Below are 72,089 nucleotides of genomic sequence, written 5' to 3'. Positions count from 1 at the left end.
ACACACAACATTTTAAGTGTTGGGGCGCCAGGTTTGGTACTGCGCCAGAGGTGACACAGTGTAACGTTTGTATGCAGAACGTATCATAATTAGCAGCGGCCAGTTGGGGGCTATCGTAATAGCACGAGTGCGAGAATTGCATACAGTGCGTATCACAATTAGCAGCGAAAATTTAAACGACTTACGGAAGAAGGGGAGGGGTTGGGTAAATGATGTGTAGAAAAACGCTCTTGAACCGGTGCTACATCTACATCTACATCCATACTCCGCAAGCCACGTGACGGTGTGTGGCGGAGGGTACCTTGAGTACCTCTATCGGTTCTCCCTTCCATTCCAGTCTCGTATTGTTCGTGGAAAGAAGGATTGTCGGTATGCCTCTGTGTGGGCTCTAATCTCTCTGATTTTATCCTCATGGTCTCTTCGCGAGATATATGTAGGAGGGGGCAATATACTGCTTGACTCCTCGGTGAAGGTATGTTCTCGAAACTTCAACAAAAGCCCATACCGAGCTACTGAGCGTCTCTCCTGCAGAGTCTTCCACTGGAGTTTAACTATCATCTCCGTAACGCTTTCGCGATTACTAAATGTTCCTGTAACGAAGCGCGCTGCTCTCCGTTGGATCTTCTCTATCTCTTCTATCAACCCTATCTGGTACGGATCCCACACTGCTCAGCAGTATTCAAGCAGTGGGCGAACAAGCGTACTGTAACCTACTTCCATTGTTTTCGGATTGCATTTCCTTAGGATTCTTCCAATGAATCTCAGTCTGGCATCTGCTTTACCAACGATCAACTTTATATGATCATTCCATTTTAAATCACTCCTAATGCATACTCCCAGATAATTTATGGAATTAGCTGCTTCCAGTTGCTGACTTGCTATATTGTAGCTAAATGATAAATGATCTTTCTTTCTGTGTATTTGCAGCACATTACACTTGTGTACATTGAGATTCAATTGCCATTCCGTGCACCATGTGTCAATTCGTTTCAGATCTTCCTGCATTTCAGTACAATTTTCCTTTGTTACAATCTCTCGATATACCACAGCATCATTCGCAAAAAGCCTCAGTGAACTTCCAATGTCATCCACAAGGTCATTTATGTATATTGCGAATAGCAACAGTCCTACGACACTCCCCTGCGGCACACCTGAAATCACTCTTACTTCGGAAGACTTCTCTCCATTGAGAATGACATGCTGCGTTCTGTTATCTAGAAACTCTTCAATCCAATCACACAGTTGGTCTGTTCTGATTGCCTTTATCGAAGGAAGTCTGTATAGTTGTACATTTCCACAATCGAAAGCACTGAGATACAGCGCAAAGCGTCCATTGGTAATAACAGCTAAATCTTCGAAGACAGTATTATATACTAATGTGACTACTTTGAAATGGGTTGTTGCCCGCTGATGATACGGTTGTCCCACGTCACTTGTTTGTGGAGTGCCTTATCCGGCACAGTGCAGAAGCTTACGTCAGGACGAGGGCCATAGGAGTCAAGGTTTTGAGCAGCTATATCGCCTGCTTTTGGCGCCACCAATCCGCTTAGTGTTTTGCCCATATTGTAGGAAACTTTTCGTTATCATTTATCTTTCGCAACGAACATGCGTCTAACAATGAAACTTCGTACACGTTGCGGAAGCCATTACAAAACTTAAGGTGTGACATGAAGTTGCGGAGGAGGCGTGCGACCATTACGTAATTTTGAATCTTTATCCACTGCTCGAATGAGTCGCTAAAATAACTTTGCTGTTCAGAAGTGATTTATTGACGCGTTTCGGGCTCTGTCAGTCATCAACATCTACCAATTCTGATGAAGAACAGAGCCCGAAACGCGTCAATAAATCATTTCTGAACAGTAAAGTGAATAGTTATTTTTGCAACCTATTCAGGGAACGGTTAAAGATTTAACCTCGGAAACACGTTAAGCTTCGTTTACACCGAAGTGCATGGAAATGATCACAAGTAAACTAGCATTCGTAGATGATTCGCCAGTGTTCATTACTTTTCGCTTGCACAAAAGAGGGAATGGTAGAGAGAATGCGAGAGCACTCTATCACTGGGTGCCAACTCTATAAAAGCGAAGTTGTTTTTCGGAGCTAATAATCGTTATACAGGTTTGGCTCGATAACAAAACTATTTATAGCCATGATGTCAAACTTTGATATTCAGATAGGGTTATTTTACGCGTTGATAGCTCGGTTTTCGATCAAGCAAGCAAAATGGCGTAGGAAAAGAAGAATATCTAAGTCTGAAATTTGTACGTACCAGTAAACGTGAAACGGGTGGACGTAATGCACTTAACACTAAATTGCAGTTCCATCCCTTCTCAGCATTGTTGCAAAACTTCCCAACTACGCTGGCTCACACCTCTCGCTGGCTTCTCATTGCAGTTGGGAGGAAATTTAAAAGCGTACCAAAAATTATGTACCAACGGTCAACCTAACTCGAAGAAAGGTTAGTATCATTTACAGTCTGGAGACATAGACATTAGTAGTTGTTTCGGATTTAAATAGCTGCTGTATCACAGAGTAAGGCTGTATCTCAAATATACCGTTGGGTAAAACCTAGAGGCGAAAGTAATTTTCGCCTGACGTACAGAGTCAAGTCACATAGCTCAATGAAACTTGGACCATACCTAGAAAGAACTGCTGCACTATAGTACACAAGCTAACTGAGGGCCGGTTGTAAAATCTCCGACTAGCAGCCGACTAAGCTGTATACCCGGGATAGTACGAGAAACGTGTTATGCGAACCCCGAATAACACCTAACCGGAGAATTAACTCTGGATAACTTAACCGTCGATTTTTGGCCGGTTCGTGAGATCAACGGAGGAATGAGTTTTCCAGATGGCAGGAATAGTGACAGATGCAGTTACAGGCAGCGACGACGAGATTTTGTCTGAACTGTTTATAAGAATGAACAGTGCCTTAATAGACTTAACCAAATCGAAGTTACGAGTGCTATTTGCATTAATAGCTGTTTCAGTTTTAGACAAAAACATTGATTTTTCATGTGGTAAAACGTTTTGATAAAACAGTTGTGTTCCAATTTCTTTCAGCCACATTACTTCAATAGCATAAAACATTGTTCCACTCTGTTTGCAATTAGGAATGATCCTTTTTGTAAACATCACAGCAGTGTCAGAACAATTATCGCCTTTTAGTGAAAATATTAGGATTATAGCCCATTAATGCTTCAAAGCAACAACATAGTCTCTGACCTACCATTATTCACTGAAGCCTGTGAACTATGTGCTTACTCAAGCTAAGTGTAACGCAGTAAGATTAACAGGAAAGTTAGTACTTAAATTTTTTTTAAAAAAAACGGTGATGCCTCTTCAACTACAGGACACAGCTATTGTGTTTCTCAATTATCAGTATCGCCCGCGTAAGCCCATCCATATATATCATAAAATAATAGATATATATGTATGTTATAGGAGCAAAACAGCAATCTAGTTAAGGAGTCCACATAGCAGCAGCGTGTGGAAGGAGTGGCTGGAATGCTATTTTTTTTTAAATCTTTTCTTGAATATCAAGTTATTTTCAGTGTCCTTTATTTCAGACTGTAGCTAGCTGAAGGTAACTTAAACTGAAATATCTTATATTGCACTTCTGTGCAGTACCATTTTTCTGAAATTAATGTTTCATTGTGACTGTTATTGTAATAAAAAGTTCGATAGTATACTAAAGTCCAGAGTTCACTCAGCCACATCTGTAGCAGAAAATACTGTTCACTAGGATCTCCCATTGGGACAACAACTTCCCACTTTTTAGTGAATGCTTCGGAGCAAAAAAATAGTATATTAAAGTCCAGAGTTCACTCAGCCACATCTGTAGCAGAAAATACTGTTACTAGGATCTCCCATTGGGACAACAACTTCCCACTTTTTAGTGAACGCTTCGGTGCAAAAAAATTGTACACCATCTAGACTAATTCCTATGGATATATAAACTATTTGTGCTTACTCAAGCTAGGTTTAACACAGTAAAATGAACAGGAAAGGCAGTCTATTTAAGAAAGCTGTAGGATATGGCTTCTGCGTTCCTCAGGTACTAGTATTATCCATCTAACCACATCCATATTTACCATAGAGTAATTGTTATCTGTATGTCATAAGAACATAGGTATTTGTCATTCAGCTAACAGTAAATCTTTAGTTATTGATTCTATATAACCATAACAGTGGAGGGAGTGGCTAGCAAGTTACGTTTTTAAATTTCTCTTGAATTGTCGAACAAACTGTCACATGACATTCTTTTTCTTTCTTTCAGAAATGACTCTGTTCCACCAATGAAGCAGCTACTACTGACACCAAAATATTTTGCCTCTGGTGATTTTTTCCTGTCCGTTGGAGACTTCGTTGATATTGCCAAGGGTACAGCGAGCAGCATTATTGAAAGTACGTGTATAACACTGAACAACAAATACAAGAGACAGTTTTGTTTATTATTTCAGTTCTATGATGTAGTTAAGTGAAAATAAAATAAACATATGTATATGGGATAATATACTTTTATTCTTAAATCATTTGTTTACTTGGTATTTTCTGATTCTAATTTTGAACTTCATTTTCTTTTTTTTTAGCCGATTCAATTCTTCCTCCCTTCTCTGGTTCTCGTCATGCTACTTTTAAAGCACCACCATCTGCAGCTCTGCTAAATCTTCCACATTTGAGGACATGTATTTTTATTCTGAAAGCAAGACTGACAGTTTTAAGCTGAGATGACCGAAGAAAAGGAAGAACACGGTGAAGATGTCACGTCTACAGTTACTTTCCCTTCCCTCCCAGATTACATATAGCTGCTAAAGATGATTGCAAAACCAAAATTATGTGAGAAGTAGTTACTGTTCCTCAAACATTTAGGATGAGGTACAATAGCAGACTCCAGTTTGGAAAATTTGGGAATTTGTGGTATGATTCTATGGGACAAAAGTGCTGAGGTCATCGGTCCCTCTGCTTACACACTACTTAACCTAACTTAAACCAACTTACGCTAAGGACTACACACACACGCTTGATCACGGAAGGACTCGAACCTCCGACGGGGGTAGCCACGCGACCCGTGACAAGGTCCCCTAGACCGCACGGCCCTCCAGTTTGGATGTGTGTCGTAAGCACACTTCTGTCCCAGTGTTATAAATAAGATCATGGTTATTTATTGTAAATGTTGGCATTTTATTCTTCATATATATGCTCAATATAATTATTAATAATCACATCATAGAAACATGATTTATATATGCCCAATAATTACAAAAGTGAATGCACAGTGTTCAATAATTCAGAGAAAGTACTTTCTGTATAAACCCCTTGCTGCTATAATGAATTAATCATTCTAAGACACAAATACAACAGCAAGCAAGCCAGTAACATCTCTCAGTAAAATCAACCTCAATTATGCCTATGTTGCCACAGTTGGAGATTCTGGAAAGACCAACTATTTCACTAATCAGACTGCATTTCATAGCTGCTTTTATATTATGTCCCTAATTGGACTGTGCCGTCCTTCCTTTGACAACTTTATCAAATCGTAAATTTCATTGTACACAACATGGAACTTACATTTCACGTATAGAGCGCCACCGAACTGCAGTCTCCGCTACCTTTTCTAGGCATAATAGTTACGTGTTCCTTTCTTTGGGGAAAAAAATCGCACGTCTGTTGTAGCTGCTTTGTCGTTCTGTATGAAGTTGTTTATGAATCGAAACTGCTGCATATTTTTTTACCGTACTTTATTCGGAAATCCACAAAGATCTCTTACTGATCAACCAACATATATTTGATCCTTTAACCAATTTTACGATGGATCGTTAGACTGTTATACGTGAAAGTACCTTATAAACCTAGTTAAATGGCCGGCCGCGGTGGTCGAGCGGTTCTAGGCGCTCAGTCCGGAACCGCGGGACTGCTACGGTCGCAGGTTCGAATCCTGCCTCGGGCATGGATGTGGGTGATGTCCTTAGGTTAGTTAGGTTTAAGTAGTTCTAAGTTCTAGGGGACTGATGACCAAAGATGTTACGTCCCATAGTACTCAGAACCATTTGAACCTAGTTAAATGTTTTGCACTAATTTTACATTGAATGATACCGCAGAATTTTTCGTGCTTTCTACTACGCTCTTGAAATTGTTTACAGTATCTAGCAGCCTCAAAATATCATCAAACCAATAATTTTGCGATCTAGAACGCTTATCACTCACGTTAGACACGCTATTTCTGCAGATGACGACTAAAGTGAATATGAAATGACGTACGCGAAAATACCCGGTGTGGTCTTAAGTTGCTGCCAACTTAATTGTAATGCTGTTGTGGAAATAAGTAACCAGGGAATAAAATGGCGTCGCACAACACGCGTTCTAAGTTAATCCGTGGTCAGCCTCTTCCGTGGTTGGCTATCCCTGGATTTAACTCGAGATTATTCAACAGGCTCATAAATAAATGCGCAATGAGAATACATAAACGACACTTTGATTCAAAGACAATCATTTCACCCAAGCCACCACGATATACGAGGTGCTATCCAAGATTTTCGGGACTGGTGCTGCTATCTGTTGAAAACCTTACCTTTGGACTAATGGCCACCATCAGCCTCGAAGTAGTTCCCATCCGCACATACACACCGGTCCCAGCGCTTCTGCCACTGGTCAAACGTTTTCTGGACGTCCTGTTCTTTGAGGGCGTTTGTCACCGGCAGTGATGCTTCTTGAATCCTCTCTAGTGTGTCGAACCAACGGCCTTCAACTTGAGTTTCAGTATTTGGAATGGCGCGAAGTACGGTGGCTGGGGTACAACCGCCATGTTGTTTTTTGCCAAAAAGGTCTTGGTCAGCAAGGATATGTGACAGGGCGCGTTGTCGTGATGCAGCAGCCAGTTCCCATGGCGCCAAAGATCAGGCCGTCGTCGCCGTACGTTTTCACGTAGCCGTCGCAAAACGTCACAGCAGTACGCGGAATTCACTGTTTGGTTGGGTGGGACGAATTCTTTATGCATAATTCCCTTGGTATCAAAGAAAACGATGATCATGCTCTTAACTTCGCTCTTCACTTGTCTCGTTTTTTGGGGTCTTGGAGAGCCAGTGCTCATGCACTGTCCCCCAAACAATTGTTGAATCATTGCAAGGGTCTGCATAGCACCTTTCCCGAGATTTGCACAGAATTTGATACGCACACAATGTTCTGTTCGCAGCTCCACACACCAAACACAGAGTATCACGGAAATCACTGTGGACACGCAACACGGCCTCCCAGCTGAATGCTACACCACACACTGACTCATCAGATATCCAGCTCTCGCCACCTAGCAGTGCAAAGATCTACTATTCCTACTTTCCAGATGGCAGCACCAGTCCCGAAAATTTTGCATTCTACCTCATATGGTGGTCCCTTGGATGTTACAAAAGGCAGGACATGGTTATGAATCGAGTGTGTGATCATCACTGACAGCTATACACACTGGGCAACGTGCACCCATGCTGACCACAAGGTTGGTAAGGTGTTCTTGCAGTTGGGCGTTCCTCTCATCAGCGCAGTTAACAACAGCTGGCTCATCGTTGGTGCATGTGGACAAGCTGCAGTATGTCTTCCCAATGCGTACCACACATGCTCGATGGGATTTAAGTCAGGAAACGAGCAGGCTAGTCTATTTACAAAATATCCTCTTGCTCCAAGAACAATCGCTCATTGCCACCCATAAAAATGAAATCAGGGCCGAATGCAAATCTTAATAATTTTCCCAGGAGCATTAGGTGTTCTGACCTCCCGACATATGAGGGTATACCCAGAATTGCCGGCTGCGGTGGCTGTGCGGTTCTAGGCGCTGCAGTCCAGAACCGCGGGACTGCTATGGTCGCAGGTTCGAATCCTGCCTCGGGCATGGATGTGTGTGATGTCCTTAGGTTAGTTAGGTTTAAGTAGTTCTAAGTTCTAGGGGACTGTTGACCTAAGATGTCCCATAGTGCTCAGAGCCATTTGAACCAATTATACCCAGAATTGTTGAACACGATCATTTTGATGGTCTGGGTCTTATGGTGTTTGGATGCGCAATGTTGATATATGAGTACTGATCTTCAAAACTTTGAATACAGTACACTCACTGGTGAGCATTATTGTGAAACCATACTCCTATCTTTCCAATGGTGATTTAGGCACTGACTATTTTTATGAACGACAGTACACAAACACACTGACCATTGCAAGTGGGGAAGCTCTTGGAACGAGAGAATATTCGGAGTATGCACTGGTCTATCCATTTCCCCTACTTAAAGCCAATTGAGCTCTTAAGGCATGCATTGCCAAGCATCTACATATGCATCAACGACCATTTAGTCATTGTCAACCGTGCCGGTGAAGGAATGGAACACCCCACACAAGAACTCTGTATCAATCTTCTAGGCAGCATGGGGGCACATTGAAGAGTATGCGTTGCCGCTCATGGTGATCACACACCCCGTGCGGTTAAAGGCGCTGCAGTCTGGAACCGCAAGACCGCTACGGTCGCAGGTTCGAATCCTGCCTCGGGCATGGATGTTGGTGATGTCCTTAGGTTAGTTAGGTTTAACTAGTTCTAAGTTCTAGGGGACTAATGACCTCAGCAGTTGAGTCCCATAGTGCTCAGAGCCATTTGAACCATTTGATCACACACCCTATTAACGAACCATGTACCTCCTTTTGTAATGTCCAGGGCACCATCACGAATTATGGAACTACAGAGTAATTATTGCCTTTGAACAAAAATATCATTTCTGTTTGTATCATTGCATATTTCTTTCAGTTACCTCCTGTACTATGCTGCAGCTGTTCTTTCAATGTATGGTCCAAGTTCCGCTAAGCTATGTTACTTGGCAGTGGTACATCATGTGAAAGTTTTCTTCTTGCACATCAGTGTACCTTACACCACTTTTCAACAAAGATGAGCGGGAACAAGTAATGCACCTAATAACATCTCTGGTGTCTCATCACAATATTTTATTTCATGTGTCGACAAATAAGTTTAATTTTGTAGTATCATACTAGTCCACAGACATTAGCTCAAAAAAACCACATGGTCAATAACTTCCTGGCAGATGGAACTACCTGGCAGATGAAACTGTGTGCTGGACTGAGACTTGAACTCAGGGATTTTGCTTTCCATGGGCAAGTGATCTACTGAATGGGCTACTGAAGCACAACTAAGATCCTCTCGCAGCTTTACTACCACCAGTACCTCATCTCCTACCTTCTAAACTTCACAGAAGTTCTCCTGCAAAACGTGCAAGACTTGAACTCGGGGAACAAAGGATAGTGCAGAGACAACTTAGTCGCAGCCAGGGACATGTTTCCAGAACGAGATTTTCACCCTACAGCTGAATATGTGCTACTATGACATTTCTGAGAGATTAAAACTGTGTGAAAAACTCATTCTGGAAACATACCATAAGTTGTGGCTAAGCTGTTACTTCTCAATATCCTTTCTTCCAAGAGCACTAGTTTGCAAGCTCTGAAGGAGAGCTTCTGTGACATTCGGTAGGTACAAAATGAGGTACTGGCGGAAGTAAAGCTGTATCTGAAGAGGGGTGCTGAGATCAGTAGGGCAATAGGGACACCACTCCACGCTGCATTGTTGATAATTTTATTCAAGATGGCGGCCATAGAAGTGGCAACTATGCAGTGATGTCATGATGGGAAGTTCTAATTTTGGAAGGAAAACAGGTCAATTGGGCTACCTCCACTAACCTAACCCACTCCCCTCCCCCCACCTCACCATTCCCCTTCTGCATTTGGAAATTGGTGGGAAAAGCACTCAATCTGTGCTGGGCTGATGGATAGGATGGATGAAGTCCTTAATTTGTACGCATTGTTTATTTAAACGATTTGGGGTTGTCATATAAAGTAGCTCAGGCCAGTGGGTTCACATTAGGTCCAGAGTCAAGAGACAACTGACCTAGTCTCAATACCGCCACCAGAGGCCCTGTAGGCTACCCTCCACTCATGTAATCCAAGATGCTGCACTGCAGAAGAAATGGCGGCAAAAGGACTCAGTCTGTGTCTAGCTGGTGAACTGGGAGGACGAACATAATTGTTTACTGTGTTCAATGGGGAGGGGGGAGGGGGGGGCTGAGCACTATGGGACTTAACTTCTGAGGTCATCAGTCCTCTAGAACTTAGAACTACTTAAACCTAACTAACCTAAGGACATCACACACATCCTTCCCCGAGGCAGGATAGGAACCTGCGACTGTAGCGGTCGCACAGTTCCAGACTGTAGCGCCTAGAGCCGCTCGGCCACCCCAGCTGGGTGTGTTCAATGGATGAGATGTCTGAGCTGGAGAAGAAGGAGTTTAACAGATACAATGGCTGCCACCATGCATCTGTGGCCTGTATCAATGGCAATGATATTTGGTGAGGACAAATACCCTTCATCAAATAATGAAGATGCTGTAGGATGGGGCTAAGTCATACTTCGTAACTCATGTTGATAAATGCGGGTGCTGAAATTGTAGATAATTCGATAAAACTTAAGTCACTCTTCCAAAGTGCAAGAACCAAGATTTTCACTCCAGTGCGTGTGCTCTGCTGGAAGAGAGGCCACGTTCTGGCTTACCTCATGGCCATACAGTAGCTGCAGGAGCAGCTGCATACTTTCTGTCACGTTGGAAATACCACAAGCCTTCCTCTTTCCCACCCCCCAGTGCACAGATACCTTTTGTCATTGAACAAGAACTGCTTCAGAAGTTATTGCAGCTGGTGTTGCAAAATATTGTCACATACATAACTCATTCTCGCTTCCCACGCCCGGGTTCCCGGGTTCGATTCCCGGCGGGGTCAGGGATTTTCTCTGCCTCGTGATGGCTGGGTGTTGTGTGCTGTCCTTAGGTTAGTTATGGTCATCAGTCCCCTAGGGGACTGATGACCATAGATGTTAAGTCCCATAGTGCTCAGAGCCATTGGAACCATTTTGAACCACATACATAACTTGAAGATGTCACAATAACTAAATGCACCACTGCACAAAGACAGAGAGAGAACCTTAGCCGGCCACTGTGGCCGAGTGGTTCTAGGCGCTTCAGTCTGGAACCATGCTGCTGCTGCGGTCGCAGGTTCGAATCCTGCCTCGGGCATGGTTGTGTCTGATGTCCTTAGGTTAGTTAGGTTTAGGTTTTTCTAAGTCTAGAGGACTGATGACCTCAGATGTTAAGTTCCATAGTGCTTAGAGCGAGAGCCTTGCAGATGATGCAAGAATATTTACACAACTACACATTTTATTACGAGGAATACCACTGCTGTCACACTTCAACATGGCTTCTAAAAAGATCTCCGCCCACTTGTGAATCCATTCCAAAGACACTTCATATGCCTTTGTGACAAGTAACTCTGTCTTGAACGCGGCTATTTCAGGTGTTACTAAGTCCTACTGAACATGTCTCTAGATACAAATTCGAAAAGATCGCTGCGCAGTAATTTGTTTTAATTTTGTAGTGTATACCACCACACTTGAACATTCACTCGAAAAAAGATCGTGGCACACTTGTGAAATCATCTCAGAGACACTTCACTCGCTTTTGTGGGAAAGACACTTGTCTTTGAGAACAGGCTGCTTCAGGAATTACTAAAACCAGCTGAATATGTCTCTAAATACACTTTCAAAAAAGATTGTGGCACAGTAGTTTGCGTTAATTTTGCGGTGTATACCGCCACTCTCGAACATGGCCTCTAAAAAGATCGCCGTACACATGGAAAAACTCCCTGAGACACTTCACATGCTTTTGTGGGAAACAGATACCGAAACCGATATCACCTGCAATATCTGATTTTACACGCTAAAACGGCGATATTTGGAAAACAAAATAAATATCTCTGTAACTCAAAACAGGACGCTACCACTTTTCGAGTTTTAACTGCTTGCTTGAAAGCACTACCAAAGAGAGAGAAAATGTTCTGAATCCTACAGCTCTTCTGGCGTTCATCACTTTTCTGAAACAGTGAGTGAGCTTAATTTTATATTTGCTGTTGCTGGAGTCAGGGACGTTATTTTTCTCATTTCTCGAAGCACAAACTGGGGTCTAAGCATAGACGGGAAAATCAGAACAATTACACAAACAGAATTCGAAGCACTGTCCAGCACACGAGAAAAATGGCTGGAATTTTCAGTGTCCTACAGCTGCTGATCTGGAAATGTTCCAAAGCCACAATGGTGAATAAGGGAGAGCATCCCACCAGAGGTGGGTGATCTGCTTGGACGTGTCTCTGAACACTTGAACAAAGAATACATCCCCTCTCTTGTTTGAACCAGTCTGCTAAGGCTCATGTCTTGTGAACGAAGCATTCTGATTGGCTCTTACTGAATGTACAAGCCAAACTGCTGCCGCTAGTGTGTAAGCACTGTCCACCATTTTCTGCTGACAGACAAATTACAAGACCTTCAGAGGCTAAAATGTTTTGTACAGATCGGACTGTCATACTGCACTGACATTTAAATCCTTCAAAAGTGGTCTACAGATCATGAAATACGGAAACTACTGCCAAAGACACTTCCTCAATTACACTACTCTTTTACAGTCTAGGAAAGCTTGAACTTTTCAGCGCAGGACCCATCTCCAACCAGGGTATACCACTACATACCATATCCATGTAGTAAACACAATTCGTATCCTGCAGCATACAAAATCATCTCTTCTGCATCCTGCATACAGCTATCGACCACCAGAAACTCGTACGTATACCAAGAAGACAGACAGATCCCAAAAAATCAGAACTTGTACTGTACATACACTACTGGCCATTAAAATTGCTACACCATGAAGATGATGTGCTACAGAGGCGAAATTTAACCGACAGGAAGAAGAAGCTGTGATATTCAAATGATTAGTTTTTCAAAGTATTCACACAAGGCTGGTGCTGGTGGCGACACCTCCAATGTGCTGACATGAGGAAAGTTTCCAACCGATTTCTCATACACAAACAGCAGTTGACCGGCGTTGCCTGGTGAAACGTTGTTGTGATGCCTCGTGTAAGGAGGAGAAATGCGTACCATCACGTTTCCGACTTTGATAAAGGTCAGATTGTAGCCTATCGCGATTGTGGTTTATCGTATCGCGACATTGCTGCTCGCGTTGGTCGAGATACAATGACTGTTAGCAGAATATGGAATCGGTGGGTTAAGGAGGGTAATACGGAACGACATGGTGGATCCCAATGGCCTCGTATCACTAGCAGTGAAGATGACAGGCATCTTATCCGCATGGCTGTAACGGATCGTGGAGCCGCGTCTCGATCTCTGAGTCAACAGATGTGGACGTTTGCAAGACAACAACCATCTGCACGAACAGTTCGACGACGTTTGCAGCAGCATGGACTATCACCTCGGAGACCATGGCTGCGGTTACCCTTGACGCTGCATCACAGACGGGAGCGCCGGCGACGGTGTACTCAGCGAGGAACCTGGGCGCACAAATGGCAAAACGTCATTTTTTCTGATGAATCCAGGTTCTGTTTACAGCATCATGATGGTCGCATCCGTGTTTGGCAACATCACGGTGAACGCACAATCGAAGCGTGTATTCGTAATCGCCACATTACACGTATTGGTCACCTCTTGTTCGCATTGACGGCACTTTGAACAGTGGACATTACATTTCAGATGTGTTACGACCCGTGGCTCTACCCTTCATTCGATCCCTGAGAAACCCTACATTTCATCAGGATAATGCATGACCACATGTTGCAGGTCCTGTACGGGCCTTTCTGGATACAGAAAATGTTCGACTGCTGCCCTGGCCAGCACATTCTCCAGATCTCTCACCAATTGAAAACGTCTGGTCAATGGTTGCCGCGCAACTGGCTCATCACAATACACCAGTCACTACTCTTGATGAAATGTGGTATCGTGTTGAAGCTGCATGGGCAGCTGTACCTGTACACGCCATCCAAGCTCTGTTTGACTCAATGCTCAGGGGTATCAAGGCCGTTATTACGGCCAGACGTGGTTGTTCTGGGTACTGATTTCTCAGGATTTATACACCCAAATAACATGAAAATGTAATCACATGTTAGTTCTAGTATAATATATTTGTCCAATGAATGCCCGACTGTTGTTGTTGTTGTGGTCTTCAGTCCTGAGACTGGTTTGATGCAGCTACTCTATCCTGTGCAAGCTGCTTCATCTCCCAGTACCTACTGCAACCTACATCCTTCTGAATCTGCTTAGTGTATTCATCTCTTGGTCTCCCTCTACGATTTTTACCCTCCACGCTGCCCTCCAATGCTAAATTTGTGATCCCTTGATGCCTCAAAACATGTCCTACCAACCGATCCCTTCTTCTAGTCAAGTTGTGCCACAAACTTCTCTTCTCCCCAATCCTATTCAATACCTCCTCATTAGTTACATGATCTAACCACCTTATCTTCAGCATTCTTCTGTAGCACCACATTTCGAAAGCTTCTATTCTCTTCTTGTCCAAACTGGTTATCGTCCATGTTTCACTTCCATACATGGCAACACTCCATACAAATACTTCCAGAAACGACTTCCTGACACTTAAATCTATACTCGATGTTAACAAATTTCACTTCTTGAGAAACGATTTCCTTGCCATTGCCAGTCTACATTTTATATCCTCTCTACTTCGACCATCATCAGTTATTTTGCTCCCCAAATAGCAAAACTGCTTTACTACTTTAAGTGTCTCATTTCCTAATCTAATCCCCTCAGCATCACCCGATTTAATTTGACTACATTCCATTATCCTCGTTTTGCTTTTGTTGATGTTCATCTAATATCCTCCTTTCAAGACACTGTCCATTCCGTTCAACTGCTCTTCCAAGTCCTTTGCGGTCTCTGACATAATTACAATGTCATCGGCAAACCTCAAAGTTTTTACTTCTTCTCCATGAATTTTGATACCTACTCCCAATTTTTCTTTTGTTTCCTTTACTGCTTGCTCAATATACAGATTGAATAACATCGGGGAGAGGCTACAACCCTGTCTCACTACTTTCCTAACCACTGCTTCCCTTTCATGCCCCTCGACTCTTATAACTGCCATCTGGTTTCTGTACAAATTGTAAATAGCCTTTCGCTCCCTGTATTTCACCCCTGCCACCTTCAGAATTTGAAAGAGAGTATTCCAGTTAACGTTGTCAAAAGCTTTCTCTAAGTCTACAAATGCTAGAAACGTAGGTTTGCCTTTTCTTAATCTTTCTTCTAAGATAAGTCGTAAGGTTAGTATTGCCTCACGTGTTCCAACATTTCTACGGAATCCAAACTGATCTTCCCCGAGGTCCGCTTCTACCAGTTTTTCCATTCGTCTGTAAAGAATTCGCGTTAGTATTTTACAGCTGTGATTTATTAAACTGATAGTTCGGTAATTTTCACATCTGTCAACACCTGCTTTCTTTGGGATTGGAATTATTATATTCTTCTTGAAGTCTGTGGGTATTTCGCCTGTCTCATACATCTTGCTCACCAGATGGAAGAGTTTTGTCATGACTGGCTCTCCCAAGGCCATCAGTAGTTCTAATGGAATGTTGTCTACTCCCGGGGCCTTGTTTCGACTCAGGTCTTTCAGTGCTCTGTCAAACTCTTCACGCAGTATCTTATCTCCCATTTCATCTTCATCTACATCCTCTTCCATTTCCATAATATCGTCCTCAAGAACATCACCCCTGTATAGACCCTCTATATACTCCTTCCACCTTTCTGCTTTCCCTTCTTTGCTTAGAACTGGGTTGCCATCTGAGCTCTTGATATTCATACAAGTGGTTCTCTTCTCTCCAAAGGTCTCTTTAATTTTCCTGTAGGCAGTATCTATCTTACCCCTAGTGAGACAAGCCTCTACATCCTTACATTTGTCCTCTAGCCTTCCCTGCTTAGCCATTTTGCACTTCCTGTCGATCTCATTTTTGAGACGTTTGTATTCCTTTTTGCCTGCTTCATTTACTGCATTTTTATATTTTCTCCTTTCATCAATTAAATTCAGTATTTCTTCTGTTACCCAAGGATTTCTATTAGCCCTCATCTTTTTACCTACTAGATCCTCTGCTGCCTTCACTACTTCATCCCTCAGAGCTACCCATTCTTCTTCTACTGTATTTCTTTCCCCCATTCCTGTCAATTGTTCCCTTATGCTCTCCCTGAAACTCTGTACAACCTCTGGTTCTTTCAGTTTATCCAGGTCCCATCTCCTTAAATTCCCACCTTTTTGCAGTTTCTTCAGTTTCAGTCTGCAGTTCATAACCAATAGATTGTGGTCAGAATCCACATCTGCCCCTGGAAATGTCTTACAATTTAAAACCTGGTTCCTAAATCTCTGTCTTACCATTATATAATCTATCTGATACCTTTTAGTATCTCCAGGATTCTTCCAGGTATACAACCTTCTTTCATGATTCTTGAACCAAGTGTTGGCTATTATTAAGTTATGCTCTGTGCAAAATTCTAGAAGGCGGCTTCCTCTTTCATTTCTTCCCCCCAATCCATATTCACCTACTATGTTTCCTTCTCTCCCTTTTCCTACTGACGAATTCCAGTCACCCATGACTATTAAATTTTCGTCTCCCTTCACTACCTGAATAATTTCTTTTATCTCGTCATACATTTCATCAATTTCTTCATCATCTGCAAAGCTAGTTGGCATATAAACTTGTACTACTGTAGTAGGCATGGGCTTTGTGTCTATCTTGGCCACAATAATGCGTTCACTGTGCTGTTTGTAGTAGCTAACCCGCACTCCTATTTTTTTATTCATTATTAAACCTACTCCTGCATTACCCCTATTTGATTTTGTATTTATAACTCTGTAATCACCTGACCAAAAGTCTCGTTCCTCCTGCCACCGAACTTCACTAATTCCCAATATATCTAACTTTAACCTATCCATTTCCCTTTTTAAATTTTCTAACCTACCTGCCCGATTAAGGGATCTGACATTCCACGCTCCGATCCGTAGAATGCCAGTTTTCTTTCTCCTGATAACGACGTCCTCTTGAGTAGTCCCCGCCCGGAGATCCGAATGGCGGACTATTTTATCTCCGGAATATTTTACCCAAGAGGATGCCATCATCATTTAATCATACAGTAAAGCTGCATGTCCTCGGGAAAAATTACGGCTGTAGTTTCCCCTTGCTTTCAGCCGTTCGCAGTACCAGCACAGCAAGGCCGTTTTGGTTAATGTTACAAGGCCAGATCAGTCAATCATCCAGACTGTTGCCCCTGCAACTACTGAAAAGGCTGCTGCCCCTCTTCAGGAACCACATGTTTGTCTGGCCTCTCAACAGATACCCCTCCGTTGTGGTTGCACCTACGGTACGGCGATCTGTATCGCTGAGGCACGCAAGCCTTCCCACCAACGGCAAGGTCCATGGTTCATGGGGGGGAATACCCGATTATCATCTGCATTTCTTCTTAGTGTAACAATTTTAATGGCCAGTAGTGTATATTTACAGCACTATATATTTCCCGTGAGATCAATCGGTCATCCACTGCGGCCAATGTTCACGAGTCGATTGCCCCTGCACACATGCTGTCCTGATGTGCAATCAGAGTGCCGCCACAGACAGCAGCAGCCTCTGAAGTGTTAAACAAAGGCTCAGCTAGTCCCCCTACCCCCTCCCCTCCCCTCCCCCCTCCCTGCACAGAGACTTTCCTGTTTCCAGGCCCAATCTGCTTGCTCGCTGCCATGCTTTCTACACCCATGTACATGCTCTGGGATTCCAAGAACATATGTATTTTCATGTGGTTTGCCAGTATATCGTACCATTTACGCGAAAGTGTCGATATCGAGCACATAGCAGTATTGCTTGTACAGTGTAATACCAAAGATAAAGAGTGGAAATTATTTCTCTCGAGACGTGAAACTTTAGCGAGGTGAAACGTGCCGCAAACCACTGTTCAACTAGAAACTTATCTCGTCTGTGTAGAACATCAGGGGAAACAAAAAAACGTTCGAGGAAACCAATTGTTCTACTCATACTTTCTTAGCGAATAACAATGTCAATGATATAACAGATTGCAAATCATCTTTCTGCTTTCAAAAGTCAGCTAAGGTGTTTCTCATGTCTTGAGAACTCTCAAACATCTCTTACACCTGTCTTCACCGTTTGCCGGCCCGCGTTAGCTGGCCGGACATCCCCAGTATCTGGCCCGCCAAATATTTGAGGTGGTACCTATACTGCCAACAATTGAGTTTCGAGGTCTATCACGACCAATACCCCGCTACATTGTCGGAGCTCTATCTTTACAAAGCGGAATGTCTTGGTTAAACTTGTGGATATCCACAATAAACAGACAGACCATTCTCCCTGCAATAGCGAAAAAAAGAACTGTTAACAGACTAGTTTGGCGAGTAAAAAAATTCTTTGCATTTTATTCTACTCACGAGTCTGGTGCAAGTCTTTCAAATGGACGCAACTTCGGCGACTAGCCTTAGTAATCAATCATTATGGAAGAAGTGAGGTTTCACTTCCTTTTGATTACGTTGCAAAATACACATAGCAAGTAAATCGTATAAAATATTTTTATTTAAAGGCATTTTAAAGAAAATACAATTCCTGGTGTAGCTACATAATGATATTGGATATTTTAGTTGTAACTGATGTATAAAAATAACTGTAATTAATTTATATCTTGAAAACTCACAGTGTTAGAGGATTCACGTAAAGAAATTTAACATCTTAGTGATAATTAGTGACTTTTATGTAGCTGTAACTTTCCTTTCATAATTACCTCCAGTTGTGGATCAAGTTTACTGGTAGAGATAATCATCAACGACTTCAAATGCTCATCACGTAATTTTCATCTGTAAATACTTTTTGCATGTTTCATTTTAGAGAAAGTTTTTTCACAGAACTTAGTAGTGCCAAAAGCGGAAAAAAAAGCCACGGGCAAATTTATGTAAATTTGGAAACTGTATGGATGGAAGACAATTATAAAATTCCAGTAATGTTGACTTTGAATGTTTTTTACCGCGATGCAGTTCTGTGGGTAACACTTTTATATCGACATCAAAGGGATTTTGAAATATCTTTATATCGTTTGAATTTGCATCGAAATCTGAAAAACGTGATTCAAAATTAATTTTTAAAGCGCCCAAAGCTCCAATTGTGAAAGTTACAGGAAACGGAATCTCAGTTTGCTAACTGACTGACTGGCATGTATTAAAATGCGTGCATACTTTGTTCAACTGAGATCGAAACAAAGCAATCTTTTGTCGAAAGGACTTAACATGCACGTATAAATCAGGCAGAAGCTGGTTTTCACCTTGCAATTTTAAATTAAGGTCATTCATATGTTTAGTTAAGTCCGTATAAAATGCTAGCTTCCATAACCACTCACCGTTCCGTAACTCAGCCAGAGGGCGATTCCTTTCGTTCAAAAAAATTTTAATTACTGTTCGGAGTTCAAAAAAACGGGTCAGAACTTTACCGCAGCTAAGCCAGCACACTGTAGTATAATATGGCAAGTCGCTTTCCTCAGTATCTTCAAGAAACTCGCGGAACTTGCGATAACTGAGTGCATGGGATCTGATATAATTAACAACTGAAATAACTGGCTTTAAAACGTCTGACATATCTAAATGTTTTCCACACAAAGACTGTTGGTGAATAATACAGTGCACTACTAATGCTTTTGAGCCACTGTCATTTTCTACGGCCTTAGAATGGATCGCAACAGCACCTTTATTTTTCCCACACATGTTTTTGACACCATCAGTTGTAATACATTTTAATTTCTTCCACTGAAGATTGTTTTTCTGAACTGCCTTTTCAACTCCTTTAAAAATATCTTCGCCAGTGGCCATCCCGTGAATACTGTGAACATCAAGGAGCTCTTCATACACTTCATAATTTTTGTCAATCCCTCGAATAAAAAGTAGTACTTGAGCAGTATCTGATACATCTGTTGACTCATCCACGGCCAAAGAGAACCAGTCTAAGTCTTGATTTTTGTCACGCGGTTATGCTGATATATTTTGTGTAATGTCATCTATTCTTCGAGCCACAGTGTTTGCCGACAAACTTATGTTTTTAGATAAATTAACTTTTTCTGGACACATTTCTTCTGCTGTTGCAATCATGCAGTTCTTAATTAATTCACCGTCGGTAAATGGCTTACACTGTTTCGCTACTAAATGAGCTACACGAAAACTAACACGAGTTGCTGCATGTTGTTCAGCATTTACTTTCTTAAACAGCGACTGCTGGGTTTTTAGCTGGCGTTTCAGAGACTCATACATTTCTAATCGTTTGCATCCTGTAAACTTGGAGTAATTTTGAGAGTGCTTAGTCTCATAATGACGTTTTATATTGTATTCTTTGAAGACTGATATTGCTTCATTGCAAATAATACACAATGGTTTGTTGCTTGACTCCACCACGAAATATCGACATCCCCCCTGCTCTTTAAAAATTCTACATTCACTGTCAACCTTCCGTTTCTTTTCAATATTTGTACAGGACTTCACAAAAGATTGTAACCTGAAAATAAAATTGTGCTATTTAATACTAATAAAACTAGGGAGTAGTCTGCCTAAACAAAACGCAATGAATTTATTTTAAGTTACTTTAATTACTGAATTAAATACTCACAATTACACTGTAGTTCCACTAAAAAATGCAGTGAAAAAATACTCAAGTCGTGCTATACGTATTTGTCTCTTCGAATTCAAACTTTGAATTGTCCCACACTTCGTCGTCTCACCTACTAGTACAGCGCATAAAACACTAAAAAACTCGTGAGACACTCGCAACATAGACACAATCACACAACAGAACTATCAAATATATGCTCTGGCTCTGCTGCTCGCTACAAGACTACATAATTAAACTTATTGTTGCGCCGCTTGAAATAACAATGCTTTGACATACTCTACCTCTGTTACGTCTTGAAGTAATAGTGTTGCTAACAATGATTTTGAGATTTCGTTAGCTATGCAGGACGCTTCCGTGAAGAATGTGCAGTGACCTACTTTCTTGTCGGTGAAATTCGGCAGAATAAAATACGCCAGAATTTCGGTCAGGTACTTCCACCAATCAAAATTATGTAATTAAATAAAAATCGTACTTCGTTTCAGTTCTATTCCCACAACGTTAGATTTTTGCGATTTCATCTTTCCTTTAGCCTTACATTAAGGTTATCATGGAGTGCTAGTGTGCTTTAATCCCACTAGATAGATCTTGGCCCTTATGACTTCGTGGAGGAGTCAATGTGGCCTGTGGACTAAAAAGTTTGGAGACCCCTGGTCTAGATGAACACACCACAAACGATGTTCTCTCACCCAAATAAAGATGGTAAATGTGTCAGTCAACCACATAATTTTCATGGAAGGAAATAACTGACCAGTGCAAATACATGCCCATATTGAAGCTTCTCCAACTTTCACAGACAACACAAGCGATCATTGGGGCTGCCCAATCCATATTGCATATTAGTGCGCCATTCACCCACCTAAAGGGAGACACAATTAGGTCAGCTGCAATATTGCACTCCGCGCTCCCGCATGCAAGAGAGAATGGTCCTAGGAAATGTGATTGGCAAAAACGTGATTTCAGTGCAGCACTCATCTTCAGGACATAAATACCAACTAGCGCCTGATTCAAGCATTCTTTCCATTTTCATGCTATTTCTATCAGAAGATCTGTTGAAATTTATAGCGCTTGAAACGAACCAATTTTTCAGTTTCACCATGGCAAATACGTCAGAATCGGTTCACTCTCGACTATCCACCTGGAAAGATACAGGTTTTGAGGAAATCTATAGCTTCATTGGTATTTGGATTCTCATGTTAAAAAGTTGAGAATAAAGGAATATTGGTCCAGAGATGTGCTTATGAGTACTCCAATTTTTGGCAACGTTGTGTCCTGTGACCATTTTATGTTACTTTTGAGAATGTTGCATTTTAGTGACAACTCAGCCAATCGTGGAGATGACAGTTTGATTAAAATTAGGAAAATAATTGCAACAGTTCACGTGGGATTCCGCAGTGTATTTAATCCATACAGAAAACTTTGTGTCGATGAAACCCTGTTATTGTTCAAAGGTCACTTATCTTTTAAACAATACATTCCTTCGAAATAAAGTAGATCTGGAATCAAAACATTCGTGTTGTGCGACTGTAAAACTGGATATGGCTTGGATTTCATTGTATACACAGGCACAACAACAGAAATTGAAGTCTATAATTTGGGGAAATCTGGTGATATTGTGGCAACACTAATAAAGCCGTACCTTGAACGTGGACATACTCTGCATGTTGACAATTGGTATACAAGTCCATCCTTGTTCCTCTGGCTTCACAACCGGAGAACAGCAGCATGCAGTACTGTATGTAGGAACAGGTAAAACTTTCCAAAGCTACAAAAGAAACTGAAACGAGGAGAAGTTGAGTTTATGTCAACAGACACAATGTTTGCCATCAAGTGGTGCGACAAGAGAGAAGTGTTCATGCTGACTACCTGCAACACTACAGAAATGCGTGACATAGGAAAGACAAATAGGATGACTGGCGAAAAAGTAATGAAGCTGCAATGTGTTGTTGATTACAATGCAAATATGGGAGCAGTAGACCACTCCAATATGCTATGAAGCTCTGTTGCATCTGTGCGTAAATCTGTTAAATGGTACAATAAGTTTCTTTTTTTATGTTGTGGACCTTTGTGTTTTGAATGCTCATTCTTCATAGATCAGTGACAGGGAGTAAAATACCATTAGCAAATTTTCATTATGTCTGGTAAGAGAACTTGTGGAAAAATTTGCTACAGAACAGAGAAGAGATAGGAAAGGAACACACTCTGATGATGAGAATCCTCTCCGCTTTACTGGGAGGCACTTTCCACATGTCATTCCAAGTGAGCAGTCCAAGAAATGCGGACTATGGCGTAGGTGCGCAGTCTGCTCGAAACAGAATGCACGTCGAGAAACGAAATATGAATGCAAAACATGCAATGTACCTTTTTGCGTTGACCCATGTTTTGAAACATACCACACAAAGAAGAACTTTCAGCCAAGTGGCTACAGCTGGAAGATGAAATGAAGCCCTTACTTCTGAAAAAATTAAGTAAAAATTTTAAAAAATTTAAATAATTACAAAAATTTAAAACAATATTTTTAACTTTTCTGTTGCTGGTCCAAAGGCCAGATGAAAAAGAAGGATGGGAAATATATCAGTGCAAAAAAAAAAAAAAAAAAAAAAAAAAAAAAAAAAAAAAAAAAAAAAAAAAAACGGTGAATTATCTAAGCTTGAAGAGCTTCTCCAGATGAAACACTTTGCTGACAAACACCTTATGTGCGAACATGTGAAACATTCAGTCTGTGCTGACAAACACAGACTGGATGCTTCAAATGTTCAACGGAAAGAGCAAAAATAAAAACTTTGTACAAATTTATGGATTCTTCCATAACTTCTTGGTAGAAGTTAAACCTTAAACTTTGTGCAAATATCATTAATTAAACAAAAAATTCTAGCATTATTATTACGACAAAATTGCAGCCTGGGTTGTGGCAAAAGATACTTATTTAAGCGGCAACTAGTTTCGAGCGAATCCCATTTTCAAACCACCAAGTAAAACAAAGACTGTGACAACCACATTATAACTGTTAATAAAACCATAGAAGATGGATAGCTATCGATATTCTATGGTTTTATTAAAAGCTATAATGTGTTTGTCACATTCCTTTTTGACATGGTTGTTTGAAAATGGGCTTCGCCAGAAACTAGACGCTACTTAAAGAAATAACTTTTATCGCAATCCAGGCTACAATTTTCTGGCAACATTCAGTAACAGATTGCTGTCCTATTTATCCAGGACACTGGATTTGTGAAAAAATTCTAGGACTACACTTGGAAAGGGCGTCTCGGCACACTTTGGTCAGTTGCACACACTCGCCTGTTACTGAAGCACGAAAGGTCATTAGGAATTAAAGGTGACATTTAATTAGGTAGTTTAGAAACATGAGTATTTCCTTATCTAATTCTTAAACAAAAGTTATAAATCATTGTTTATTTCTACTGTACAATAACAATTGCATCCCATATAAAAATAATTCAGAAGTGAATTTTTGATTTTGTAGTTTCCTTGGGGATAATTTATTGGGTTAATGGTCTCAAAATATAGTGATTAGCTTCAAAAGTGTCTTTCAGCATCCAGACACTTCCCTTGAAGGTTGTTTGTGGGCGAATTATTGCGCTAGTACAGAAGAATGTCAATGTTTGGTCGTTGCGGACTCTACAGCGTTTACATCATAAGTTTCGTACAAAAATCTGATAATTAAGTATCAGTATGCCAAATAAAACACAGATGTATACTGGAACCTTATGACGTTTCTAAAGAACTAATTGCAAATGAAAGAAAGCCTTTGATGAGGAGTTATATGTTAGTAGCATAAGCAGTTTCAGTGTACATTAGGTCCGTCGAGCAATTCATCTCCAGATTCAAAGCTATGGAATAAGTATCCAGGTATCCTGCATTTATTTGTAATGCCAGTGATCACATTAACTGCAAGACTGTCATGGCCACCGTGGTTCCAGAAATACTCAGGCCAGGGCGAGGACGGCCAAGTGGAGAGCTCAGGCGCACACAGCAGTCCGTGGAAGTGACTGCCAGCGCAGGGACCGAGATTAGGGAGCCACAAGGGCAGGCTCGACATGCACGGACAGCTGCACTTCCTGGTGCAGCAGTCATAGTGTTAACTGGAAGGTCCTCCATGTTGTGCTTAGGTGGCAGTCACTGTCCATGTTGTGGTGGTTGTTCTGCTGACATGCTAGGTGGCGACCATGTTGAACAGGGTACGGTTAGGCGGCTGCCAGTATGAACTGATGTAAATGACTGTTCACTTTATAACCAAATTCGAAGGAGGTACACTTGTCCATACATGGTCACAATCAGCAGAAACATGGGGCCAATTCCACTTGCACCGAAAGTCACAGGTAGATCCATTGTGGTGTAAACAATGCAGTCTGGCACGCAATGTGAGTGAATGATGAAAACAAGTAAAAACAACACTGGGTGAGACATCGATGGTGTCGGGATCACCACTGTGGTTATCACGGAAGATTAGTTGAGAGACAATGCACTTCAACATAAAATACACATTTATCGATCATTCATACATATAACAATTATGGCTGTTACACATCTTAAGCACCGAAAGTTCACACAAGAATAAACTAGTCCAAACAAGAAAAGTGCAAAAGATACGGGGCATTCTGTGCCAGACACGTGTAACTGGGTAACCTCTTTTGATGCTAGTCAATTGTCAGGATGAGCATTACTGCAAAGGGCATTTGATTCCAAAGCATTATGTCAGGGTGAGAAACACTAAATAAATTACTTTTTCTCTCTTAACCACATGTGGGCAGGGTGGGTTCTTCCTTGGCTCGGGTATGAGGTAGAATGAAACAACATTGTTACATAAGATAACTTTTATTGAAGATTTGTACAATGGTTTCCTTACTGGATTGTTCTGGCTGCAAGAGCGGCAGCTGTGTCATTTGCGAAGCTTTCTGCTGCGGCAGTGGCGGCGTCTGATAACGCCTGGCGGTGTGTATCTCGTGTCACCGTCTCGCCCAGTTGACTGCAGCCGCGCACCGTGCAGTGGGCCATTTAATTACTGAGAACGAAGTCGTGAATCGGATGGTGATACCTTGGATGTGGCATCCCAGTGTTTCTCTTCTCTATGAGGCCACATGTGACAGTGTTGTGCGTCAGCCAGTGGAGCGGCACGGTGGGGGAAAGCTAGTGTCCCGGACTCAAACAATGGACTCCAGCTTGCCAGTCTTCGGTTGTCAGATCTTCATCCCAGCTCACAGGTGACTGCTGATGTGAGGCTGTCTCCTTCCCATCCTCATGAGTCACCCAGGTAAGTAAAAATCAGTCTTCAAATATCTTCTAACTTCTGTCTTCTGGCGGCGAGGCTGCTGCTTGCTATTCCAAGCGACGGACTTGGTTCTTCTGTTTACAATGTAGTCTCTTCCTGCATGACGGTCTTCAGCACCAACTGAACTGTACTGGAATTGAACTGAAAAACTACTCTGTTGGGCCCACTGCATCTCACTTATTTATTTACTTCAGTTCACTGGATGTGAACGACTTCACGGTCATTGCCGCTTCTGTCACGTTGAAAAGCTTCTCGAAGAATCTTCTTAACGTCAGTCATTGGCTCTTGGAATGTAGGCGAGGGCTTTTGATCACATGTGACAATTGAGAAACACGTGAGCCAGTTGGGAATTGCCCTGACGGCTGAATCGACAGCGTCCGCTTATGTGGGGAGGGTTATGGCTTCTCCTTAATGTGCTGACTTCACGGTCATTGCCTCTTCTGCTCTGCCCGCTGTTTTTCAGTGTGTAACTCTTCTAAACTAAACTAAGATTTTCATTTATTTTCTAATTTCTACTTCATTTCACATTGCTTTCACTCATTTATGTACCTATCTTAAGTACCACTCATCAGACGCACCAAGTAAAAGTTTATACACCAACTAGCTCCACAGATGATGCAGAGATTGAAAGAATTTATTATGAGATAATAGGAATTATAGTTAAAAGAAATGAAAATTTACTTGTGATGGGAGACTGGAATTTGAGAATAAAAAAAGGAACAGAAGGAGAGTACAGGAAAAATGGATTGGGGGACAGAATGAAAGAGGAGGCCTCCTGGTAGATTTTTGTGCAGAGCATAATTTAACTATCACTAATACTTAGTTTACAAAGCATGAATAAAGGTTGTATACTTGAGAAAGACTTGAAGACAAAGAAAGACTTCAAATAGATTACATAATAAAAGACAAGAGGTTTCAGAGATTTTTAACTGCAAAACTTTTCCAAGGACAGATTTGACAATGACAATAATTTATTGATTATGAACTGCAGATTCTGCAGATTACAGCTGAAGAAATTGCAGAAAGGTAGCAAATTAATTAGATGAGACTCAGATAAGATTAATGAACCATGGGTTGATGAGAGTTTCAAAAGGAGCGTTAGGCAATGATAAGTTGAAAAAGAAGTAATAACACAAAATAACATGGCTGGGTAGCTTTGAAAGAAGAAATAGTGAAGGCAGTAGAGGATCAAATATGAATAAAGACAAAGCCTAGTAGTAATCCTTGGATATCACAGGAGATATTGAATTTATTGATGATTTAAGGAAATATATAAAAAAAACCGCAAATGAAGCAGATGAAAGGGATATGAGACTGACAGAAAAGAGAAGGTGCCAGCGGCCTTGCCAAAGTGGTAACACTGGTTCCCATCAGATCACCGAAGTTAAGCACTGTCAGGCTGGATTAGCACTTAGACGGGTGGCCATCCAGTCTGACAAGTGCTGTTGGTAAGTGGGGTACACTCAGCCCTTGTGAGGCAAACTGAGGTGCTACTTGATTGATGAGTAGCAGCTCCAGTCTCATAAACTGACACATGGCTGGAAGAGCAGCATGCTGACCACATGCCATTCCATATCGCCATCCAGTGATGCCTGTGGGCTGAGGATGACAATCAGTACAAAGCAAAGAAGAGAATGCTGAAACATGGAAGGAGTATATAGAAAGGATATACAATGGAAATGAACTTGAAAATAGTATTATGGAAAGGAAAGATAAAGCACATGAAGAGGAGTTGGGAGATGTGATACTGCGAAGAGAAAATTTTATGGAGTACTGATAGAACTAAGTCAAAACAGGGCTCCTGTAGTAGATGACATTCCCTCAGAATTAGTGTGATCCTCAGAAGAACCAGCTGCGACAGAAGTATTCCACATGGTGTGCAGAATACAAGGATACACTAGGCAGGCAAAATATACTGAAACTTTAAGAATAGTGTAATAATTCCAACTCCAAAGAAGGTAGGTACTGACAGATGTGAATAGTTTCAAACTATTATGAGTGCTAGTTCTGCAAGGTTCGCAGGAGAGCTTCTGTAAAGTTGGGAAGGTACTGGCAGAAGTAAATCTGTGAGGATGGGGTGTGAGTCATGCTTGCGTAGCTCAGTCGGTAGAGCACTTGCCCGCGAAAGGCAAAGGTCCGTAGTTCGAGTCTCGGTCCGGCACACAGTTTTAATCTGCCAGGAAGTTTCATATCAGTGCACATTCCACTGCAGAGTGAAAATCTCATTCTGGAAACATCCCCCAGGCTGTGGCTAAGCCATTTCTCCGCAATATTCTTTCTTTCAGGAGTGCTAGTTCTGCAAGGTTCGCAAGAGAGCTTCTGTAAAGTTTGGAAGGTAGGAGGCGGGGTACTGGCAGAAGTAAAGCTGTGAGGACGGGGCGTGAGTCATGCTTGGGTAGCTCAGTCAGTAGAGCACTCAGCCACGAAAGGCAAAGGTCCCAAGTTCGAGCCTCGGTCCGGCACACAGTTTTAATCTGCCAGGAAGTTTCATATCAGTGCACACTCCGCTGCAGAGTGAAAATCTCATTCTATAATTGTGCTCTTTCGTTGAGTCTCTGATATTTAGCACTTGCTTAGGCGGTTCTGGAAGAGCTGCAGATATAATAACTGCTGTCAAACTGCTGTCAGTAACCAAAATTCTTCGCTTGTTGCATTTGTCATCTAGTCTGGTTGATTTTCCAATTTTTACTCTCCTTAACTAGTAGTTTTGTTCTGTCACTTGGGCTAGTAATATCATTTCTTTCTATTAAGAAATGATGAAAAACTGTTTGGGGAAGTTAGAAACTGCTTGAACAGTTGATACTGAAAGTGCTCACATCTGTAATTGACCCGTAACTTATATTCATGTGTACATCTACATTGACATCCCACAAATCACTGTGAAATGACTGGCTGAGAGTTCTTCCCACGTAACTGTTTTGGGCCCTCTTCTCATTCAGTTCACTTATGGAGTGTGGAGAGAATGACTGCTTCATGATACCTATGACTGAGATATATTTGGGGCCGTAGTGTATTTCTACATTCCTTGGTTAATATTGATTCTTGAAAGTTTGTAAGTAGATTTCCATGGGATAGTTGGTGCCTATCTTTAAGTATTTGCCATTCCACATTTTTCAGCAATGGTCACTGTCCTGCCAATGAAATTAAGTCTTTCACCTACCTTATCTACATATGAGCTTATGTATTCATTCTATCCCTACAAATTGTTATGCCTAGGTATTGTCTCACTATTGTTATAGTCATAGGACATTACATTTCTGAGGTTTGTTAGATGCACAATTTTACATTTTTGTACATTTGACACAAGTTGCCATCTTTACCCAATCTTAGAATCTTATCAAGATCTTCCACATCAATACTGAACATCAACATACGTTGGATGGTTTTCCCCTCACAGCCACATGTGTTGCCACTGCAACAAGCTGGGACCCCACCATGTGACATGTCCTCCTTTATGTAATCCAAGGCTGGTGCCATTATCTCTCTCACTGACAGAGCACTGTCTTTGGAAACAGCTTTTTCACCACCTCTCAGTTGTGGATGGTGTCATAAAAAGACAGATGCACTTCAAGTTGTTATTCCGGCGGAACTGCATCGTTGGGTATTGACTTAGCTCCACCAGGGATTTTGAGGTATGTTCCACATGAAACCACAGGTACACCGCGATGTGTAATGGCCTGGAATCAATGGTGACATCAAAAAGACAGTCTAAAGTTGTGCAGCATGTGTCTGGCACCAGGTAGCACCCCCTCAGTCCTTTGCCCACAGGCCTACTCCTCACCTCCCCTGAGACCACAACCGACTAACAATCATGGTCCCACGGAGCTGCTTCATGGTCACTAGCCTTGGACTATGCTTCATCTGCTGACACTGTCACCTTCAGAACCTCGATCACATCCCTCCCGGCATTACCTCTGGCACGACGGTGTGGGCACCCTCCTATAGGAGTGCTGAGGCTTGGACGCCAGCAACAGTGTACACCCAAGGGTGACAATTTACATCAGTCCAAATGCAGAAGGGGATTGAGTGCTGTTACCACAACCAACTTCGATGTTCGACACAAGCATCCCCTCTGCAGCCCCGTCTCCCACCACCTTTGAGTGCCAATGTAACACAACGGACAGAACCCCTAACAGCTACCGTTGATGCCTAGTTGTGGCCCCAGCCCTTCCCTCTGGCTCCCAGTGGATCAGTGGTTCCCCTGGCATGCCCATCTCCAGCACTGTTCCCGTGGACACTGCCAGCTACACTTCCTCCCCACAGCCTGCACCTTCGTCCACACCTTTGTTTCACTTTACAAGGCACCGACTGGGGCATCTCTGCCCATATGCACCGGTTTCAGAAGGGGAGCAAAAGTGGGGAGGGTGTGGTGGGGGGGGGGGGGGGGGGGGTAGGTCTGGTATCAGGCTGTACAGAAGTTGAATGCCTGCCAGGAGCAAATGGACCTCAATGGATCATAGAGGGCAGGGTCGCCACAGTGGTGCTCTCGCCTAGTGAGTGCACCACCATCTTTCCATGTGAATACACCAGACAACAGTGTCCCATGTGCATAAACACTGTCACACCTCAACTCCTTAATCAATCATGTACTTCGTCTGATAGCAATAGTTACTATCTCTACCGTACTACTGACTACTCACAATGACTTTGATTTGGTATTGATTTTCCTCTTTGGTCTCGATTTGGATTCTGGCTCATACAAGATCCGTTGAAAGCGTAGTGTCAAAAGTTCATTCTGCTTTATTCTAGCCACGATTCCTCTAATAGTGTTGAGGCCACCATTCGGTCTCCACTGTTGCTTAACTCCGGCTGGGTTTAAGTCCTGTTTGCGGGCTGTCCTCCCACCTTGTGTCGCCATCGTTCCTAGTTTTTCCCAGTTTTTCTAACATGTGCACCAGTATCCAGCAACTCATGGATAAGCAATTAAAATTACACTGACATCCAATGATGTCTTCCGGGCACCTCCACTTTTCTTGTCAGGCCGTGTAATACGTACACCTTGGTTGGTCAAAAATGGTATTCGAATGTGTGGCAAGAACTTTCAATGGGAAATTAGTCTGTTCAATCTCGGTCTTCAAATTTTATATCTTTTCTGAATCTCTTATTTACAAACCACATTTTTGTTCCTTTTTTCCCCGCCCAGGAATCTTGTTGAAAACTTACATATGTGAAATCAGATGTTGTTTTGATAGGATCCCCAATAGAGCCAGGTGCATTTATTCCTTCAATCTTTCTTCCTATAGATTCTGGGGTCACCATGCTCATGCAAAAATAACAACAGTGAGCATGTAATATGTAGTTTTGACAAGGGTGTCCAAATTCCCTCTTGCAAACTACTTCCTACTAGGAGTTCTACAATGTAGGGGACAACTTTTCAATCAAGTCTTATGTAAAGGTATGTTGCTTTCATTGCATGCTATTAGTTTGGTTTGGACTGCATGGACAATTTCTACATCACAGCTATGATTTAGAAATGTAGTGTTAGGAAATAAGCCACCCTTACCAGTCTTATTTCCATGCTTTCATCTTCAACTAATGTAGATTTTCACAAATTCCCAACTTCCACATTTATCTCTTTTGTTTTTTCTAAAGGCAGTCTTCTGCCACATAATCCCTGGCTACTGAGACAAGTCCGATGGCCTAATTATGCACCTTATGTCAACTAATCTGCTCGTAAGTAAGTATGGGGTTATTCCTACCAGCATCAAATACTGTGCCTATCAGGTTACGGTTATTAAAATATAGCTACCATTGACACAGATCATACAACATCTGACGCAAAATAGTATGTTGTGTAATTATGTCACAGTGAATTGCTTTTCACTTGATAATAATTACTATAAAGTTTAATGAAAATAATGAAAGTCATCAAGAACATTATTGTGAGTGTGATTGTCAAAACTTGTTACAAAAATTACACAACACTACGACTGAGAAGCTCACATTTTAATAACTCAGAACTATTAAATTTTCAAACATACATAACAAATTTATAAAAACTTTACAAATGATTAACCTTACTCTAGAACTCTGCACATATTTTGGGATGACAGGACACAGTCTTATCAGGCACTCTGTACAGATACTCTATAACCAAATCCCAGTCCATGTGACCCATACATCATTATGTAGATTTAAACAGCAAACTAATACACATCTTACTAAACTTGATGATAGGTCAGCCACACAAATACAAGGCTGGTTTGAAAAGTTCTCACAATCACTATGAGAGGTCAGCATTAGTGCAACTAGTTGTTCACATGATATTCATTGGAATGTTGCTTGTAAACATGTGCCATGTCAGCATTCTTGGAAGAGAGCTGTGGTGGTGACATGGCTCTGTTGTTGTTCCTGCGTAGTGATTTGCAAAGATAGGGGGGGGAAAAAAAAAAAAAAAAAAAAAAAAAAAAAAAAAAAAAAAAAAAAAAAAAAAAATAATGGAGATTCGAGCAGTGATTAAGTACTTCATAAAGAAAGGTATGAAACCAAAGGACATTCATGCCGATTGGCAACTTGGGTGCACCGCTATACCCCAGGGACAAAACAACAGTCAAAGCAGTGGAAACATACTGATTCTCCACCACCAAAGAAAGCAAAGACAATTCCTTCGGTGGGAAAGGTCATGGCATCAGTGTCCTGGGATGCGATGGGGATTCTATTTGTAGATTCTCTCTCCACTGGGCAAACAGTACTGGAAAATACTATGCTATCCTCCTGGACAAGTTGCAACAAAAGATATACAAAACAGGCCATGTTTAACAAGGAAGAAAGTCATCTTCCATCAAGACAATGCGTGCCTGCACGTGTGCCATCACCATGGCGAAATTACATGAACTAAGGTATGTATTGTTGCCACACCAGCCTTATTCACCTGATGTGGCTCTGTCAAACTTCCATCTCTTCCCAAAACTGAAAATTTTTCTTGGTGGACGAAGATTCACTTCAAACGAAGAACTGATATTCGGAGTTGACATCTATTTTGCAGGCCTGGAGGAACCTCATTTTCGAGATGGGATCAAGGTACTGGAACATCATTCGACCAAGTGCATTAATCTACAAGGAGACTAAACTGAAAAATAAAAAAAAGTTTCAGTGATGTAAGTACTTTTTTTCTATTCCATCCCAAAACTTTGCGAACCACCCTTGTACTTTCAATAGTACATTTAAATACTGATGATGAATATGCAACTACACTACTTTGATTAAAATATTTAGCATCAAATAAACTCAGGAACAAGTATATAAAATCTTTCACTTAAATGAAGATTACTAAATGAATATGTTAAAAACAAGTAAGTGATTTAATGTACAAATGGCGGAATTGGTAGGAGTAAGATAAAATGCTGAGGCAATATAAATAACTTGAGAGTTAATCAGATGGAAAACGAAGTGTGATAATATAAAATAAGATATTGTGAAGATGGCCAACTGAAAATGGAACCAAAAATGAAGAAGACTGAATGAGAAATGAAATGGTATCAAGTAAGTATTTTTTTCTTTCTTTTTTAGATTTTCATGATCATATACATGTTTGTTGACATTTTTCCAGAGCTACAAAAAATCACAGCACAGAGCACTATAGCTAATGGCCAACGAAGAATACAAGTCAAAATTGAAATAAATAATCTTAAACTCAAGGTCACATCTGATATACTTTTTTTTTAACTATTAGTCATAAAACAGCAATTTATTCAGAATACAATATGATGCACGCTTTTGTACAAATTAATATTTTTGAGTAAGAGCTGACAGAAAACTGATAGTTACAAAATAATATTGACACATACAGCCAGGAATGCATAATATGGTATTTACAATAAGGTAAACTAATAATCCAAGTGACAACACAGAATATAAAAATGAATGCCACAAAAGTATGGTATTCAATGTGCAGTAACAAGAACTTCTGTTCCACCACACACTGTGTTTACCAAAAAATTTAATTACCAACATAAATTTAATAATTGATGACCAAACAAACTGAAGCTTGCTACAGTCTGTGCAATTGTACTTTTTTTTGTTACTACTTCTGCAACAAGGTCGTTACAGAAGTAAGATACAGGAGAGTACGATAATTAGTTAACAAGCATACTTCATAAAATGCATTGCTGTCACGGAGCACCTCAAATATGAATCCCATCACGTTCTCTCATCACTGCCCAGGACCAGAAAGGGACTTGTCCATGAACTTCTTCTTTGCGAAGCACAGCCACCACTTTGATGGTTTCCCATCATCACTAGAGAAAACTTTTTCACATACTCTTACACCAGTCTCTTGACGAAGTTGCTGTATATACTGCCTCATCAGGTCTGAAATGGAAATAAACATCTATTGTCCTACATCCAAAATTATACACATGGAAAACTACCGAGTTCTGAATGTAATTACATAGAGTAAAGCCTTTCAAAATAAAATATGTTTAACATCTGTTATCTAATAAGTAAGTGCAAGGACAAAGTGATTTACATGCAAACTTAACCAGAACACAGAGTCTCTCAAAATCTTTCAAGTGCTTAAAGAATGATAATGCCAGTTGTAAATATGAGTGGTTTACTGTTTCTGCAGCAAGAACTGCAAGGCAAATTAGAAAAAATAAATAAAAATGGACTGTTTAGTTGCAAAAATCTTGTAATCAACTCATCAAAATCTGGAAAAATGGGAAAAAATAATTTTCAACATTTCATTCAAAATGTGTTCCTACCAGATGAAGAAACTATTTCATTACTTTTGTTGAATTCATGTTCTGGACATAACAACACCTCTTCTTTGTGGAGGAGACGAAAAAATCTGAAGATGTAATGTGGATTCTACCTGGAACTACTAGTGCAATTCAACCTCTTGATAAAGAATTTTTTCGTCAGTGGAAAGCATTTTCCAGGAAATTATCAGACAACATAATTTCCGATACCCCCATTTCAGGTTCATCAGTGGAACAGTATTATTACGCTCCAGTCGTATGTGCCTTACCAGTTTTCTTCAGCACGCTTTACGAATTTGATCAAGTATGCCTGGCATGCAGTGCAATATGCAGAACGGCGGCCAGGACCATTTCTGACTCCATCCTTATTCTGTCCAAATAAAACTAGTGGTTACTGAAAAGTGCCTGAATGCATCAATGTTTCTTTTGTCCAGTATGCCTGGTGCAAGAAAAATGTTTGTTTTTGTCATTCAATAGACACTTCGCATTTTTGTGATGACTACAGGGAATAGACATTGAACTGTTTCACTGATAGTCAAATGTACAACATTCAAACATTATTATAAGGAATGGCCTACAGGAATTTTTATAAAATTTAGTACTGCAAGACACATTTCATTTCAACAAATTACAAGTCCTCACTGAAGGAAGTCATCTGTGACATCAAACATGCCATGATTTTATTTTCTCTGCTAGCCACTTTTATCAGAATTACATGTGCAAGAATTGAAATGTCGATATGAAGTTATTCAAACAAATGTTTGTATAGTTTAAGCCAGGTTTTCACTGGCGCAAACAAGCTAATAAGCATGAGCAAAAGAGAATTCTGTCTGTTGTACCCGGTAGGCCTCTCACAGGTCTTTCAACTGGATGCCAAGGCAGCTACGTACGTGTCCCTAACCTTCCCCAGTTACCTAATCGGACAATGGAGACCGGCAGCTTAACATGGAATTTGAACCACATGTCTTTTGTGGCCACTGCAACATCTGTGAGAAGTGAATACTCAGTTAAAAATCATAGTGAAAAAGTTGTGGTCTGAACGGGATTTGATCCCATGTTCACTGGATCACGAAGTGCACGCTTTGCCACTAAACCATCCCCCCCCCCCCCCCCCCCCAAAAAAAAGAGAATATGTCCATTAGACCATACACAAATCGTGGAAACGCCAGCTGTGTCACCTCTCGAGATGATGTTCAATGTCGGTAATTAGTGTTCTGTTTATAAATTTCCCTCAATGATAATGAGAGGCCAGGGAAAAATGGCAGTCGACATACAAGGAAAATTTTGGACCAGTTCTAAGGAGAGATGGAGATGAAATTCCGTGTAAAGTGGACAATCTCCATGCATGTCACGCTTCCATACAAACAGATGCACTTAAATTCTTCCTTCCCTGCACTATTTTGCATACTCTATCAAGAACAGTGCGCTCGCCATGCAAAATAATCCCAATTGAATAGCAAAGTTTCACATCGCAGCTCTAATGAGATAGAATGCAGAATATTAGCTCCAAAAACTAGAAATTAATAACACAGCATTCATCGGCGATGTTCGCTATCTCATATTCTCTTCTATTCCCTCTAGTATAAATGATTCTACCCACATACAAGCGAATGATACTGCATTTTCTGCAAATGCTCACTCGCAAGTGTTCGCTTCCATTCGCTCCACTGTAAACAGGCTTTAGGTGCTTAAAATTGGTGTCTGTGAACTCTCGATAATTCCACTATGTGGCACTGCGTTAATGATTCGCCAGGTCATGCACTAGGTGGGCAGGGCTGTACAAACTGCTGTTATAAGCTGTTCTTTGTGTGGCAAAAATGTGTAATTTCAAGATTTTTTACAAAATACTGGCAGTGCCTCTTAGCAGCTAAAACTTTTACAGTGCATTTCTTCCATTGTCTCCTTCCTGAGTAAAAAATTTCAGGGCAGTTTTCGACATGTCTTATTGGACCATTGCCTTATTAATAGATTATCTTCATTTTCTTGAATTATTATTTGATAACCTGTGTATAGCATAGTATTAAAACATTTTCCCCATTGCTCTGTATGCCGTAGGTGATATTTTGCTCCCAATCTATGACTAGGATATCTACGCAGATATTGAATCCACTCGGAAAAAGGACACATTCTTACCCAACTATCAGTGCTGCCAATTGTTTAAACAAGTTATCTCCATCTTCGATTATAATTTTTGTATGTTTGAAAAGAGCTCTTACAGCGTTAATTAGATGAGGTGGGAAGCCTCTTTTGCCATAATCTGCTGCGATAGGTGTCTGCTTACTTTGTCAAAAGATTTTTCACAACCTACAAATGCTATATGCATCTCTAAGTTAAATTATTTCCTTTTTATTTATCAGTTGTTGTAGACTAAATGTAGCGCATTTGAAGGAGCATCCTTTTTTAAAACCTATATGCTATTATAATCAAAATGTATTGGAGATAGCGGACAATCTAACAATGGTAAATCCAGGATGGAATAATGATGAGCAAGGAGTGCGGTTTGGAAGGCAACAAGCGAAACACAAGAAAGAAGGGAAAGAAGAATGGACATTGAGTATAGTACGAATGGCCTCTGACAAACTGTGGATACGAAACAGCTTGACCACACAGTTGCTGAGCATGCTGCACAAAACAATGTCCTTCATTTTCACTACCTGGGCCATCTGGATCCTTCCTACCAATGCCAGCTTTTCTGGATTGTACATGTGGGAACTCTCCCCGCAATATATCCCACATTTCTGTAACTCTCCTGGCCTCGAACTTCATTATTCATTGTCCCTCACGTGCCTGTATCATTCCCCGTTCCCACTTCAACACTACACAGCCCTCTATTCCACAGGCTTTTTACCCCCCTCCTTTCTCTGCTCCCCCCTCCCCTCCTCTGTTTAACTTTCCAACTGCACCTACTTGCCCTACACACTCTCCTCTTCATCACTGTATACTCTCAAAAGCAGCACTTTATCATCCCCCACCCATAAATCCTGCTATGCCTCCCCTTTCCCGTCTCAGTCTCCTCCTTCCCTCCACCATCCAGACTGCTTCTCTCACCATGCACAGCTGCTTGCAGTCTGGCTTTGGCAGCCAGACACTGTGGCCGTGTGTGTGTGTGTGTGTGTGTGTGTGTGTGTGTGTGTGTGTGTGTGTGTGTGTAGTCTGATTTGGATGAAGGACTTTCCAGCCAAAGCTTACTTGTTTGATCATCTTTTTGATGAATCTATCTGTGACTCAATATCTCCACTATATGATGGGTAGCAATCTAATATTGCCATAGAGCACAGTCTCCTGTTTAAGATAATGTTATAGATTTTACAGCCTACATTAATGAGGCTAATTCCTCTATAGTTGTTTGTGCTGCTTCTGTTACCTCTCTTTAACATGGAGAAAATTTTAGCCAGATTACACTCCTTGGGTATCTTATCCATAGTCCAACATATGTTAATGACAGGATAAAGTATCATTGTATATTTAGAATCTTTATATAGGATTCTAAGCAGTACAGAGGTCTGTAACACGATTCTGGCAGATATGAAGCTATAAATTGGAAATTATTAACTTTCATTTGAATTTACATAAACTACTGCATTACCAGCCCTTCATAAAATTTATCTGGTTACCTACATACCCAAACCAAACATTTCATAAACATAATGACAAGTTGCAATGTTCCTTTTCAAACATGCCTGTCAAATATTAAGGTATGGTAGTAGACAAGAAGCATCTATTCGGTATTTTTGAGGAAGGAACAAAGAGCCTTTTCATCAATTGAGGCTCTGCTGTAAATTTTATTATGTTCACTTTGGTTAGGATGAATGGAAATGGTATGTAACTGTTCTGTGACTGTAAATTACTAATACATTACACACAATTAGTTTCTGACAGCTGCATCTCTTTCTAAGAGTACACCCTGGTTCATCCCTGATGCCTGAACGCACTCCAAGGTGAGATCTATGGAATATATTACATTGGTGCACAAGTTCGTAGCATTCTTCCACTAGTTTAATAACCATGAAGATACACATACCAGAGAATTTAGTCATCAATAAAATTTTCTCCTTCACTGTTTACAACAGTCTACCAATGCTGGGGTAACTTCTCGATTCCGCAGTTGTAGAAATTGTGTGGTTTTGAGGAAAAGAACTTATCAGGCCATGTTCAGAGAGCACTTTCATCTGGAAAGGAAGTTTCTTTGAAGATTGTTCAATAGAAAGCAGAAAAGTTGGAAATTTGAAGGTGCTCAATGTCAGGTGAATAAGGTGGCTGCTGAATAACTTCCAACAAAATTCACATATAGTGTTTTTTTGTCAGTCTAACAGAATGTGGGCAGGCATTATAGTGGAGTAGCATCGTTTCACAATCTTCCTGGTCATTGTTCTTGGATTGCATCTACGAGACGTCTCAGTTGTTGACAATAAAGGCAAGCAGCGACAGTTACATCTCGGAAAAGCAATTCATAGTAAACCACACTGTCGCTGTTCCACCGGGTGCACAACATTTTCTTTTGTGGAAGCATTCAGGTCTTTGCACGGGAAGTTGCTGCTTTGTTTGGCCTCAACCATTCCTTTCTCTCCCTTATGATAGCATAAAGATAACACTTCTCATCACCAGTAATGAGACAGAATAAGAATGGTGGTGGTTGTTTATGAGCTAATTGATGATGGGCAAGCAGATATCTACATATGGCCATCTACTGATTTTTGAGATATTGGTTTGGAACATGTGGTACCTATACACCCAATTTTTGAATCTTCCTCACAAGATGCCAATGGCGCACGATGGTGGAATGATCACGGTTCATTACATCTGCCCAGTCTCAAGTACATGACATGGACCACTGAGGATGATAATGTTTAAATGATCTTCATTAAACCCCGAATGTCTTCCTGAACATAGAGAATCACAAATGTTTAAGAATGATCATCCTTAAAACAAGAAAACCATTATCTTGCCATGCTCTATCCAATGAGCACTATCCCCATACCACCGCATATGTTTCTCGATGTATCGGCTGCTGTCACCCGTCTACTGAACTCAAATGTTTGAAACATTCCAATTCCTCCTCTTGGCTCTCCATTTTCTAGTGTCCGCAGCTCCATTCACTATCTCCAAATGAAAAAAGACAATGTGTAAACTCAAATAGCATCAGTAAACTACAAATAAAAAATTACAATTGATAAATAACCCCATCACCCCGGGGACTATCACCTTGACGACAGTGGGGTGGCTTAGTACCTAATGAGCCAGAAGATCAACAGGTTCGCTAGCTTGCAGGTTGGTCGGAGGCAATGGGAAGCTAAGAATAGTCCACAATGAAGAACAGGACATCCCCTAAAAGACATCCTGTGACTCCGAGGGTGGAGGAGGAGTGGTGGGATGCTCCCAACAGCCAAGGAGGCGACAAAGGGCCCCAGCTCACAGTTATGAGTGAAGACCTCAATTGAATTCACAGCGGAGAAGATGGACTTCAGAATGCTGGAGATTGCAGAAGAGGCAGCCCAGTACACAGGGAATAGTATGAGTGCACTAAAAATCAGCAACATCTGTTCACCATGTAAGGGGCAGCTTCAATGGCATCTGTTCCCCATGTAAGGGGCGGCCTGAATAATTGCTGGCAGTAGCTCTAAAATGCCTCTGGGAGTGGTGACCCTATTGTAATCAAAGCTCCTGAATAAATTTCAGAGTAGCCAACCCTGAAGGCTTTCAGCCTTCTCCCCTAGTAAATCCCTTTGCTAGTTCACACACAATGATAAATGACGATGAGATGTCACTACCCCAGGGAGTATCTAATTTTCCGTCACCAACGGTGGTGCATTGAGGCCTTCGTAGTCTGGGGAGCCTGACCTCATCGTGCAGGGAAGTCGGAGTTCCCTAAAACCATCATCTGATTGAGACCCAAAACTATCACACTCTTTGGAACTATCAATATTCAAACCCTCTGGAGGACCGGAAAACTCAAGCAATTGACTGATATCCTGAATAAACACAAAATTTCAATAACAGCTGTCCAAGAAACCAGATTCACTGATGATATGGCTTTTGAGTCAGAAGGTTATAGAATAATTAAAGGGAAGCTGGCATCTAAGAACACATATGGCTCCAGCGTTTTTGGAATTGCCTTTTTAATAAGACATGATATGATGGATTCTGTCATTGGATCCACATCAACTGGCAAACACATCTCTCTGTTATCCCTAAGATGCAACAACAAGGGATACTCTATTGTAAAATGCACACACTACAGTTAATAATAACAAGAGCAACCCTGAAAAGGTCCAAAGTTTCTGGCAGATGCTAGAAGACGAGATCAGTAAGGTCCCCAATCACCAAGTCAGACTACTGGTAGGTGACTTCAATGCTCAACTGGGGAAAGAACAACAGTACCAAGACATACTGGGGCCTTACACAACACATAGATGAACAAATGCTAACGGAAAACTGTGAAGGTTGCGTCAGTTGGAGATCATTACCATGGTATTCCCTTGAAAGGTAAGATACCAGATGACTTGGCAGTCACCAAACACTGCTATTGGATCATTTCAAATCAATCATGTTGCAATCAGTGTAAAGAGTAGGAAAGATGTCATGAATGTCAGAGTATGCAAAGGTTTGAATGTTGTCTCTGACCACTTCTTCACACAAATAAAGACCAGATTACTACCTAATCGAAAGGTACCTTCTAACACAATGCCATCAAGGATTGATCACCAATTCTTTACAGAGTATAAAGAACGCTTTAAAACTGACATCATGCAAAAAGAAATGAAAGACTGGAACCAACTGAGGTCCACTGTAAGTGAGGCAACCAATACCCTCGGACATCCTCGAAGGAAGCGACGTCATAGATGGTGGAATTCTGAATGCGATCTTGCAGATGATGAACGTGCCATGGCCTGGAGGAAATGGAACTCGACTGAATGACAAAAAGACTGGGAGAATTTCACAATGGTGCAGAAACTGACAAGCAAGACCATCAGGTGTGTGAAGAGATCTTATGATTGACCAAGACTGGAAAAGTTGGATGAAGAATTTAAAATGTACAAAACTTTCATTGAGCCTTCAAAGAGGAACTCTCAGGGTATAAATCACAATGCCTTCACTTTAAGAATATGGCCAGGGAGCTGGTGTGGATTACAACACACACACTCTCATCAAACAGACACTCACGGATACAACCTCTAAGGTGAAGTTCAGAGGAGAACTATCTCGGAGTTTCAACATCAAAACGGAAGTACGACAGGGTTATGGTCTATCACCCATTCTGTTTAATCTGGTGCTTGATAAAGTCATCAAAACCTGGGAATGTACGCTGAGGAATCTAGGAATCAAACCAGTTACCACTGGAGCTGGGACCCAAAGAAATGTGATAAGGTGCCTTGCTTTTGTAGATGACATTGCAATGCTGTCATTTCTGTCCAAGCCCTGCATAAGACAGCGGTGAAGTCAGGGTCAAAAATATCATATGACAAGACCAAATAATTAGAGAATCGGCACTCCAGTAACATCCCTTTGACAACTATACATGGAATGATTGGGAGGGTCAATCACTTTCGTTATCCTGGTGAATGGGTCCACCCCAATGGTAGATATGGCACATCCATCTTAAAAAGGCGTAACAAACTCAAAGCAGCATACCATCTGTCCCATAATCAGTACAACAAGAAGTGTATTTCAAAGAATGCTAAGGTCTGTCAATACAGAAGTGCTGTCAGACCACAGTTTCTGTATTCCGCAGAGACCCTTTTGATGAACGGAGAAGGCACAATGGATTACCTGGAGAAAGCCGAAACACATATTCTCAGAAAAATTCATGGCCCGAGATTGCTCCCAAATTGAACCTACCGACTGAAGTCTAATACTGAACTGTATCAACAGTTAGAATCAGCCAACACCAGTATGTGGCGTAGGAGGCTCAAGTTCTACCAAGAAGATCTTCTCATTGGTTAACAGCTACAAGACTGGAAGCCTGTGGCTTAATGAAGTACTAAAGGACATGGATTCAGCTGGGATCTTTGATCTTGAGATAGAAGACTGTTCCAAATTTTGTGCTTTGGTAGAATCTTGGACCCCACCACCTAGAGTCCCTAAACATTGGAAGCCCCTTTCACAGGAGAGGAAGGAGAAATTACCAGCAGGGCTCAAGAGATATTGGTAAGGGAAGAGAGCATCGAAGAAGAACTAGTCATAAGCATTCCTTAAGTTGGCTTAAATAAATAAAAAAATAAAGCCATAGCAACTAAAATACCAATCTGCAAAAGAAAAATGCTACAAACTTATGCACCACCTAATAATTAATTTACGAACACTTAGTGCTTTTAGAGCACAAGGAACTGCATACTATATATGGAATTTATAAGTCACTGTATCTTTAAACTTTGGTGTTTCCTGAATACAAGTTGTTGTCATCTACAGTCAAAAGGGTGGTCTGATGGAGTTGAGCGCTTTCATGTCAACAGAACTACTGTAGCCTACATCCCTTTGAAGTTGTTTTTTGTATTCAAGCCTTGGCCACACTCTGCAATTCTTACCCTTCACACTTCTCTACATTACCGAATTACCTATTCCCTGATGCCTAAAAGTTTCTCTTCTCAGCCTATCCTTTCTTTTAGTTAAATTATGCCACAAAGCACTTTCCTCCTTATTTTATTTCATTAGTTGTTCTTAATTATCTGGCCTAGCCAACTAATTTTTCAGCATTCCTCTGTAACAACACATTTCAAAAGCTGCATTGTTATAAACCATCTTTCACTTCCACATAATGTTGCATTCCAGAAAAATACATTCAGAAAAGGTAACATTTATATTCATTGTTAACAAAATTCTCTTCTTCAGAAACACTTGCCTTCCTCTTAGCAGTCTGCATTTCATGTCCTCTCTACATCACCAGTTATTTTTCTGTCCAAATAGCAAAACCCATCTTTTACTTTTAGTGCCTAACTTTCTAATAATTCCTTCAGCATAACCCTATTTAGTTCAACTACATTCCAGCATGTTCATTTTATTTCTGTTGATCTTCAACTCACAATCTCTTTTCAAGACATTATCCAACCCATTCAATTGCTCTTGCAATTCCTTTGCAGTCTCTAACAGAATTTGTCATTGGGTAGCCTCCCTGGACTTTATTTCCCTTTTCACATTTCTTCTTGGTTTTCTTTACACCTTGCCCAGTGTGCAGATTGAATAACATGGGCCACAGTCTACAGCCTCGCCTCACTCCCTTCTCAACTACTGTCTGCCCCCTCGCTCTCATGTCCTTAACTTCTATAAATGCAGCCTGGTGTATCTGTTGAAGTTGCGTATAAACTCCCCCCCCCCCCCCCCCCCCATATCTGATCCCTGATAACTTGTTGCTTACCATAAATTTTGTCAACCACTTTCTCTAAATATACAGATGTTATAAATGTAGGTTAGTCTTTCTTTAACCTATATTCTAATACAAGTCATGCTGCTTTAATGTTTTTAAATCTTTCTAAAACCCAAACCGATTTTCTCCAGATTGGCCTTCACTAGTCATTTCATTCTTTTGTACATGATTTGTTTCAAGTATTTTGCAATCAACTTATTATACTGGTGGCTTGTAATACACTTGTGAGCACCTATCTGCTTGGTATTTGGATTAGTGCATTCTTCTCGAAGACTGATAAAGTATTTAACCTGTACATATCTCATGTATGCCAGATAGAACAGTTATGTCATGGCTGGTTCTCACAACAGATTTTAATGTTCTGGGGGAATATCACATCCATCTCACTGCAGGTCACTTTCTTTTTCCTCTCCATAATGTTGTTGTCAACTTTCTTTCCTTTATTCCTTTCAGCATTCTTCTCCTTTTTTGGTGTTGGTTTGTCATCTGACCTCTTGATGTTATGTTAACTGCTTTTCCTCCCTACAAATGTTCCTTTAATTTTCAATAAACAGCATCTACCGTCCCTAAAGTCATGCAGTCTTTTGCAGCTTTGCAGTTGTCCTCCAGTCATTTCTGCTTTGCCATTTTCTACTTTCAGAAAATCTCATTTTTTATTACCCTTTTGCCTTGCTTTATTTTTACATTTTCTTCTCTGATCTGTTAAATTTAACACATTGTGTGTTACTAAAATATTTCTGCTGGGCCCAATCCTTTTGCCTTGTTTCTCCTCAGCTACCCTCACCCATTTTCAAGAGAATATTATCAACATTAAACAGTGCCATATATCTTCAAGGAAAATAATGGCTGTAGTTTCTCCTTGCTCTCAGCTGTGCCACAATAGCAACATTGGAAGGTGATACCCCTCTTCAGAAACCATGCTAGTTTAGCCTCCCTGCAGATACCTAACAGACATAGTTGAATCAGCAGTTTGCTGTCTCTATCACTGATGTGTGCAAGCCTGCCCACTGCAGAAAGGTATTCAGCTTGTGTGGATTTAAATACATATACACTGAAAAGAAAGACAAATATCTGAAAAATGAATACAACACTATTTTGCAGATTCCAACTCCGATATATATTTCACATTTTTATCTGCTTTTCTTTTTATACTATCCTGAACACCTGTGAACTATGTGAGTCAATCTCTCCAACAATATCCTTTATTTCTGGCGATCTTCCTCTAAATGAGAGAGCTTGTGGACTTCAACCTTACAAATGCACATAACTACAGGTCACTTAAAGTAAACTTTTCTTTTTATCTGATCCCGATTTATATCACACAGCAAAATTAATTGAAAATTATGTTAAAACTAATATACTACACAGTTTCATATTGTTGCTGTGTGTACTTACCTGCCTCACTAGGACTGCTAGGTTTGGCATATACAGAATTAAGAGGAAATCCTGGCTCACCAGGGATGTCAAACTTAGATATTGCCAATGCATACATTTCCTGCATCCCTTGCGCTTTAGTGCTACATTTTTGTAGCTTCTTCAAACACTCCGTTATATACAAGGTAATGTAAATAAGCACTCTATCAGCTTCATTCTAAATAAGTGAAAAAGAAAAGACATAACTTTAGGTGAAATACATAGTTATTGTACAATTTATGCAAGAGCAAGAAATACTGGCATTAATTTTGAAGCATAAAATATCTGAAAGTTATAATTACAGACACTAAAAACTGGTAAGTCTGATTAATGTGGAAATTCCCCAATGTTGACATAATTTGTGAATATCATGACTGAATGCATTCAAAAAGTCACGAAAAGCCTGATTACAAAATGCAGCAATCCAAGTAAAACATTTTAAATGTTATTTTGTTATGAAGTGGTATATCACCTCAACCTATAGACAACTTCCATTAAGATCTAAGCACTAGTTACCATTAATGCACCACTGTACAATATTTCAGAAATATTCCTTATTCTAACAGCAGTTCACAGCAGATTTCTTTACATTCAATAGAACAGTTGGCATTATGGCACAAATACTTTTGAATGATGTTCAATATTCACATACTATAAAAATATAAAGGGATAAAAAATTTACGCTAAAATACACAGAGAGTGTGTGTGTGTGTGTGTGTGTGTGTGTGTGTGTGTGTGCGTGTGTGTGTGTGTGCGCGTGTGTGTGAACTGTCAGTCAACCTAACATAGGCCTCAAGCTACACTACAGATCATTATTTTGCCACAATTAAGAGCGCATATTCATGTTCTTTGGCTTCCAACTCACAAACAAATGTCACCTTTCAGCTTAATCTATAACTCAGGCTGCACTACAGAACCATCTCACATTCCAAAATATAAGAGGGACACAAGAAAAAACTTACTGTCATCATTCTGTTCTCTTCCTGTTTGCACATGTACAACATTACATGCCATATTGTTGTCATGAGATGATGAAAATTTTCATTATCGTTAGGATCAGTTGACCTGAGAGGAAAACATGTAAACCGCCCATCCAAATCCCACAATCAGCCATCCTGATAATCATCTGATTCAGATGACGAGTAGTCATTTGGCTACGGTTGCAAAAATTGGTTGCATGGAGCCAACCAAAACATTTGATATTGGTTGTTGGCTTTGACTCTTGACATAACCGTGTTGTGTTATGTGGTGTCATGGTTGCAGCAGTGTATTTGAAATGGACAGTGTTTGAAGTGGATACATGGTGGAACTCTCTGGGAGTGAGTGTCAAGGTTTTAATGTTGCATTTGAACATTGCTTTAGAGTGATTGGACTGGTCCAGTGTTGTTTGTCAGGTGTTGTGCAACTGGGATGACTCAAGTCATGGGTTAGTGATATGCACATACACGGATAGTAGTAGTATTGCTTACACAGGGTACAGAATAGCAGTGCATTGGTGAAGCTGTCATTTGTACTCAGGTGATTCATGTGAAAAGGTGTATGATCTGATTATGGCTTTTGACATGGAATGATATATGGGACTAGATGCTTAGGAAATTCCATTTGGAAAATCATTAGGAAATTCAATATTCTGAGATCCACAGTGTCAAGAGTGTCTTGAGAATACCAAATTACAGGCATTACCTCTCACCAAAGACAATGCAGTGGCCAACGACCTTCACTTAGTGACCAAGAACAGCAGCAGGGTGTATACGTGGACAAGGAAGAAACATTCCCGGATTACCCGGTTAAAAATACACTTTCTCCCGGGTGAAAACATGCTTTTTCCGTGTTGAGTGACAGTACATTTTCCCTTATCGATCCTTTGAATGGTTAAGGTTTTACACATGGCATAGAACTTCCCAGTACTTTAGAATACGAAACTCAGAGAAAATGACACCTTTTGGAAATATCTTTTATATGTTGCGTATTTTTGTATTACGAAAGTATAGATTGGAATTCCACCAAACACCGCATGTTACTTTCCAAATCATTGAAATCGAGATTGTGATGCATTTCTGTAAGCCATCATAGCTCATGTCATGTGATCTCAGCAGCCGATAAGAGTGGATATTCAGAGCATAGGACACGCGATGTAGTCAGCCAACAGCAACATCATCACTGTTACATAGCATGAACACACAAACAGGAAAAGTTAATAGTTTAAATTAATATACATAGTGTTGCTACACGAAAAGCAAAGCTTTCAAATATAATATTGGTATCTAAGGTTAATAAGCTGCAAGAGAAGTTAAGATTTCGCATATAATGTTGATCTTTTTGCGAGTGTTACACTTTAAGACTCACACAAATGTGCCAGTAAAATTTTTAATAATGACAAATGTCTGATCTTCAGGGTTCGAAAATCTTCGAAATGGCTCATCATCAAAGGGCTGATTTTTAAATGATGGTCAAATGCTGTGATTTAAGAAATTCGTGGTACATTCTCACACATAGTTCAACTTACGTAAAAGGATATTTACTTTGAAAGTAATGCTTTTCAAACCACCATTCGCAATATTTTCCCGCTAAATGTTAGAAATAGGTTCGTTTCAGCAGTTGCCAGAGAGTGCAGATAACAGGCGACACCGTGCCTGCACAGCTACCATGACGTAGAAAGCCCATATGTACATACGTGTGAAACATTGAAAGATCATACATTTATGTCATAAAAGAAACAAGACACCAGAGGATACCCCAAGAGCATCGGCATTTCGTAAACCACACTACAATGTGCACATTTAAAGTGCATACTTAAAGTGCATATTCATATGTTCAGATTCCCAATCAAGCAGACCTCGACCTGATATTAAGATTTTCAGTGTGGTTTTCGGGGTGTAAATTTTCTTGGAGCACCAGTACTGTATTACATCATGTTTGGTTCTTTATTATGGCACAATGCCATATGCGCTAGAAGATGAAGATGTGCACTTGAAATGCAGCGAACAGTTGAAACTCGCCAGTACTGTGGAATTAAACAATTCGTTTCAGATACATTTTGTTTCAAATACACTGACTGCCTCTGCGGAAAAGGTTAATGAAAGTCAAATTTCTTTAGCAAACAGACAAAAATAACTTCATTGTTATGCAGGGTGATTAATGATTGACAGTCAGAAAGGTGGAAATAAAATCAAATCTGAAACTAATAACATATTTTGGCCATCCGTAATTATGTGAATGTATTTTAATTCACTTGATAGCTCCCGGCTACAGATACGTGTTTTGTTTTCATTTGACGGGAGAGTAAACGAAGGGGAAACAGCAAAATCGCTAAATGTAAACACAGGTCACGTGGAAACTATCCACTGTAACTCAGACTGCTCTGCGCATCAGCCTCGGATCTACGACATTTGCGATCCGGGTCAATACTAAAAAAATTGAATTTTCAAAAATATGTTCATCTTGTAGCGCACATCTTTCTGAAAAGTCTGAAACATAAAACGTGTGTTCAAGGAAATGTAATACATGTTATTTAGTCTTAAGTGTGCCAAAGTGCAGTGCCACGCCTCTTCATAAAGCATTCTTCTATCGCACATCACTGTATTTCGCTCTGTGGAATTGAAACATGTGTATTTTGCAATGAATGCCATCAAACTATATTCAGGACAGTGGAAATTGAAATGTTCTGTGGTGCCTCTCCTGCTCCCAGTCGGCCAGTTTGACAGCCTGCCCATCTCTAAAAAAAAAAAATCTCCCAATTAATAGTGGATGGGATCATTTGTAATCGGGAGAACAAGAACTCTTCAGAAAATTTGCACTCTTTATTGCCTATTAGCTAACAACTTGCTGTTTTGTGTGACATAAAATTAAATATAGGATACATAAAACCAATAAAGAAAAGAGACAAGTAAGAAAATACACATTTCTTCAATCCTTAGCTCCTAGCATTTTTTTCCTCTCTAATCTTGCTACAGCTTACCTTTCTGCGAAAGAATCTATTACCTCATCAAAGCTTGTCAAACGATTCGCTACATGAAAAATCGAAATGTAGTTATCTAATACCGAAAAAGCTGTTAAACACAAATAATACCCAAGACTGGTATGTCGTTTCTCGATCTGATTATGTCTATTTTGTCACTGTCTGCTAGATAAAACAAAAGAGGCCTTTCTAATATTGGAACAATTTTGTAAGACACACCAAATAAACGAGACTCTTTTGGCACAAATGGCCATTTTCATAACACAACAGGATATATAATTCACGAAGTGCCAATATCAAATGCCTATTAGGCCTACTACAAGCAAAAAGCTTTATGTTAGGAAATAGTTTCACATTTCATTCATACACACCAGCTTCTCAAGCAAGAGATCGAAAAGTAGCATTAAGAAATTTTTATATAAATTTGGAATTGTCTTATTCTTCCATAATTTGTGTGATGTCCCCGTTTCTTCTCCTTCCTCGTTCTAACAAACAATCTTGTCATCATCAATTCTGCAGCTATTCCTGCCATTGTCAAAATTTGTTTGGCGATTAATTTCACTAACCCTGCCAGAGTCACAGGTTTAGTTATCCCACGATTGTTCTCCGGTTAGGCATTATTATGTGTTCGTACAACACGTTTTCCGTGCTACTCCCCGAATAGAACTTAAGCGGCTGCTAGCCGGGGACTGTACAATCTGGTCCTTACTAGTATAGTGACCTGGCCAAAAATTTGTCAATATTTCATTTTCTTGGGTACACCGAGAAGATAGTACATAATCTTTCTAACCTGTTATTCCTATCAGTCATTTATTTCCATTCTGGTAGCATGAATCTATGAATTTTGCTAGTAGTTATAACAACACTGATCATTCGCAAACCCAATCAACCGCATAATCAGTGATTGGCATTCATCCATTCAGCTTTACTCCGCTCAGCTTGTATAGCCCCGTCCCCTTTTGTCTACAGAAAGTTTATTTCTAGATGGGACGAGGATTCTCCTGACAGACACATCACATACACTATGCACACTTTCAAAATGAACTTACGATTCATTCAGAAATCAGCTTAAAATGTGTTCAAAAATGTTCAAAAACCAACAGGGATGCGTTTCAAAATCATATGTATAACTGATAGACAAACGTGCACTGGATGCTAGGCACTTTGTGAAACAAGTTTTTTTTCCGTAACCAACATGGAGTTGATCCTCTCGATCTTGAACAGGGTTTTATTCACGCCTTTTACAAAGAGAGAAAACCACTTTATGTTTATCTCATGCTAACTCACTAATGGTACGACTACATCCTAAGTATTATTGACACATTTGACAAGTTTGCTTGGCTGTACCCTGAAACGACAGGTTCAACAAAATTGCTTGGCACGAGCCAAAGGATATGCTGACATCATCAGCAACGACGTCATCACCCTTTGTAAACTTCTTCATAAATTCTGGATCACTGTCAACTTCATTCAGCAATTCCCCTTCTCGACCCTCTTTGAAATGTTTATACCACTCATAAACTCTTGCCTTACCTATAGTAGATTCGTCAAAAGCCACAATCAACATTTTGAATGTGGTGCTGCACTTTATTCCATTTCTCAAGCAAAGTTTAAAGGAGATTCTTAAATCCAACTTTTTCTAAAGTAAAAATTTACCAAGCACTGGAAAAAACATATACAAATTAAAAAATTCCCATTACTTTTTGATCACACCTTGCATAATTGTGATGTGAGGCTTAATCTGTGTATGGATCTTAAATAAATGAGAGCATGGTATTTTCCCAACATTTCTGTGGTATAGTGAATTAGAGATATGTTGAACTGATAGTACTGTTTTGTACCATTTTCTGTGTTTTCATCTTTGTCATTGTGATCGTTTCACAGCTTTTGTTACTAATAATAACTTTACACTAGTGCCTACGCTAAAGCACTGAAGATGATCATTACGTCATCGGAAGTCGATTTTGCTGTCAATAAATCATCAAAATTATGGCCAACGCTGACCTTCCTTCTAATTTAACAAATAAATGTTTCACTTTCAACATCAGTCTCAACATACTTCTAAAATATTCTGATTGTTAGTTTTCCCAAATTGTGTCAAGATCACATCCTTACCCCACAACCTTAGACAATCCATTATCTTGTAGTTAGTTATGTTGATCTTCAGAGTCAATGAGCACCTTCTCCTCTTGACTGCACTGTTGAGCTTTTTTAAACATGAAACTGGTGACCCTCTTCTTAACATCATTTACATCCGTTTTTGGATTCTTAGTTTGATTCCTTTCCTTCGTGCATTCAGGCAAGACATGGCCAAACTCACTGCAATTACAGCAACTCTTGCCCTTGCTTCTGTGGTTGCAATAACTTTATTTATGGCTGCTGGCACAATAACTGAAACACTACTAGTTCCAAATCAAACTGCACTTTCAGTACTCGTATTAACTGAGTCTTCAGCCTCTTTGTTGCTGGTGTCCCTTATAGTTTGATTGCCATTATTACTGTCATTTCCTCCTGCAATGACTTCACATTACTTCCATAGTGTCTCCTTTATTTCCTTGCATTTTTTTGTTGTGCCACAAAATATTACATTGGTGCATAAGTTTGTAGCACTTTTGTTTTGCCTGTTGGTTCAAATGGCTCTAAGCACCATGGGGCTTAACATCTGAGGTCATCAGTCCCCTAGACTTAGAACTACTTAAACCTAACTAACCTAAGGACAGTACACACATCCATGCCCGAGGCAGGATTCGAACCTGCAACCATAGCAGCAGCACTGTTACGGGCTGAAGCGCCTAGAACCGTTCGGCCACAGTGGCTGGCTGTGTGTTGGTATTCTGGTTGCTATGGGTTTATTTATTGATTATCATATTTATTTGCAGTTCACTGCCACTACTTGAGTTTACATATTGTCATTTTGTAATTTGGAGATTGTGAGTGGAGCTGTGAGCACTAGAAAAACGGGTGCCAAATGTAGAAATCTGAACATTTCCGATGTATTCTTCTGCTCAAGTTCAATAGAGCGGTTACAGCAGCGGAGGTGGCCAGAATCATTTGTGCCATGTATGGGGATAATGCCATTTGACGGAGCACAGCAAAACAATGGTTTACTAGTTTTTAGGAGGACCATTCTGACCTTAGCGTCTCTCCACATTCAGGAATTCGGGGTTTAATGAAGATTGTTTAAACACATTAATCCACAATAATTCATCACTGGCAAATGTGACAGCGATCAATCCATGAGTATTTGATACTTGCATGCAATGGGGAAGATTCAAAGTTTGGGCGTAAGGTTATTGCATGCTCTAGGTAAAAAATCACAAAAATCAGCAGGTGGCCATATATGCATCTCTGCTTGTTTGTCATTAATGAGCTCGTGAACAACACTGACCATTCCTATCCTATATCATCGCTGGTGATGAGAAACAGAGTCTTTATGGTAACATAAGGAAGAGAATGAAATGGTTGAGCCCAAACAAAGCGGAAACTTCCCTTACAAAGACCTGCACGCATCTACAAAAGAAATGTTATGCACCTGGTGGAACAGCAATGGTGTGGTGTACTACGAATTGCTTCCCCGAGATGTAACTATCACTGCTTACAATGATTGTCAACAACTGAGACTTCTTGCAGAGGCAATCCAAGAACAGGGACCAGGAAGACTGCATGAAGTGATGCTACTCCACTGTAACACCTGCCCTTATTATGCTAGACTGAGAAAAAATGCTATACAGGAGTCAAGTTGGAAAGTCATTCTGCACCCACCTTACTCATCTGATCTAGCACCCTCAGATTTTCACCTTTCCTGTTCTCTATCAAACAACCTGCAAGGAACTTCCTTTTCAGATGAAAAAAAACACAGAATTGAAATGGTACCCCAGCATTGGTAGACTTGTAAATAGTGAAGAAGAATATTTTATTGAATGACTCAAGTCTTTGTTAGGTGTATCTGTTGTGTTATGAAATTTATGGAAAAACACTACGAACTTATGCACCAGCCCAATATAAGTTTTGTGACTGAATGGTCTCCTCCCTTGCCTATCATGTAAAGGAATGATAAGCCATTATCAACATCTTTTAGGTTGGATATCTCTCAGATTATGACAAAATACTTGTGAAGAGAGACTTCCACTTTCTTCTTTCATTGAGACAGTTGTTTGTGTATCTCTGTTGTGGTATCACCGCCAGACACCACACTTGCTAGGTGGTAGCTTTTAAATCGGCCACGGTCCGGTAGTATACGTCGGACCCGCGTGTCGCCACTGTCAGTGATCGCAGACCGAACGCCACCACACGGCAGGTCTAGAGAGACGTACTAGCACTCGCCCCAGTTGTACAGACGACTTTGCCAGAAGGGGATCACTGACAAATACGCTCTCATTTGCCGAGACGATAGTTAGCACAGCCTTCAGCTAAGTCAATTGCTACGACCTAGCAAGGCGCCATCACCAAGTTATATTGAGATGATAATACTGTATAAACAAGACCAATGTTCAACAATTATGGATTAAAGTTAAGTATTACAGCAACTGCGTCCATTTTCTAAGTTCTCATTTCCTTTTTAACTGTTCCAGACCTCACGCCAATCTGCGTGAGCTTAACGCGTGCCTTTCGGCTTCCTCTCATTGTGTCTAGGCTGTCTTGCCTAGACACAACATCTGTAGCATTGGTCTTCACATCAATCTTCTATCCCCCAAAATCAGGCATTTGCAATAAGTTTCAAAACATTAAAAAGGCAGTCCACTCAAAGACCCATTTCTCACACTGAGTATCCTTCACTGCCATTAATTTCTTTTTTAAGTGTTCCACCAATGTCATGACACAACAGTGAAAATTTTCAATAATTATGTGGACTGATATGAACAACAACAACAACAACAACAACAACAATTACTACTACAGCATCATCATCAATTTCTATAGTCAACACTTACTTTTTCAGTTTTGTATAACATCATAATTTCTACATATCACATCAATTTACTTACAGTTCACTTTTCACAAGAGTGTAAAACTGCATAACCTTATCTGTTATAACACCCTAAAATTAATGCAAAGGTAAACTTGAGAATTCCTACACAGAATTCCAGGTCAAAACATATTTTGTGAAAAATGTTTTGTTTCACTGGATACTACACATTTCCTCATATCAAATAAAATATATCTTTGCAATATTCAGTTACTGCTACTTCTCATTAAAATGTGAAATCTGTCTTCAAATAACTCCTCATCTAAAACCCACAAAAAACACACTGATTCAGACAAAATGACAGATGAGAATTTCATTGTAACCATCACAGATAGGCAGCCAAAAATTATATCATTATTTGCTCAGTTGATCTTGGCTGAGCCTCCAAAATTTGCAGGAATGACAGTTTCAAATTTTAGGTAATTATTTATTATAAAAAAGAATACATACACAAATCATAAAATGAAAAAAAAGAACATATTGCCGCTCTACTTTGATCATACAGCTACTTTGATCATACAGTTACTCATCTCCCATTTGTCTCTGGCGAGTCTGGATTACTTGGCTTTGTGGCACATCTGCTCTTCATTGGCATGAAAACCTCTAAATGCCCCATCCTAGTCCAATTACTGTGCCTTAGAGAAGGTCTTACTACATCTATAAATACCTACTTATATTAAAGAAAAAATATTTTGTTAAAATTTGGCACACAGTAACTGCTGTGCCACATGGTTGGATAATTAACTCGGTATCTATACTTTAGTTCTAATCATCTTTCAGTTCACGATACAGCTTATTGCACTTGCCAGCCACTTAATGGAACCACAATTCTCCTCTTTTGTGGCAGGTTTCAGCACTGTCACATCAGTTCACTATGTGCCCTTGGGAGGTAATGCAAAAATGAATTGGTTGGCAATGATCATTTTAAAAGAGATCTAACTGAATTTATGCGCCAATTTGTTGATAAGGACAAGACATCAGTGCACCACTTCATGTCTAAAATTAAAAAGAAATCAAAGCAATGGACGGACACAAGTGGCCATGCACCACAAGAGTGCTGATTTCATGTTCTAGAAAGTTAATGCCAATGATCCCTGGTCAGCAAACTATGAAGATGAAAGGTAAATGGGTCTACGCCTAGAAAACATTCACCAATGCCGAGTGGAGACTTTTCCACATCTCTTACAGCTTCAGCTATGAAGTCAACTAACAAGAAGAATTATGAGGGATGAATGAAAGGTAGTGCCTCTACCTTAGTTAATTGGGTTTGGATGGGATTATTTTAATAAATCAAATGCAGAAATAATCCTCAGAATGTGATCTTTAATCACAAATATTCACTTTTCCACCTAATCACCAGCCAATTGGAAACATTTCTGCCAATGATGAACAAGTTTTCTAAAGCCGTCATGGAAGAAGTCGACACTCTGTCTCCACAACCAAAGTCTCATAGTTCTCTCAACGTCTTTATAAGAAGCATAATGATTTACCCGCAGTTTGTCTTTCATTATTGGAAACAGGTGGAAGTCAGACAGTGCTAAACCTGGACTGTATGGAGGATGCCGTACGGTGGTGAGACTCAGTCTCTGAAGTTCCACTGTGGTGGCACATGAAGTGTGTGGTTTAGCATTGTCATGCTGCAGGGAAACATTTCCCTTTTCCTTTCGAACCTTTGTTAGCCATCGTTTCAGAGTTCGCAATGTTGCGAAGTAATGCTCTGAATTTATTATTGTTCCACGATCAAGGAAATCAACACGGATAACAACATCTGCGCCCCAGAACACTGTGTCACACAGGTCAGATGTTCCTGCCTCAACATCTTTAAACTTAATTGCCCAACGATGCACAGTACTCACATCGACACAATCACCATAAACTGCTTTCATTCTCTGATGTATCTCCTTTGGGGTGACACCTCCTGCTGTCAAGAATTCAATGACTGCACATTGCTTAAATTGCACTGTCCGACCGTCTGCGCAGGATTCCATACTTTACACTGTAACAACAAAACCGTTCAATGCTAAGGCTTCCCACCAACTGGAGCTGTAGAGAAGAGGCAACGGAACAAGCCAGTACCTCCCACATACCAATGCTGCCAACTGTTGAAGAGTTATGATGGTGGAGGCATTACTTTTTGGTCAATCCACGTACATCAAGTCATAAGGGATGAAACAAATGCATGGCACTGGCATCCATCCATTGCTTTGATTTCTGTTTAATGCTTGACATGAAGTGGTGCATTGATGTCTTGTCCTTAGTAACAAATTGGTACATAAATTTGAATTCTCAACTAAATTTCTTCTTGTGACATCAAATCTTTTCCACATTGCAGCAAACTGCTCCCCCCCCCCCTCCCACCCCCAAAGACTACACAACCAATAACCTAAAAAAAAATTTAAATGTTTCAATTGTAATTCAGATATTATAACAAGATGATACTGATGAGAAACAGAACAAAATGGAACACAATACCAGGCCAAAAGGATCATGCCTAACAAAGAACTGCTGCTTTTTAATGTCTTCAGCCTCATTTACAGTCTGGAGCTGATATGCACCCAAAAAATACTGTAAGCCTTTGTAATATAACACAAGCAGAGAACCAAATATCAACCAATATTTCCCAAAGCTACTGCAAATGGATAAAGTCTACAACAACACAGACAACACTTTATTACTTCAGGAATACTGGTATTGTAAAACTCTTGGCATGGAGTGGCTACCCTACTAGTCCAAGACACATAGGCTAAATGCAAACATATTACCGAGAGGAAGAGCGAGACTGGCCGGGCCTGACTCTCTAAGCCTTTGGCCAGCCGGTAGTGTGCACTACGGAGAGGTTATGCATGCATCCATCCAAGAGTGGAGGCCTCTGCCAGGGCTAGCATGTTGAGGATTCTGTGGCACACAATACAGCTGCACGCCCACGTCATGGGTATAGAATCTTACACAGGTCACTACACCCCTCACCCCTGAATAGTAACTTCGGTAGTGGCCAAGGAGCACCGGGCTATGTATGGAAAATGTGTCAATAACAATCAGCTAAAACACGTTCAGAAATGAACCTGCAAAATCCACATGGAAGTATTAGCAGGGCTGGGTTGCTGGCTGCCATGGGGAAAAAGAAGGCTTGAGAGCCACCTATTAACTAGCACACCAAATACTCCGCCTCCCGGTCAGTGCAGCGTCAGTCTGCAAGCCAAGGCTTCAGTGTGGGAAACACCCCAGTGACCCTCATGCAACAGCTGTAAGACCTCCCACCAGAAACTTTCGGAAATGACCACCTAGGAGCTGGGTCATGATGGAGAGCAGGACAACCATATCTAAGACTGACAGATGATAGCGCAAGACACAATAATTACAAAGTGGATTAGAAGTGCAGCCTGGATGACGAGTCAACCAAACCTGCTGGACAGGGTGGACAATCTGCTCGAAGCGGGGTCAGATGCAGTGCCCTTGGCGATCCAGGTACTAGTGACCAAACAACCTTCTATTGCTTGGAGGGACGCGACATAGAAGTGAAAACACCCGAGAACCTCCCTGTCACACTTGGTGTCCGGACTGACAGGCAGTGTGAATAACGAGTCCACACAGGCATGGCACCCAGAGTGGCAAAAATGGATGTCATAGTGGTATTTGGAGAGAAACAATGCCCACTGCTGCAAGCCGTGGGCCACCTTATTGCGGTCATGGGCGGATAGACTGCATAATGAAACAAACAGCTTGTGGTCCATAATTTGGTATTTGGTGCCATACAAGAACATGTGAAATTGCATGACCACATATGCAATGGTCAGAGGCTTCTTCTCAACCTGAAGAAAGCAGAGGACCTGTGCTGGACTCAAGAATTTTGGATGCAAACACTAGTGGCTGCTCTCAGCCATTTGCATCCTAATGGGGGAAGACTGCCCCCATGCTGTACTACAAGGTGTCCGTAACCAAAACCAATGGTTTGTTAGGATCAAAAGCAGCTACACACAGCGCTGTCCTGAGGCGGGCCTTCACCATGGAAAAGGCCTCACGCCTTGCCAGAGACCAGACAAAGGAAGCACTGTTGTAGAGAAGGGGGTAGAGAGGGTGGGCAATGGTGGATGCCACGGGGATAAATAGGTAGTAGCAGGAAATTTTACCCAAGAAAGCCTTAAGTTCATGCAACAACAAGAGACAGGGAAAGTCCGTAATGGCCTTGACGAGACTCACCAGGGGTTGGACACCCTGCCATGATATGATGTGGCCCACATACTCAAGAGAGGGTTGGAAAAATTTAGACTGCAATGCAGAGCCACGGACTGAAGCGTTTTGAAAAGGGTCCAGAGATTGTGCAGGTGGTTGCTCATAATACATTTGGTAGTGACAATATCATTTAGATAATTGAAATAGTGTGGAATAGTTGATGTGACCTGTTCTGAACAGCGCTGAAATACTCTGGGACATTTGCCATGCCAAACATTAACTGTAGGTATTGATACAGGCCAAATGGTGTATTAAGAACCGTGACATGCTTGAACAAACATTTGGAGAAGAATTGACCCCTGCTAAGCGTGTGAATAGCTCTTCGGGCATGGCAATGGGTATGTGTTGAGCACAGACAGTGAATTCATAGTGACCTTAAAATCATCGCAAAGTCACAGTCTACCACAGGGTTTTATCACAATGACAAGGGGTGTGGCCCATTCACTAGAGGGAATGGGAACCACAATCCTGACAGATGCGAGCCAGTCCAGCTCCACCTTGACTTGGGAGTGGAGGGCTATCAGAATCTGCCGGGCGATTCAAAGTTTGTGTGCACCCGCTAAAATATCCTGAAATTTGGAGCACACAGATTCAATTGACTGATAGAGGACATCTGCAGATAGCAACTGTATCAAGTTCATGACTGAAGAACCGAAGGCCTGAAAGGCATCAAACTCGAAAAGGTTTGCTGAACTAGAATTGTGAACAACAATAAAGATACTAAGCAGAATTACTGATCTATAGCTACCATCACTGTACATTGGTGAAGCAGCATGATAAAATGGAAGACTGTGGAGGATGTGCAGTGGGTTGACCCAACTGATACTGGACATCAGCTTTGACATATGACGTAGTGATGATGTGTCACTTGACATTGTACGAGCACTAACAGATGTCAAATAGAACCATGAGAATATTCTTTTTCCAACTACATTATCTTTTAGCATACAGCGTAGGAGCCCACTAGAAGCACTTCCATATGTGAATATCAGATAGACGAAGAGGTGCATAACAGAAGAGCATTGTGTCTGCACTGCACAGTTGACTAAGTGGTGAATCAGGTGTTCCTGATGTTCTCTTTCATACTACACTCCTGGAAATGGAAAAAAGAACACATTGACACCGGTGTGTCAGACCCACCATACTTGCTCCGGACACTGCGAGAGGGCTGTACAAGCAATGATCACACGCACGGCACAGCGGACACACCAGGAACCGCAGTGTTGGCCGTCGAATGGCGCTAGCTGCGCAGCATTTGTGCACCGCCGCCGTCAATGTCAGCCAGTTTGCCGTGGAATACGGAGCTCCATCGCAGTCTTTAACACTGGTAGCATGCCGCGACAGCGTGGACGTGAACCGTATGTGCAGTTGACGGACTCTGAGCGAGGGCGTATAGTGGGCATGCGGGAGGCCGGGTCGACGTACCGCCGAATTGCTCAACACATGGGGCGTGAGGTCTCCACAGTACATCGATGTTGTCGCCAGTGGTCAGCGGAAGGTGCACGTGCCCGTCGACCTGGGACCGGACCGCAGCGACGCACGGATGCACGCCAAGACCGTAGGATCCTACGCAGTGCCGTAGGGGACCGCACCGCCACTTCCCAGCAAATTAGGGACACTGTTGCTCCTGGGGTATCGGCGAGGACCATTCGCAACCATCTCCATGAAGCTGGGCTACGGTCCCGCACACCGTTAGGCCGTCTTCCGCTCACGCCCCAACATCGTGCACCCCGCCTACAGTGGTGTCGCGACAGGCGTGAATGGAGGGACGAATGGAGACGTGTCGTCTTCAGCGATGAGAGTCGCTTCTGCCTTGGTGCCAATGATGGTCGTATGCGTGTTTGGCGCCGTGCAGGTGAGCGCCACAATCAGGACTGCATACTACCGAGGCACACAGGGCCAACACCCGGCATCATGGTGTGGGGAGCGATCTCCTACACTGGCCGTACACCACTGGTGATCGTCGAGGGGACACTGAATAGTGCACGGTACATCCAAACCGTCATCGAACCCATCGTTCTACCATTCCTAGACCGGCAAGGGAACTTGCTCTTCCAACACGACAATGCACGTCTGCATGTATCCCGTGCCACCCAACGTGCTCTAGAAGGTGTAAGTCAACTACCCTGGCCAGCAAGATCTCCGGATCTGTCCCCCATTGAGCATGTTTGGGACTGGATGAAGCGTCGTCTCACGCGGTCTGCACGTCCAGCACGAACGCTGGTCCAACTGAGGCGCCAGGTGGAAATGGCATGGCAAGCCGTTCCACAGGACTACATCCAGCATCTCTACAATCGTCTCCATGGGAGAATAGCAGCCTGCATTGCTGAGAAAGGTGGATATACACTGTATTAGTGCCGACATTGTGCATACTCTGTTGCCTGTGTCCATGTGCCTGTGGTTCTGTCAGTGTGATCATGTGATGTATCTGACCCCAGGAATGTGTCAATAAAGTTTCCCCTTCCTGGGACAATGAATTCACGGTGTTCTTATTTCAATTTCCAGGAGTGTATATGATGTAATAAGCTCTATGTCTGTTTGTACTTTAGTTCTTCCAAATCTTGACATTGGTTATGCCACTGTCAGATACTTGATGGTTGTGTTCCACTCAGAGCTGCCCTAGCCCAGTTCAAAGAAAATTTATTCCCACACTCAATTACTATTCTGCTGTGCAACATGAGGAGGTTGTTGTTGTTGTTGTTGTTGTTGTAGACTAATCTGGAGCATAGCTTGAGGTCCAGGTTACATTGGAATGTGGCTGTTCAGTTGTACACTGGCGAAGTCAATCAATGTGGATACAGACTCTTAGGAGGTGGTAAAGTACTGATCTTCTACTAGATTTAATAATGATGTACAATGCACCTAGCATAACTGTCATAACTGTTTCCTGAATGCCATTCAGAGACAATCTCTGTGGCATAAGGAATATGAGATCAACAACATTTTGATTCGAATTTCAGGGAATACAAGAGACTGGGAAGAACCATTACGATGACCTCCAAATCAGTTTTACAGTGCTTATTTGGTGGCACCTAAACTAGACATATAACAAATTTTACACAGATAACTACAGTAACCAGAACTGCTTTAGTAAACACAATATATAAGGACACCCCTCATATCTTCTGATACCATTTGCTCATACCGTGAAAGAGATGTATACGTCTTCAGTAAGCATAAGCAAACATGGTTGTTTTAACATATTCCAGTCTAGAGAACGATTTCACTCACCAGTGTATTCTTTTAAATGTGACATCATATGTTACATAACTGGAGTCCGCAATGTTTGGCTAAAGAGTAGATTAGAGCCAGTTACGGTGATGTTTCTCTACTGTTCACAGGTTGGCAGTGCTTGTTTCCTATACCCAATGCAATGATACTTTCATATAACCATATGTTACATAACTGGAGTCTGCAATGTTTGGCTAAAGAGTAGATTAGGGCCAGTTACGGTGATGTGTCTATACTGCTCACAGGTTGGCAATGCTTGTTTCCTATACCCAATGCAATGATACATTCATAAAACCAATGAGTGGCAAGAAAGGGGGGCAATGAATTTCTACTGCCAAACTAGGAACCATTCTCTGTCTTCTTTCTGAAAATTGTAAGGTTGTTGTTATGATAGGATCTAACAGCACAGCATATATTGCTGCAAGCGACACTAGCAGCAAATTAAACTTTCTATCTTAATTGACTGTTTCTACTGAATGTGTTAAAATTTCCAAGGCAGTGATATACTGACACGTGGAAGCCATACTATTCTTTTGCCTCTTATTTCAAAACAGGTCACTAGTCAACTGCTCTCATACTGCTTGCACAGAACTACCAGGTGGCATCCTTTTTGTTCCCATTATATATCATGCCAAGTGCTGACGACATTGCTGCACAAAATATTAAGTACTCCAATGACCATGAACTAGACTTTTGATTTGTTTGTATGTCTTAGGTTACGATCACAATGGCTCCAATATCAATGGATTCTGCTGCCGACCGACATCGGCCAAAGATGGACGATCTCTTCAAATCAGTATGCCACTACATGCACGGTCTTACTATAGCTGGTCTTATCACCTAAACATACATACTTTGATGGTAATCAGTGAAATACAATTCTTTTTTTTTTTTTTTTTTTTTTTTTTTTTTTTTTTTTTTTTTTTTTTTTTTTTTTTTTTTTTTGCCAAATCAACCGATGTTCTCGCGCATAAAATATGAAGTGTAAGAAACTGGTAAGAGTAGTCCAAGAAAGAGTGAGATTGTGGCATCCTGAGGATGAAAATATCAAAATCGGAATATAGTTCAGAATATAAGGATAGAAATTGCAGGTTTATTCAAAACCTCAAATAGGTGACATTTTTACTGGAAATTTTAGGCGTAAATTATACCCTCAAAAAATAATTTGTTCAATGGAGAGGGTGGTGGATCTTACAAGCTTATAGCTACTATACAAGATGTTTTATTGTGGTAGGTTATCATTAGTTGTCCACAATTATTATTGCTGCTTACTGGCGTTTTATGCCAGTAGTTTAGTGACTGTTAATATGAAATGGTTTGGAAATGTAGTGTATGGCACATATTTCCATTTTTAAGTGCCTTATGTTTTCAGAGTGTCTTATTCCACACTTTATGGTTGATTTTTACTTGTGTGGTAAATAACAGTCATTGAAGGTTAACTGATGTGTGACCGCACAACTTTAAACAAGTACAGTGAAACAGAGTGTTTATAACTTGCTTTTCGAACACCATGAATTATCTTGGGTATGTAACAGAACATATATCCCATCATCGCATATATTGGTCTTGGTGCATCTGATAACCTCCATCAGTTTTTGGCAGAGTTGAGGTGGTAGGTTAGATTTAGATTTTAACCTTTTAGGGTGAGGTGGACACCATGATGCCACTGTGTTTCAATATGAGTACTGCATAGCAGCTTTTGCTATTAAAGAGAAGCCGAATGCATGTGAACGAGCTTTCCTGTCTCATAAAGAACATGGAGAATATTGTACATACTGTTCTCAGTTAAAGGCCTAACCAGACAAGTTCTACGAATATGTGAGATAACAGGGAAAATGTTCTGTTACATATTCAAGATAATTCTTGGTGACCTTGAAAAGCAAGTTATAAACACTCTGATTCACTGTATTTATTTAAAGTTGTGCTGAAGTATGTCAATTAACCTTCAGTAACTGTCATTCAGCACACAAATAAAAGACACGCAAAAAGTGTAGTATAAGCTACGCTGAAAACCTAAAGCAATTAAAAGTGGAAATACGTAGCATACAACACATGTACACTACCCTACTGGCATACAAGGCCAGTAAGCAGTAATAATAATTTGTAGACAACCTACCACAAAAAGGATCCAATACAGTGGCTATAAGCATAAAAGATAGACCACTCTTTTCATTTGAACAAATTAATTTTTGAGGTTATAATCTATGCCTAAAATTCCCAGAAAATATTCGCCTATTTGAAGTTTTGAATAAACCTGTGATTTCGGTCTATAAAGTCTGAACTATATCCTAATTATATCTTCAGCCTCAAGATGCCACAAACTCACTCTTTCTTGGACTAAACTTAACAGTTTCCCACACTCCATATTTTGTGTGCAAGAATGTTGGTTGATTTGAATGAAGAAAACAAAATGATCTGAATTTCACCGATTGTCGTCTGAAGTCTGTATGTTCAGGAGATAGGATCGGCTATATGGTCACTGTGCATACAGTGGCATACTGTTTTGGAAAGATCAGCCATCCCCAGCCAATGTCAGTCATCGGCGGAATCCACCAATATTGGAGCCACTGTGACTGCACCCTTAATTGTAACATCATTCGTGTTCTTCAACAAAATGTAGTTTATCTACTATGGGTGGCAGTTTATATTGTTTCATATACTACACCTGTCAGTATAGGGGTCTAGTGGACAAGATGTGTGTATTGAAGACTATGATACTGCCATTACGCTTTGCATTTATAATGGATGTTGAGGTGACAGACTGAACGAGTGCACAGTCTGATGTTTTGGTAAGTTTGGAAGGTGATAGTTAGTTGTTAATGGGTGAAGCTAATAAGTGTGGTGCATTTATTTTATTTTATTTATTTCTTTAATGAAGACACTGGTGACAGACTGCTTTGCAACTTTTGTTCTTTGTATATACACCACTGTTTCACAGTTACAATTATGTCCATGCTGAAAAACAATTTTTCCACTTTTGTCTGATATTTTCACTTTTATAATATGTTTCAAGGTCTGTTAGTTCATTGATTTTTGTTTTAATATTGTTAGTGACATCACCTATTAGGTGTTTCTTGAGGGTCTTACCTTTACCATCTTAAAGAGGTCACTCGTCTGTCAGCGCAGTATCACACTGTTTATTAATTCCACAAAACACACTCGTATCTTCTAACATAATTAAAATACTTCACTTTTTTCACATAGGAGGAGAAGTTATGTCAAATAACCACAAGAAGTTGCATAATTCATACCAGGAAGACTTACATGAATGCAGAAATTTCTAGAAATAATTTAATTTGTAAAATAATTTCCACAAGGCAATAAATAAACTGGCACTGAAAATTACTCAGACTAGTATATCCTTAAATGAGGTATAGATAGTGTAATTTCTTGGCAGAGGGCATCACAGAGAAATAACTGTCACATTGTGAAAGTATTACATAAGGTCACCAGATAACAATACTCATATATTAAAAACAACTACTGCCTGATCAAATAGTGTCTGCCAATGAGCACAAAAGTTTAAAAAAGAAGGGAAGGAAAGCTAGTGTTACATATTATTTATGTCAAAGTTGTTAGGTTTGTGGGACCATCCTATCAGAAAAAGGGAAGTATTTGTGGCCTAGATGAATAAACAAATCTATCATTTATTGACAATAATATAATGGAGCCCTGTGTGAGACCTGTGCCTTTAAGAGTAAGTTAAGACTTGAACAACACACCCCAAAACAGTAGTTGCGGTACTGACTTCTGCAATATCTAATTCAAGTATTATCGTAATATACGACTCCAAAAGGACACTGTGGAATTCTTGAACTGTGTTTCTATCCTGAATATCATCATCATCATTTAAGACTGATTATGCCTTTCAGCATTCAGTCTGGAGCATAGTCCCCCTTATAAAATTCCTCCATGATCCCCTACTCAGTGCTAACATTGGTGCCTCTTCTGATGTTAAGCCTATTACTTCAAAATCGCTCTTAACCGAATCCAGCCTACCCTCTACTGCTGAACCCGTGAGTCTCTTGGGTAACCTTGCTTCTTCCATGCGTGTAACATGACCCCACCATCTAAGCCTGTTCGCCCTGACTGCTACATGTATAGAGTTCATTCCCAGTTTTTCTTTGATTTCCTCATTGTGGACACCCTCCTGCCATTGTTCCCATCTACTAGTACCTGCAATCATCCTAGCTACTTTCATATCCGTAACCTCAACCTTGTTGATAGGGTAACCTGAATCCACCCAGCTTTCGCTCCCATACAACAAAGTTGGTCGAAAGATTGAACGGTGCACAGATAACTTAGTCTTGGTACTGACTTCCTTCTTGCAGAAGAGAGTAGATCGTAGCTGAGTGCTCACTGCATTAGCTTTGCTACACCTCGCTTCCAGTTCTTTCACTATGTTGCCATCCTGTGAGAATATGCATCCTCAGTACTTGAAACCGTCCACCTGTTCTAACTCTGTTCCTCCTATTTGGCACTCAATCCGTTTATATCTCTTTCCCACTGACATTACTTTTGTTTTGGAGATGCTAATCTTCATACCATAGTCCTTACATTTCTGATCTAGCTCTGAAATATTACTTTGCAAACTTTCAATAGAATCTGCCATCACAACCAAGTCATCCGCATATGCAAGACTGCTTATTTTGTGTTCACCTATCTTAATCTCACCCAGCCAGTCTATTGTTTTCAACATATGATCCATAAATAATATGAACAACAGTGGAGACAGGTTGCAGCCTTGTCTTACCCCTGAAACTACTCTGAACCATGAACTCAATTTACCATCAACTCTAACTGCTGCCTGACTATCTATGTAAAGACCTTTAATTGCTTGCAAAAGTTTGCCTCCTATTCCATAATCACGTAGAACAGACAATAACTTCCTCCTAGGAACCCAGTCATATGCCTTTTCTAGGTCTATAAAACATAGATACAATTCCCTGTTCCACTCGTAACACTTCTCCCTTATTTGCCATAAGCTAAAGATCTGGTCCTGACACCCTCTAAGAGGCCTAAACCCACACTGATTTTCATCCAATTTGTCCTCAACTAATACTCACACTTTCCTTTCAACAATGCCTGAGAAGATTTTACCCACAACGCTGATCAAAGATATACCTCTGTAGTTGATACAATCTTTTCTGTTTCCATGTTTAAAGATTGGTGTGATTACTGCTTTCGTCCAGTCTGATGGAACCTGTCCCGACTCCCACGCCATTTCAATTATCCTGTGTAGCCATTTAAGACCTGACATTCCACTGTATTTGATGAGTTCCGACTTAATTTCATCCACCCCAGACACTTTATTGCACTGCAATCTACTGACCATTTTCTCCAATTCCTCAAATGTGATCCTATTTACATCATCATTCCTGTCCCATTGTACATCGAAACCTGAAACATTACTGATCGTATTTTCACCTACATTGAGCAACTCTTCAAAATATTCCCTCCATCTGCCCAAGGCATCAAACAGGATTCACCAGCAGTTTTCCTGACCTGTCCAAAATACTTGTCATTTCTTTCTTACCTCCCTTTCAAAGACTGCTAATTACACTCCAGAATGGTTTTCCAGCAGCTTGACCCAAGGTCTCCAACCTGTTTCCAAAGTCTTCCCAAGATTTCTTCTTGGATGCTGTAATTATCTGTTTGGCTTTGTTTCTTTCTTCAACATAACTTTCTCTGTCTACCTGAGTTCTAGTATGCAGCCATTTTTGATATGCCTTCTTTTTCCTTTTACAGGCTGCCTTGACTGTGTCATTCCACCAAGCTGTTTGCTTCATCCTACCTTTACACACTACTGTTCCAGGACATTCTTTGGCCACTTCTAGTACTGTGTCCCTGTACCTTGTCCATTCCTTTTCCAGTGACTGCAATTTACTAGTACATTCAACTAACTGGTACCTTTCTGAGATCACTGTTATGTACTTGTGTCTGACTTCCTAATCCTGAAGTTTCTCCACTCTTATCCTCCTACACATGGACCTGACCTCCTGCACTTTCGGTCTCACAATACCAATTTAACTGCAGATTAAATAGTGATCAGTGTCATCAAAGAATCCCCTGAATACACGTGTGTCCCTCACAGCCTTCCTGAATTCCTGATCTGTTATTATATAGTCAATGACAGATCTGGTTCCCCTGCCTTCCCAAGTATACCGGTGAATGTTCTTATGTTTAAAAAAGGAGTTTGTGATTACTAAGCCCATACTGGCACAGAAATCCAAGAGCTGTTTCCCGTTCCTGTTGGCCTCCATATCCTCTCCACATTTACCCATAACCTTTTCATACCCTTCTGTTCGATTTCCAATCCTGGCATTAAAATCACCCATGAGCAGAACACTGTCCTTGTCCTTTACTCTAACAACTATATCACTGAGTGTGTCATAAAAACTATCCATCTTATCTTGATCTGTCCCTTCACAATGCGAATATACTGACACAATCCTAATTTTCTTGCTAGACACTGTCAAATCTATCCACATCAGTCATTCGTTTACATACCTTACTGCAACTACACTGGGTTCCATTTCTTTCCTGATGAAAAGCCCTACACCCCGTTGTGCTATTCCTGCTTTGACTCCTGACAGGTAGACCTTGTATTCTCCCACTTCCTCTTCTTTCTCACCCCTTACCCGAATGCCACTAACAGCTAAAACGTCCAATCCCATCTTACTTGCAGCCTCTGCCAGCTCTACCTTCTTCCCAGAGTAGCCCCCCATTGATATTAATAGCTCCCCATTTGGTTACCATTCGTTTGCCGAGTCGTATCTTAGGAGTCCCCGGTTTGTCAATTAGAGGTGGGACTCCGTCACTTTTGCTCTGATTGTTGCCAGCATCATATTTATAGTACCAGGGAAGCAGGTTACTAGCCTTACTTGCCCCGGGTCCCATTGAGTTTTACCCCTAACGGTTGAGGGACTAACCGGTGGATTTGGTAGTCTTTGCCGTCTGAGCACAAAGGTGGCCACGGATCGTAATATGTCCGATATGCCCAGCCTTATTCCAAAGTAACTGGTATCCTGACTGTCAGGACCACTTACTTGGCCACTCATAAGTTGCCCGTGGTTCATGAACTAGGACATGATACCAGGAACCCACACCGTGAACCACCTATCCTGAATATAAAAAGAAAATTTACATTCGAATGACTTCACATCTACAACACAGAAGCACCATTCTTTGAAACTATAATGAGGATATTTATGTATTTCCTATATGGCTTTCAACCTACTGCTTGAAACATTTCATAATCTAAAGCTTCCTTAGGGTTTTCCTGAACATCCTAAAACTGTTTACATTATTTATTCCAAACCATTCTGTGGTAAGTAGAACGTGGAAAAGTGCATAAACAGAATATTAGACAAATAACACATTTCATTAATGTAATACAAACATTGTTTGACTGGCTGCAATTAACAATTATGAACAGATAAAAGAAACATACATGAAAAACAATGGGAATCAGACATAAGCTGCCATGAGAATTTTTCAGAAGTAACACATCATTTCAAGCCTTTTCAAATATATCCACACAATTGAGAAACTAGTATTTTAGTCTTGCTCACGCATACAAGAGAACAGGTGCTGTTAATTTGTGAAAGACTGAGTCTGTTTCACTACACTGACATTCAGTTGTCCATTGACTGTAAAATAAACAATGCAATAAGCACTATTCACTTTCTTTATAGGTATTCCCCATGTCCTTGGTACGATGTTAGTTATTATGCCAGGACTTCTCTCATACGACAAAACAATCATAGGAAGAGCAAGCTTACCAGCAGCATTTGCTGTGGCAAGCGAAGTCAGATTTTCTTACTTATCTTTCCCAACAGAGTATACAGCTATATTCCTCTTACATACAATCACTTTTCCCTTTAAGCAGGAGGGGGGAAGGGGGGATATCCAACTTTGTTGCTCACAGACATTTTCATGGGAAGATAAGTTCCATGTCATTCTCTCACTTGAAACTGGATCCCTTTTAATAAGTAATGTATATTATTTTCTGCCTTGTCTTCCATCAGTAATTGGTTCTATCATTACATTTCACTTCTTCCCTAGTGTACACTGTCCAGCAACATGTCTTTTACGACTGGATAGTGCAATTTTCAAGCTGAGGAAAGCTGCTAGACTACAATATTTTCTTCATCTTCAGTCAGCGCAGTGCATGATTTGACACCTTTGCTGTTTATTTTGAAACACAATATCACACTCGGCACATCAAACTATTTGGCTGCAAAAGTCATTATAATGCCTGCCTGGACAACTTATACCCCTTTTGCAATTTGTTCGGGCTTGTAATTTCTCTTGTGCCTCATATCTGTATCAAGATGCTTGTCATTAGAAGCCAGTTGTTCCAGTGACTGACTTCCACTGGAACCACGATTTACAGAAAGAAAATTCCAAGATAGGAATTCATAAATTAATTAATTTTGGCTACTGATAATATGTTCTGAACTTATTGTAAAAATAAAATCATTCTACCAGTCATTGACAGGGTGTATCAAAGACCGGATCATCAAAAAACATAATGTAACAGTCTTATAACCCAACCTTAAAATTAGAAGGTACAGTTGATCTTAATTTTAACAGGTTGCTTTACTTCATGCAATATCATGGGTCAGTTCCATGTAATACTATAACTAAACTTAACTTGTAAATATCACACACCAGGCAATAAAGAAGAGCTTTACCTTAACATTTGTCTTCATAAAAGTAGGGTAAAATTGCTCTCAACACATCATAAATCATTTTACAATTTATTCTCCTTACAACAAAATCTGGTGTTCAGGATTTCCTAACCTATGATGATGCCACATATAGTAAGACATAAAATGTCCTGTATGTGTATATCAAGGAGACAGGTTTTACTTTCCTTATTATTTCACTCACCTGAGGTAAGTGTCAATTACTGGAATACTGTCAAAGACTCGTTCTCCTACCTTACTCAGTTTCAGATTTATCACAATTACACATAAGAATGAGCTCAGGAATACATAATTTTCCACTGCAGAATTAGATTGTCACTTTTCATAAATCACAGAATCAAAGGCTGATATGCAATCTATATTTACGTTTATTATTATACTGTGGATTCCTTTGTTCTTATAACATGGCAACTATTTTAATATTTGAGACTTGGTTTACCTTTATTTCGTACGTCCTAAAGAATACATTTGCTTTGAAGTAGTACAGAGCTTCATCAATGATGTCTGTATCCTTTGTGAATGTAGGCGCTGGTCCTCTAAATTGTGTTCTAAAAGGTAAAATTGCCATGTTACCCACGACTTGGCTAAATTCCGTAAAGCCTGAATGATACGCCTGAAAAGTGACAACAGCATTGATAAGGTGTCACACCCATTTCTTGAAACAAAAATAAAATGTCGATTTCATCAAGTGTTACTGATGCTGCTGATGTCGAAGATATTGTTAAGGCAGAACAGGAAACAAAATTTTAGCTTACCGGCATTATGACGGCTGCGACTTCAAAATTGCTTTTCAAACTACACAACACACATCAAAACACAAACCACTTCCGCACATCAACACAGTATTATTGTATATTGATGATCTTTGGCGACGACTTTTGTCTTCTCAAAGTTAACAGTGGTAGGGAACAAACGATAAGAATTCTGCTGTGAGAAATGAACGACAGCAGTGACAATGGTTCCCTGAATGTCGATTAATGCTTGCAACAGGATAATTTTTAAAAAAACTAAGAGTTGAATATTATTAAAAGTTTTGCAACGGTTTTTGGGAACTGGACGCTATGTTACAGAATACGCTACATTTGGACTGGCACTAAGAGTTTTGTGCCTGTAGGCCTATTTCGTAAATATAATTTATGGTAAGTGGTTCCAGAGAAATGTTATATCAATCGTGTAAAACATCGCTCTGGAAAGAAAATTTCAACAGTAAACGTGAAGAGGGCTATTCAAGGAAAGATACGTTGGAAACTATAAGTAAGTGTAATTAAGTCTTCATTCCTAATGCACTGGAACATGAACGGCCTAAATGCAACATGTCCTAACGATAAAACCACAAAAATTGACGAGCTGCAAATTATTCTTTCACAAGGAAGAAATATCAGAGTCGTTTGCCTAAACGAAAACTAGCGCACGCAAGATTCAATCACAGTTTTAAATAAATTAGAAAACTTTAGGATAGCTAATTGTGTTTGTAGGCAAAACAGTTCTCGTGGAGGCTCCTGTATATTGCTTAACAATTTGTAGGAGTAGAAAGAAAGAGGCAAATTTTAATTTCTAAATGAAGAGCTTGTATTTGAAAGTTGTTGTGTAGAGCTCGAACAAAAGAATATCATCATTATCTCTATATACAGAATTCCAGGTAGTGACCTAAATACATTATTCTTATAA

At 40.5% G+C, this 72,089-nt stretch overlaps 1 protein-coding gene across 1 annotated transcript; it reads right to left on the bottom strand.

Moving 5' to 3' along the window:
* Positions 1-33,872: 33,872 nt before the first annotated feature.
* Positions 33,873-71,334, bottom strand: LOC124544764 (actin-related protein 2/3 complex subunit 3). The gene is made up of 4 exons (XM_047123440.1): positions 71,177-71,334; positions 70,861-71,034; positions 45,305-45,500; positions 33,873-34,162 (listed from the first exon to the last, which is right to left on the bottom strand). The coding sequence occupies exons 1-4, from the start codon at positions 71,180-71,182 to the stop codon at positions 34,005-34,007; spliced, it is 534 nt and encodes a 177-aa protein (XP_046979396.1). The 5' UTR covers positions 71,183-71,334; the 3' UTR covers positions 33,873-34,004.
* Positions 71,335-72,089: the final 755 nt, after the last annotated feature.

This window comes from Schistocerca americana, chromosome 8 (assembly GCF_021461395.2).
Source record: "Schistocerca americana isolate TAMUIC-IGC-003095 chromosome 8, iqSchAmer2.1, whole genome shotgun sequence".
Lineage (NCBI taxonomy): Eukaryota > Metazoa > Arthropoda > Insecta > Orthoptera > Acrididae > Schistocerca > Schistocerca americana.
The sequence above is the reverse complement of the archived record's forward strand: the minus strand, read 5'-3'. Positions and strand labels throughout refer to the sequence as shown.

Bases quoted from the DNA above. Each gene is read 5' to 3' on its own strand.
- LOC124544764 (XM_047123440.1), bottom strand. The intron at 45,501-70,860 runs GTAAACCAAGTC...TCACTTATTTAG, and splicing joins TTAGGACGTACGAAATAAAG to AATGAAGCTGATAGAGTGCT. The intron at 34,163-45,304 runs GTAAGTACACAC...TTTCCATTTCAG, and splicing joins TAGCAGTCCTAGTGAGGCAG to ACCTGATGAGGCAGTATATA.